Source organism: Arachis ipaensis, chromosome B10 (assembly GCF_059453495.1).
Source record: "Arachis ipaensis isolate K30076 ecotype BB chromosome B10, ASM5945349v1, whole genome shotgun sequence".
NCBI classification, from domain to species: Eukaryota; Viridiplantae; Streptophyta; class Magnoliopsida; order Fabales; family Fabaceae; genus Arachis; species Arachis ipaensis.
The window spans coordinates 16,038,709-16,110,797 of NC_142435.1; the positions used below are offsets into that span (position 1 = coordinate 16,038,709).

At 36.0% G+C, this 72,089-nt stretch overlaps 1 protein-coding gene, 1 non-coding gene and 1 pseudogene across 2 annotated transcripts; 2 read left to right on the forward strand and 1 right to left on the reverse strand.

The window, feature by feature from the left end:
- Nucleotides 1-21,041: 21,041 nt before the first annotated feature.
- LOC148579242 (small nucleolar RNA R71) lies at nt 21,042-21,149 on the reverse strand. The gene has a single exon (XR_015896118.1). It is a non-coding gene; the product is annotated as a small nucleolar RNA R71 (small nucleolar RNA).
- An 11,945-nt stretch (nt 21,150-33,094) lies between these two features.
- LOC107624244 (very-long-chain 3-oxoacyl-CoA reductase 1) lies at nt 33,095-36,421 on the forward strand. The gene is made up of 3 exons (XM_016326727.3): nt 33,095-33,795; nt 34,577-34,646; nt 36,021-36,421. Exons 1-3 carry the CDS (start codon nt 33,173-33,175, stop codon nt 36,288-36,290), a joined length of 963 nt encoding a protein of 320 aa, XP_016182213.1. The 5' UTR covers nt 33,095-33,172; the 3' UTR covers nt 36,291-36,421.
- A 5,283-nt stretch (nt 36,422-41,704) lies between these two features.
- Nucleotides 41,705-43,142, forward strand: LOC148579243 (uncharacterized; annotated as a pseudogene).
- Nucleotides 43,143-72,089: the final 28,947 nt, after the last annotated feature.

The following is a 72,089-nucleotide window of genomic DNA, read 5'->3' on the forward strand; positions in this document are numbered from 1 at the left end:
GTGGTTTAGGATGTGAATCACAAATGTGAGAGGTGACAGAGAGTTTCTTTTTCCCGTATACGAGGTGAGACACACTATGTTTCTTTGATTTTGGTCATCTGGGATTTTTTCAGCATTAACTTTTTTTTTCTTCAACCACAATCTAAATTTTTATCAACATTCTTTTTTGTTCTATCAAAGCATTTCTTGTGGTTCATTTGGGTTATATATACATGTTTTTGGAAAACTACTATAAACCTTATACGAAAAACAAAAACAAAAACAAAATAATCTATCTAAGCCCGTTACTCCCATTACAAACAAAATCACTTTATAAGCCCAAAAGCCCAAAAAAAAAAGTTAACCATGATAATAAAATGGCAGATTGTTTCGTAAGCACGCTAATCACATATAATTTAAGGACAATTTTTGGAGCTTCTCTGTGGCTGTCAGTAGAGATGATACAACACCATCTTGTCACACTTAAGTCCCTGCACACGTGTTTGAATGTCATTTATTCCATGTAGGATCCACACATGTAGATATTATATACATCCACACCATAGACTCCCCCAACTTTCAATGGTACTTTTGTACACCAAGGCTGCATTTGTTTCTAAGAATAAGATACTGAGAACAAGACATAAGGGACAGAGACACAAAATTTTGTGTTCTTGTATTCTATTTGGTGATAAACTAGAACAAATTATAAAAATTTAATTTATTCTTTTTTTTTTCATTCAAAAAATTTGAGATGAAAAATATAATAATAAAAAAATATAATTATAAAAAATTAACAAGAATAATGAAAGAAAAATAAAAAATAAGTTGTGTCCCTTGTTAGTGTCTCTGTGTCCTTCCTATCAGGATGGAGACAAAATACACTAATTCAGTGTCTCTGGACACATTGTCTCTACCCATGTCTCCTCTGTCAAACACGATTTTGTGTCTTTGTGTCCCTATCTTAGTGTCCTGTCTCTGTAAACAAACACAGCCCAAGAGAAGTATGTCAAAGAGTTGGAGAAAAAATTTAGGTTGAAAAATGCTGAGTCTATGGGCGCTCCAATGCACCCAAATTCAATGTTGGACAAGAATAAAAATGGAAAGATGTGGATAAAACAAGATATAGAAGAATGATTGGTTTTGTTATATATCTTACTTCCTCTAGACTGGACATTATATAAAGTGTTGGAGTTACCCAAAATGTCTCATCTTTCAGCTTTGAAAAGGATCATTAGATATGTTCATGATACATTCAATTCTGATTTATGGCATCCGAAATCTGAAGAATTTTCTGCAGTTGGCTATTGGATGCAAATTTTGCAGGAGATAGAGTAGATCATAGAAGTACAATTGAAATTTGTTACTTTCTTGGCAATTCTCTCAAAGTTTGGTCTAGCAAATAGCAAGTTATTGTGACTCTTTCAACAAACAAAATTGAGTATATTATTGCATCATCTTCTTGTTTTGAATTATTTTGGTTGAAAACACAACCAGCTAATTATAAATTGAAAGTCGAAGATATTCTTTTACTTTGTAACAACATGAGTGCTAAATATTTTCAAAAATCTTATTTTACATTCTAAAACAAAACATATTGAAGTGAGATATCATTTAATTAAAGAGCATATTCAAAAGAGTAATATTGTTATGAAATCCGAAGAACAACTAACTAATATTTTCACTATTATTTAGCTAAAGATAGATCCTACTCATTAAGAGCTGCATTAGACATCATTAATGCCGATTCTTTGTATTAAGTTTGCTAATGTTCTTCTCTGATGTCTCGCAGGTCGATGAGACATTTCTAGGCATACGATGAGTGGTTCAAATTTTTTATTGGTGTCAGACATTGAAAAGATATTTGAAGTGGGCTAAGCTGGATTCTTTATTTTTTTTTTTGGTCCCATGTGTTTCTTTAAAACACCACTCTTGGTCCTCTATAAGCGTTTCTCTCTATGAGTGGACTTTGTTATTATTTTATTATATATTCATATTTTCTATTTTGTTTTTTTTTTTCAAAAAATAATACAATTTTTTATGATCCTAAGGGTAATACATTTTCAGTTTTTGTTCACACTTTCTCCAAACATTTTCTTTGTTATTTCTGACAGTTTTCTTTTGTTCTTCAAACTTCTTTCAAAAATGATAAAGGTGCAACATTTAATTTTTCAAAACTCATTACAGCTGCATATTTATAACTAAAATCTCCTCACCTATCACACACATCTCTGCACACAGTTTTCTTATGCTACTGTCATGTACCTGTTTCTACTTCTGCTATTTTAGTTTTCTTGAGACAATTTAGTTTTATCTCCTGTTTTATTTGATTATTGGATGATTGTAATTAAATAAATATACACTTTAGCTGTGTTTGTTTTTGAGACCAGGATAGGACAAGACATTAAAAACAGGATAGGACAAGACATTGAAGGACAAAGATACAAAATTTTATGTTCTTGTATTCTGTTTGATAATAAACTAGAACAAATTATAAAAATTCAATTTATTCTCATTTTTGAGATGGAAAATATAATAATAAAAAATATAATTATGAAAAATTAATAAGAATAATAAAAAAAAATAAAAAATAAATTGTGTCATTTGTTAGTGTCTCTGTGTCCTTCCTGTTAGGATAGATACAAAATACACTAATTCTGTGTTTCTATACACATTGTCTCTGTTCATGTCTCTTCTGCCAAACATAATTTTGTGTTTCTATGTCCTTGTCCTGTCCCTATAAATAAACGCAACCTTTGATACTCTTGAACTGTTTTAAGTCTTTAACACTTTTTTTTGTAGGTTTTGGATCATTTTTACTCTCCTAAATGAAAATGAAAATGATATATGAGGTCATTATTACGAGGCCTAGGATTAATTAGATTTAAATAAGAATTAAATTTTCAGTTAAGTACTTAAGCATGTCATGAACATTTTTTTTTCTTTAAAGGTTTTAATATTTTTTTTTTTACTACGATGGTAACTTAGAAGCTAGTACTTGAATGGATGTACATAGTTTAGCTTGGATAGTGGCTTTGTTATTTATGTTCCTAAGAAAGCTCACATCAAGTGGGAGCAACCTTTATAAAAAAAAGAGGAAGGACATCAAGTTAAAGTGGTATTATCAAAGAAAAATATCTAATCTTTATTTCTTTTAATTTTTTTTATTATTATTACCTCATATATACTATGTTTGTCATTAAAGAAGAGATTGTTAACCAACTTGGGTTAGTTGAGTGGTCAGCTCACTCGTCCGCTTAAGCGAGTGTCGAGGGTTCGAATCCCGCCTTGTGCATGCAGCAATCCATTGGCCAGCGACAGACCCTTAAATGGAGTTTAGATCCGCGACGAATTAGTCCTTAACCTGTTGGATTGAAGAATATCGTGGAAAACCAAAAAAAAAAAAAAAGAAGAGATTGTTGAATTTAAAAAAGTTTAATTACTCTATTGGTCCCTATAGTTTTGCGAAATTTTCAATTAGGTCCTTATACTTTTTTTCCTTTTAATTGGGTCCCTATACTTTTATTTTTTTTAATTTAGTCCTTACCGTCATAAAACCGTTTGAAATAACAGAATATTCCATTAAAAAATCGAATGTCCTCATAATTTAGTCAAAAATTTTAATTAAAAACACCTATATTTTTATAAAATACCAAAAATACCCTTTATATTTTTGTCCCCCAAAATCAGAGAACTCTAACTATCCCTAGGTTATTCTCCTAAGTTCTCAATTGGATTTCTCCTCCGTCGCACTCTGCTGCCGTCTTCCATGGCGTCGTCGTCGTCCGTCGCTGGGTGGTCGTCGTCCCTCTGCGTCGCCCACAGGTGCTCTGTTCTGATCCACTCGTCCGCCTTGCCTATTACATCCCCTCGTCCCGCCTTGCCTCACCGCGCCTCGCGGTGCCTTGCCTCAAATCGCCCCTCCTCGACTCCACGTTTTGCTGTCTGGACTGGTTCTGCAACAACAGGTGATGATTGAATTTTGTTTTAGTTTTTCAGCATTGGATAATAATTATTCTCAATAATGTCTTCCTCCCACTACACTAAGAACGGGAGAAATATTATGCTTAAAATAACTAGTAGTCAAACGGCATCCTCTTCCGATTCTAATGCTTCAGGTTCAATGTTGAGAAATCTTAATTGTTAAATACCTCTAATTTTGCTTATGCATATTTTTTGTTGCTTGTAAGACCCAAAACGTTTGAAAAAGGGCTATCATTAGCTAATTTTAAATTCACTGTTTCTGTAGCTTTAATTTCAGAAATTTCTCTATTAAAGAAAATTAAAGCAAGTTTTGATTTATTGAATTTGAAATAAATTAAGATTATTATCCAATTTTACAATTATCGGATTATTTTCTATATTCAAATTATAAAGTTGGTAGTTGTGAAATAATAAGGATTTCTATATGATTTGGATTAAATAATTAATATTTTAAATATTAATACTACTACTTTGGAAAATAAATGATTTAATTATATTATTCCTAATTATTTGATTTGGACATTTTTTTGAAAATAATTGGTGCAATTGATAAGCAAATAGCATTTTTATAGATATTATTGTTGGGTTTAAATTGGGTTTCAATTACTATATTATTCCCAATTTTATGTGAAATTACTATATCGCCCCTAACCCTAATTTACACACACACACACACCCCACCAACCTATTGACCTAGCCGCCAAAATGAAACCCTGATCCCCTAGCCCTTAGCAGCCACACTCCAACCCTCTTTCCTTGCCTCAGCAGCAACGCATACAAGATTTCCTTTTAGGAAAGAAAGAAAAGTAGAAAGCAAGGGGGAAGACTGGGAACGGGACTACCGATCTGAGAAGAGAGGAAGGATGGCGCCGGCAGGCGTCACTGCCGCAGTGCCACCGTGTTGCACCAGGGAGGATGAGAGAGCGAGGAACGGGCACGAGAGGGAGAGGGTCACGCTGCCACGGTCGTCCAGGAGAAACGCCGGAGAAGGAGAAGCTGCTGCGCTGCCCAGAACTGCGTCCGCTGCCGTCTTCGCAGGGCTTGGGTTGATGCGGTCGCTCCTTGCCGTGAAGCCCGTCGCCATCGCGCCTTCTGCGATCAGCCTCGCCATTCTGCTTTCTGTCAAGTCCGTCCCACTGCTGATGTCGCCGAACCAGGCAGAGGAAGGGGGAGACTGTCGCGCCGTCACCGCGTCGGACCGCCGCGCATGAGGAGCCGGGCTGTCGCTGTCTTTCCCGTCGCAGAAGAGAGAGCTCAGAGGAGAGAGAGAGGTCGCGCGATGTTGAGGGTGGGAGAAGCGGGCCAGTGGCGCGTCCAGGAACGCGACCCACTGCGCGTAGCTATCGTCGCCGTTTCTGCCACTGGCAAGCCTCGGTTAGCACCGCCGAAGCTTTTGCCCATTTCTGTCGCCGGAGAACCTCGCTGCCGTTGCCCGAGAACTCTTTCGGTAAGGATTTTAATTGAGGTTTTTGCCTTTTTGGATTTCGAGAAGGTTTTAATGTTGTGCGGTTTTTATAGTTGACTCACCGAAGCTTTTGGCCGCTACCGGAGCTGTTGCCGGGTTGGTCCGGAATCGCAGCTGCTTTATTTTATTGTTTTGGTGAGTAATTATGTTTCGAAAGTCCGTGTTAGTGTCCCGTACGTGTATTAAAAGCCTTACGATATTAATGTTCTTAATATTTAGTGTATTAAAAGCCTTAGAGCTGTTTGTGCTGCTACGGAAACGTGTGGGGCTGTGCTTCGAAGCTGCCTTTGGTTTTGGGTTGAGGTGGAAAGGACTCTGAGACGTTTGGGTTATGGAATTTGTGTTTTGAGGTAGGGGCGCTTTCCAAAAACTATATTTTTTATATTGGAATTATTACATATGGATACTGATGTGAGTGAATGTGTATTTGGTGATTGTATCGGCCTTATGTATGGCTTGATTTGCCTTGGTTGGTTATGAACGTCTGTTGGTTGAATTGTTGTATGGTTTTGTGAAACGAAATGCTTTTCAAGTTTATTCTTTTAAAGCTTTGAGATCGAGTTTAACCCGTTGAGAATTGATTTGAGTTAATTTTATTGAGAATGTGAAAAATAGAATCCACTCTTGAATTCAGCCTGGCTTGCTTTAAATGATCTGGTTTTTTGATAAATGATTGTTACTGAACCGTTTCTTTAAAGCTTTAGAAATGAGCTTATTCGGCTGATAATGATTTGATTTTGAAACGGTTTTCTTGAAATATGGAATTGAGATGATTGTTGGATTTTGGCTTGCCTTGAACTGATTTTGGATTTTGGGCTGTTGAAAAGGATTGTGGAAGGATTTTGTTGGAACCCGAACCGGGTGGCAAAGTCCAAGTTTTAGGGGAGATGCTGCCAAAATTTCTATAAAATCCGAGTCTTCATTGAAATGTTGTTTGGAAAAATGATGAGTTAAAGACTTCTACTCTTTTATTTGAATTATCAAGAAAAGGATGACTCATGCTTTTGAAATGAATTATTAAAGAGGAAATTGTGATTTAGTCTTGCTTCTTAAGAAAGGCATTGTATCTCTTTTAGAAGAAAGTTATTTAGATGAAACTTATGTTTTAAAGCTGTTTTAATTGTGACAAGGGCAATGCCTTTGAATTTGACTTGAGGGTTCCAATTAGAGGAGTTTCAATGATTTTGAAAGAACCTGAACGTTTATTGACAAGTTTTTTTTAAATGTTTTGAGAAAGGTTTTAAGTACTCTTTGAATTCTGAATTCTTGCAAGACTAAAACAATTTTGAACAGTTGAAACATTCTAGAATTCATCATGGGGGTTGAAGTTGGTTTTTCCTGAGTAAAAGAAACGGATTTGAAAGAAGTGAATGATTATGTGACTCGGTTTGGCTTGGATCCTATTTTATTACTCAAATCAGGAAGCCAAGGTTTTTAATGAATTTAAATGAACTTGGCGAAATGAGTTATGTTATTCTCCCCTAAAGACTTGGGACTCTGTCGAGAAACTTTGTTATAAAATTTCCAATTGTGGGGTGGATGATTTTGAATGTTCCCAAAATGAATCTTTAATTTTTCCAAGGTTTTGGAAGTTTTGGAAAGAGGATGCCGAGAGCGGCTTTGTTTTAAAAAGGGGAACTCACTTTGAGTAAATTTGGCTTATGAGCCTGAGATGATTTGAGAAACGAGATTTCTAAAGCCAAGGCTGAAAAGAGTTGGAACTTGATTTCAAAGTGAAATGATTTGGAAAAAAGTGATTTATGGCTTAAATGCCGATTTTATGAATTGATGATGTTGAATGTGGAAGTGCTGTTTTGTTGTGAGCCGGAATGGCTGTGTATGATTATAAATATTGGTTGGTTCTGGATTGAACTGTGAGCCGGAATGGCTATGTATGATATGAATATTGGCTGGTTCTGGACTGAACCGTGACCCGGATGGCTGAGATGGATGTTGATCCATGGATGAGATTGAATGCACGTATATGCTGAATCATTGATAAATGTGAATGTTGCACTTCCACTATCGGAGATAAGAGTTTCCCTAGGAGAAGGTAGTGGCTAGCCACCACGTGCTCCAGGTTGAGACTCGAAGCTCTTTTGACCCTATGTCGTCAGGGTGGCCGGGCACTGTAAAAGCCCGGATGAGCTCACCCCCATAAATATTCACCAGTGAGGGTGATGGATATGGATCATGATTATGATCAAGTTTATATTGAGTATAACTCGAGTTGGGGAGACACGACAGAGGGACAGTCCAATGGTTAGCTACCAGGACTTGTTGGGTTGGCTCTATAACCGACAGATGATATCATCAGCCACTAGGGACAGGCATGCATCATATGCATCTATGTGACATTGTTTGGGTGTGCATATTGTACTTGGCTTGCCTATGTGATTAACTGCTAATTGTTCTACTTGTTGTAACTGTTTGTTTGTGCTTGAACCTTCCTACTTGTGTTTGCGACTGAGACTCTGTTGGATTGTGGTGATTGGTTGATAGTTGGATTGTTTGGGCCTAGGGCCGTGGTTGAAATGAGATGGACCGATGGTTGGTTTCGGTTTTGTGTTTCTGGTTTGGAATAAAATATGAAAGGCTATTTTGGTTCCGCATAGATAAACCATTTTGAAAGGCTTTTGAGTTTTTGAGAATTGAACGGTTCTTCTTTCAGAAAAGATTTTTAGACTTTACTTTTATTGTAAACTGTTGTTTTTGAAAAGGAGGCATAAGACGTTTATTAATCACTAGTACGGTTTATCTTCACGTATCCTATTACAGTAATTCCCAAAAACCCTCTACTGAGAACCCTTTCGAGGATGATGTTCTCACCCCCCTACATTTTTTCCCCTTTCAGGATATGGGCGCAGAAGTCACGAAGATTTATTTAGTTGTTGTTGAGATGCTCTGATTGTTTTAGTTATGGTTTATTGTACCCTCGCCTTTATCTTGATATATTCTGTAAGAGGGATAGGAACTGTATTGGATAATGCTTGTAATATTATCTATGTATATAAGTGTATATATGTATGTACTCTTTATGAGTTTTTGTAAGATGTATGGTATTTATGGATGTATGTTATCGAACGAAAGTATTTTTGGGAGCGGTATTACAGTTTAAAGTTTTTAAACAGGCTCATATTTTAGTATTAAATAGTATAAGAGTCGTCGTAATGTCCGAGCTATCAGAGTTGCGCAGCCGGAAGCGTGAGCTTTGGTAGTTAGGGTGTTACATTATGGTATCAGAGCAGTCTTTCCTGTAGAGCCTTAGGAATGGACCAACTATGCTTCAGTTGCATGCTCTTGGCGTTTGTCATGTTTTAGGTCTTGTCGAATGACGAGAATTAGAGCTTTATGCACATGACGATCTATTGATTAACGCTGTTAGTCTTGCATTATATAATTCTTGGTATTAGGTTTGGCCGACTTAATACTAGTGCATTATGTATATGATAGCACTAATGGGTTATCATAGATGATATGCGAGTTTTGGGTAAAGTGAATCGCAGGTTTTGGAAACGTTAGAAACTATTTCTTAAGGCTATTCAGTTATGTGTCTTGAATTCCGTTCCAGTCGACCTGTTCCTTCATGTCCTAATTTGAAGTTCTTGTTTGCTAATCCTTTTGAAAAGTAGTTTGATTTTGCAACTCTATTCCTCTATTCATATGCATTCTTATTGATCTTAATTGCATATGTTTGTTTGCAGTCCTTGTTACATCTATCTACCTCTGTTTGAGCTCTTCTCGATTCACGTGTTCTTTGATATAGCTTTGAACTTGTCTTAATGCGCTGTGCCTTTTAACTCCGGGTTCCGAGTCTATTCTTTGAGAAATTGTTAATTCAATTTTTCTCTTATTTGACAGTGATTACAGCCAATTTTAAGATTTTTATAGAAGTTGCTGTTGATTAGATATTTACTTATCTATATATGTAGCTTTGAAGATTTCTTATACAGTTTAACAACTATTTATCTCTAATACCTCGCCTGTACTTCTACTGGTTTACGGAATTGCACTTACTTTAAAAGTAAATTGACTTTCTAGTAATTTTACTATGGTTCCAATGCACATCTTCATTTGATTATGTATTTGGGTATTTTTCAAAATTCCGGAAAGAAAGAATTTTTGCTTTTACTTAGGTTGAGTTTCGTTTGGTAAACTTCACTTAATTCATTTTGATTTGAGTTTGATTTAGCATACTACATGGTTTATGCCATTGTTGTTCTTTTGAAAGTGTTGGACTCATAGCTTTCTTCCTATGAACGGACTAAATTCTCTATTAAATCTTCCATCTCTATGAATGTCATAATTGACTTTGTTTTTAACTAATCTTTCACATTTTGTGAATATTTCCATTGATCTTGGTTTTTCTTCTCTGATGAATCTCATTCTTATATGAGTCAGTTTGATTCGTTTCAAATTAGTGCATCGTTTAATCTTTCATTATCTCTACAAGAGTTTTTAGTCAAAGATTTATTCTTGAGAAATTACTAATAATCGAGTTGTCTTTTCCTATGACTTTCTTTTGGATCAATTGGAGGCTTGTTGGATGTCTCACGACTAGTAGATCTTGTTTAAACTACTTTGATTTAAGATCTTTTCTTGTATGGCATGACTCATTTTCAAGTACATTCTAATCTTCTTGAATATCGTTGTGAGATGGTGATTTCAAGTATACTTTTGGAGTCTTGTTTTGAATTTTATAAAGCAGATTGAACTCTCCTTGAAGAAGTTCCAAATCGAACTTATTTTTCAGTTGCTTGGTTATAATTGAAATCATTGTTCAATTTTTGACGAAATTGTTTTAAAGTTGACATGCACTATTTTAAATGAAGTTTTGAAAAGCTTCCTTGTTTAGTGGAAACCGGTTTGTTTGTAACGCACCACTTATTTCCTTACCAGATTGTAAGCAAATTTTTACCTCGGAATTTCCTTTCTAAAAAGAGTTTAATTTTCTCTTTCGTCTTTGCTATAATTTTTATACACGCTTGTTTGAATATGAACTTTGGGAATTTTTAAACAAGCATTTGAGTTCTCTTCCGAGTTTTTGCTAAAATATTTGATGAAAATATTTTTGATCTTAGCCAAATCTGGGTGCATTTTGTTTTTAAAACTCTGCATAATCTACTTCAACATGAAGTTGAATTAGAGCAAAGCCACGTTATTGCTTTTGTTGCCCTCTTGAGGAATGTTTGCTATTGAGCTTTTCTTCTAAATTGCGAAGTGATTTTTCGCAAGTTTTTTATTCTTTTATGAACAATGTATTCGGAAGTATTTTATTATGCTCTTGAATTCTGTGAGCTTTGTCTTGGGTTTGAGATATTCTTTTCTGTAAACCTCATACTTCTTCGACTCAGCTTGAGTTTGTTTCAAACTGATGCGCTGGTTTTCTTCTTATTGATCCTATTGGATTTCTTTGATTCAAGGGTTATCCTTGAAGTTGTCAATTGAATTGTATCTAGCAAACTTCATTGCTTGAGCATCCATGTTTATCTAGAATTGGATACATTCTCTCAAATCTAGGAGTATTATCCTTGACATTTGACTCTCCTGTCTAAATCTTGTATCCTTCTGAGTAGACTCGAGAATAGTTTGATATCAGGTGCGACCTGTAGACGTAGTAACGCGATGCGTTAGTTCTTTAAGACGTGATACGGGAGTTGAAGCGGTAGGTGTGCAACATTATGAGTTGTGGGTGTTTTGTTCCTTGCGAACGGAGTTGCGGTTGTCAGGCTTATGATCGAATATGAAGGTTGTAAAGTGCTTGATGGAGTTGGAAAGTTGAGGCCTTGAAGTTGATGAGTTTAGTATGCGGATGTTGAGCACGTCGTTCTATATCAATTTTCGAGGGCGAAAATTTTTATAAGGTGGGTAGAATGTAAGACCCAAAACGTTTGAAAAAGGGCTATCATTAGCTAATTTCAAATTCAGTGTTTCTGTAGCTTTAATTTCAGAAATTTATCTATTAAAGAAAATTAAAGCAAGTTTTGATTTATTGAATTTGAAATAAATTGAGATTATTATCCAATTTTACAATTATTGGATTATTTTCCATATTCAAATTATAAAGTTGGTAGTTGTGAAATAATAAGGATTTCAATATGATTTGGATTAAATAATTAATATTTTAAATATTAATACTGCTACTTTGGAAAATAAATGATTTAATTATATTATTCCTAATTATTTGATTTGGACATTTTTTTGAAAATAATTGGTGCAATTGATGAGCAAATAGCATTTTTATAGATATTATTGTTGGGTTTAAATTGGGTTTCAATTACTATATTATTCCCAATTTTATGTGAAATTACTATATCGCCCCTAACCCTAATTTACACACACACACACACCCCACCAACCTATTGACCTAGCCGCCAAAATGAAACCCTGATCCCCTAGCCCTTAGCAGCCACACTCCAACCCTCTTTCCTTGCCTCAGCAGCAACGCATACAAGATTTCCTTTTAGGAAAGAAAGAAAAGTAGAAAGCAAGGGGGGAAGACTGGGAATGGGACTGCCGATCTGAGAAGAGAGGAAGGATGGCACCGGCAGGCGTCACTGCCGCCGTGTTGCACCAGGGAGGATGAGAGAGCGAGGAACGGGCACGAGAGGGAGAGGGTCACGCTGCCACGGTCGTCTAGGAGAAACGCCGGAGAAGGAGAAGCTGTTGCGCTGCCCAGAACTGCGTCCGCTGCCGTCTTCGCGGGGCTTGGGTTGATGCGGTCGCTCCTCGCCATGAAGCTCGTCGCCGTCGCGCCTTCTGCGATCATCTTCGCCATTCTGCTTTCCGTCAAGTCCGTCCCACTGCTGATGTCGCCAAACCAGGAAGAGGAAGGGGGAGACTGTCGTACCGTCACCGCGCCGGACCGCCGCGCATGAGGAGCCGAGCTGTCGCTGTCTTTCCCGTCGCAGAAAAGAGAGCCCAGAGGAGAGAGAGAGGTCGCACGATGTTGAGGGTGGGAGATGCGGGCCAGTGGCGCGTGCAGGAACGCGACCCACTGCGCGTAGCTATCGTCGCCGTTTCTGCCACCGGCAAGCCTCGGTTAGCACCGCCGAAGCTTTTGCCCATTTCTGTCGCTGGAGAACCTCGCTGCCGTCGCCGGAGAACTCTTTCGGTAAGGGTTTTAATTGAGGTTTTTGCCTTTTTGGATTTCGAGAAGGTTTTAATGTTGTGCGGTTTTTATAGTTGACTCACCGGAGCTTTTGGCCGCTACCGGAGCTGTTGCCAGGTTGGTCCGAAATCGCAACTGCTTTATTTTATTGTTTTGGTGAGTAATTATGTTTCGAAAGTCCATGTTAGTGTCCCGTACGTGTATTAAAAGCCTTACGATATTAATGTTCTTAATATTTAGTTACTGAGATTGCTTGTCGTAAATTAGAGTTGTTTGTGCTGCTACGGAAACGTGTGGGGCTGTGCTTCGAAGCTGCCTTTGGTTTTGGGTTGAGGTGGAAAGGACTCTGAGACGTTTGGGTTATGGAATTTGCGTTTTGAGGTAGGGGCGCTTTCCAAAAACTATATTTTTTATATTGGAATTATTACATATGGATACTGATGTGAGTGAATGTGTATTTGGTGATTGTATCGGCCTTATGTATGGCTTGATTTGCCTTGGTTGGTTATGAACGTCTGTTGGTTGAATTGTTGTGTGGTTTTGTGAAACGAAATGCTTTTCAAGTTTATTCTTTTAAAGCTTTGAGATCGAGTTTAACCCGTTGAGAATTGATTTGAGTTAATTTTATTGAGAATGTGAAAAATAGAATCCACTCTTGAATTCAGCCTGGCTTGCTTTAAATGATCTGGTTTTTTGATAAATGATTGTTACTGAACCGTTTCTTTAAAGCTTTAGAAATGAGCTTATTCGGCTGATAATGATTTGATTTTGAAACGGTTTTCTTGAAATATGGAATTGAGATGATTGTTGGATTTTGGCTTGCCTTGAACTGATTTTGGATTTTGGGCTGTTGAAAAGGATTGTGGAAGGATTTTGTTGGAACCCGAACCGGGTGGCAAAGTCCAAGTTTTAGGGGAGATGCTGCCGAAATTTCTATAAAATCCGAGTCTTTATTGAAATGTTGTTTGGAAAAATGATGAGTTAAAGACTTCTACTCTTTTATTTGAATTATCAAGAAAAGGATGACTCATGCTTTTGAAATGAATTATTAAAGAGGAAATTTTGATTTAGTCTTGCTTCTTAAGAAAGGCATTGTATCTCTTTTAGAAGAAAGTTATTTAGATGAAACTTATGTTTTAAAGCTGTTTTAATTGTGACAAGGGCAATGCCTTTGAATTTGACTTGAGGGTTCCAATTAGAGGAGTTTCAATGATTTTGAAAGAACCTGAACGTTTATTGACAAGTTTCATTTTGAAATGTTTTGAGAAAGGTTTTAAGTACTCTTTGAATTCTGAATTCTTGCAAGACTAAAAACAATTTTGAACAGTTGAAACATTCTAGAATTCATCATGGGGGTTGAAGTTGGTTTTGCCTGAGTAAAGGAAACGGATTTGAAAGAAGTGAATGATTATGTGACTCGGTTTGGCTTGGATCCTATTTTATTACTCAAATCAGGAAGCCAAGGTTTTTAATGAATTTAAATGAACTTGGCGAAATGAGTTATGTTATTCTCCCCTAAAGACTTGGGACTATGTCGAGAAACTTTGTTATAAAATTCCCAATTGTGGGGTGGATGATTTTGAATGTTCCCAAAATGAATCTTTAATTTTTCCAAGGTTTTGGAAGTTTTGGAAAGAGGATGCCGAGAGCGGCTTTGTCTTAAAAAGGGGAACTCACTTTGAGTAAATTTGGCTTATGAGCCTGAGATGATTTGAGAAACGAGATTTCTAAAGCCAAGGCTGAAAAGAGTTGGAACTTGATTTCAAAGTGAAATGATTTGGGAAAAAGTGATTTATGGCTTAAATGCTGATTTTATGAATTGATGATGTTGAATGTGGAAGTGCTGTTTTGTTGTGAGCCGGAATGGCTGTGTATGATTATAAATATTGGTTGGTTCTGGATTGAACCGTGAGCCAGAATGGCTGTGTATGATATGAATATTGGCTGGTTCTGGACTGAACCGTGACCCGGATGGCTGAGATGGATGTTGATCCAGGGATGAGATTGAATGCATGTATATGTTGAATCATTGATAAATGTGAATGTTGCACTTCCACTATCGGAGATAAGAGTTTCCCTAGGAGAAAGCAGTGGCTAGCCACCACGTGCTCCAGGTTGAGACTCGAAGCTCTTTTGACCCTATGTCGTCAGGGTGGCCGGGCACTGTAAAAGCCCGGATGAGCTCACCCCCATAAATATTCACCAGTGAGGGTGATGGATATGGATCATGATTATGATCAAGTTTATATTGAGTATAACTCGAGTTGGGGAGACACGACAGAGGGACAGTCCAATGGTTAGCTACCAGGACTTGTTGGGTTGGCTCTATAACCGACAGATGATATCATCAGCCACTAGGGACAGGCATGCATCATATGCATCTATGTGACATTGTTTGGGTGTGCATATTGTACTTGGCTTGCCTATGTGATTAACTGCTAATTGTTCTACTTGTTGTAACTGTTTGTTTGTGCTTGAACCTTCCTACTTGTGTTTGCGACTGAGACTCTGTTGGATTGTGGTGATTGGTTGATGGTTGGATTGTTTGGGCCTAGGGCCGTGGTTGAAATGAGATGGACCGATGGTTGGTTTCGGTTTTGTGTTTCTGGTTTGGAATAAAATATGAAAGGCTATTTTGGTTCCGCATAGATAAACCATTTTGAAAGGCTTTTGAGTTTTTGAGAATTGAACGGTTCTTTTTTCAGAAAAGATTTTTAGACTTTACTTTTATTGTAAACCGTTGTTTTTGAAAAGGAGGCATAAGACGGTTATTAATCACTAGTACAGTTTATCTTCACGTATCCTATTACAGTAATTCCCAAAAACCCTCTACTGAGAACCCTTTCGAGGATGATATTCTCACCCCCCTACATTTTTTCCCCTTTCAGGATATGGGCGCAGAAGTCACGAAGAGTTATTTAGTTGTTGTTGAGATGCTCTGTATTGTTTTAGTTATGGTTTATTGTACCCTCGCCTTTATCTTGATATATTCTGTAAGAGGGATAGGAACTGTATTGGATAATGCTTGTAATATTATCTATGTATATAAGTGTATATATGTATGTACTCTTTATGAGTTTTTGTAAGATGTATGGTATTTATGGATGTACGTTATCGAACGAAAGTATTTTTGGGAGCGGTATTACAGTTTAAAGTTTTTAAACAGGCTCATATTTTAGTATTAAATAGTATAAGAGCCGTCGTAATGTCCGAGCTATCAGAGTTGCGCAGCCGGAAGCGTGAGCTTTGGTAGTTAGGGTGTTACATTGCTACTTGTATATAATTTGACTTTATTTGATTAGGTAACCAGCATTCTGAATGACAAAGAGAACCAATTGATCTAATTGTGAAGCTTAGTTTGCTAAAATTAGTTTTGATTGTGCTAAAAAATTTTGATTATGAGTTCTGATTATGTATTTTATCTGTAATTAATTCATTATGTTAGAAATAAGGAAAGAGATGAGATTGGAGATAAGGTGTTTGATTAAATGTCTTTGTGAGAGTTAAATTGATTATGAGTTTTGATTATGTATGTTATCTATAATTAATTGATTATGAGTTTAATTGATCATTGTCATAGAGGCATACAGGTTCTACTTGTTAAAGTTTGGGCTGCAATCCTCAAGGCATTGCTGCTGACAGGCTTCGATGCTTGGTTCCGCAATACCAAAGATCGGTGGTAAAAGCAAAGGCCTCAGATACAACTGAATGTGCTGCTATGGTTAATACCAATTCCCACAGAGACTTTCTTGGATTGGCTTTGGGAATCTCAAGCCTCTTTGTTGGTTCATTGGAAGCCAAAGGAGCTGGTTTGCCCCCGGAAGATAAGCCAAAACTATGTGATGAAGCTTGTGAGAAGGAGCTTGAAAATGTATGGTGAGAATACATTGTTCCCTTCTCTACCTCCTTTCTTTGTTTTTCTCTGCTAAGACATTACAAATGGTTGTTGTAAATTGCTAATAATGCTTTGATACTTGATGTAATTGCATTGCATCTCCTGTTTCTACTCATGTTAGTCAGCATCTTTCTCAAATGTCAGTTATTTTTTAAGAGAAATTCTTCAAATAAATCTTGGGAATTCAAAGCATTATTAGTATCTAAGCTATTCTTTCCTGATAATAGAATCTATCATTCTTAAAGGAATAGCAGACATTCTTATATTTTCAAAGAATTTGTGCACCATGCAAAGAATCTGTTAATAACCAATCTATGTAATTGCACTTAAGTTTTAATATTCACATTTTTAAGACCCTTGATCAATGACCACCATGGTATCAATGAATTTTACTTGGAATATCCATAGCTAAATGACTAATGTTGACTTTGAACATTTTATGCAATGAAGGTGCCTGTGGTAACTACTGAATCAGGTTTGCAATACAAGGATATTAAAGTTGGACAAGGTCCTAGTCCCTGATAAGCGGATAATTTATACGCTTTTTGGCATTGTTTTTAGTATGTTTTTAGTAGAATCTAGTTGCTTTTAGGGATGTTTTTATTAGTTTTTATGTTAAATTTACATTTCTGGATTTTACTATGAGTTTGTGTGTTTTTCTGTGATTTCAGGTATTTTCTGGCTGAAATTGAGGGACTTGAGCAAAAATCAGATTCAGAGGTAGAAGAAGGACTGCTGATGCTGTTGGATTCTAACCTCCCTGCACTCAAAGTGGATTTTTTGGAGCTACAGAACTCAAACTGGCGCGCTTCCAATTGCGTTGGAAAGTAGACATCCAGGGCTTTCCAGAAATATATAATAGTCCATACTTTGGCCGATTTTAGATGACGTAAAAGGGCGTTGAACGCCAGTTCTACCTGCTGTCTGGAGTTAAACGCCAGAAACACGTCACAAACCAGAGTTGAACGCCAGAAACACGTTACAACCTGGCGTTCAACTCCAAAAAGAGCATCTGCACGTGTAACATTCAATCTCAGCCCAACCACACACCAAGTGGGCCCCGGAAGTGGATTTATGCATCAATTACTTACTTCTGTAAACCCTAGTAGCTAGTTTATTATAAATAGAACTTTTTACTATTGTATTAGACATCCTGGATTGTATTTTTGATCCTGTGATCTCATTTTGGGGGCTGGCCATTCGGCCATGCCTGGACCTTTCACTTATATATTTTCAACGGTAGAGTTTCTACACTCCATAGATTAAGGTGTGGAGCTCTGCTGTTCCTCATGAATTAATGCAAAGTACTACTGTTTTTCTATTCAATTCAACTTATTCCACTTCTAAGATATTCATTCGCACTTCAACATGAATGTGATGAATGTGACAATCATCATCATTCTCCCACGAACGCGTCCCTGACAACCACTTCCGTTTCACCTTAGATTGGATGAGTATCTCTTGGATCTCTTAATCAGAATCTTCGTGGTATAAGCTAGATTGATGGCGGCATTCATGAGAATCCGAAAAGTCTAAACCTTGTCTGTGGTATTCCGAGTAGGATTCTGGGATTGAATGACTGTGACGAACTTCAAACTCGCGAGTGCTGGGCGTAGTGACAGACGCAAAAGGAGGGTGAATCCTATTCCAGTATGATCGAGAACCTCAGATGATTAGCCGTGCTGTGACAGAGCATTTGGACCATTTTCACAAGAGGATAGGATGCAGCCATTGACCACGGTGATGCCTCCAGATGATTAGCCATGCAGTGACAGCGCATCGGACCATTTTCCAGAGAGGATGAAAAGTAGCCATTGACAATGGTAATGTCCTTACATAAAGCCAGCCATGGAAAGGAGTAGGACTGATTGGATGAAGACAGCAGGAAAGCAGAAGTTCAGAGGGACGAAAGCATCTCTATACCTTTATCTGAAATTCTCACCAATGATATACATAAGTATTTTTATCTTTATTTTCTGTTTATTTATTATTAATTTTTGAAAACTCCATAATCAATTATTATCCGCCTGACTGAGATTTGCAAGATGACCATAGTTTGCTTCATACCAACAATCTCCGTGGGATCGACTCTTACTCACGTAAGGTTTTATTACTTGGACGACTCAGTGCACTTGCTGGTTAGTTGTATCGAAGTTGTGAATGAAAAACAATTTATTAAGACGTGCGTACAGAGTTTTTGGCGCCGTTACCTGAGATCACAATTTCGTGCACCAAGTTTTTGGCGCCATTGCCGGGGATTGTTTGAGTTTGGACAACTGACGGTTCATCCTGTTGCTCAGATTAGGTAATTTTCTTCTTATTTTGATTTCAAAAAGTTTTCAAAAATCTTTCAAAAATTTCTCCTTTGTTTTCGAAAAAAAAAATTTTTAAAATAAATGTTTTCAAAAATATATTTTTCTTCAGAATTTTTAAGAATGAATTCTAGTGTTTCATGATGATTTGTTGAATCCTGGCTGGCTGTAAGCCATGTCTAATCTTTTGGATTGGGGTTTCAACTTATCATCACAAGAGCTTGTTGATCTTCACACACTTAGTTGCTCTATACATGGAAAGCATCAATATCTTCTAAAGCTTGGCTGGCTAGTAAGCCATGCCTAACCCTCAGATTGGAGCTTTAGACTAAGAGTACACGATTCCTAGAATTCATATTAAAAATTTTGGAATCCTTATTTTTCTTTTTCAAATTAATTTTCAAAAAATCCAAAAAAATCATAAAATCATAAAAATCAAAAAAATATTTTGTATTTCTTGTTTGAGTCTTGAGTCAATTTCAAGTTTGGTGTCAATTGCATACTCATCTTGCATTTTTCGAAAATTGCATTCATGCATTGCATTCATCATGATCTTCAAGTTGTTCTTGATAAACCTTCTTGATTGATCTTCATATTATATTGTTTTGTGTTGTATGGTGTTTTTCATATGCATTCTTGAATTCTTAGTGTCTAAGCATTAAAGATTTCTAAGTTTGGTGTCTTGCATGTTTTCTTTGCATTGAAAATTTTTCAAAAATATGTTCTTGGTGTTCATCTTGATCTTCAAAGTGTTCTTGGTGTTCATCTTGACATTCATAGCATTCTTGCATGCATTCATTGTTTTGATCCAAAATTTTCATGCATTGAGTCTTTTTCATGTTTTTCTCTCTCATCATTAAAAATTCAAAAATAAAAAAAATATCTTTCCCTTTTTCACTCATAAATTTCAAAAATTTGAGTTGACTTTTTCAAAACTTTTTAAAAACTTAGTTGTTTCTTATGAGTCAAATCAAATTTTCAATTTAAAAAAAATCTTATCTTTTTCAAAATCTTTTTCAAAAATCAAATCTTTTTCATTTTTCTTATCTTTATCACATAATTTTCGAAAATAACATCATCAATTAATGTTTTGATTCAAAAATTTCAAGTCTGTTACTTACTTGTTAAGAAAGATTCAAACTTTAAGTTCTAGAATCATATCTTGTGATTTCTTGTGAATCAAGTCATTAATTGGGATTTTAAAAATCAAATCTTTTTCAAAACTAATTTCAATCATATCTTTTCAAAAATATCTTATTATCTTATCTTTTTCAAAATCATATCTTTTTCAAAAATTTGATTTTAAAATATCTTTTCTAACTTCTTATCTTCTTATCTTTTCAAAATTGATTTTCAAATTTGTTTCAACTAACTAACTAACTTTTTGTTTGTTTCTCATCTTTTTCAAAACTACCTAACTAACTCTCTCTCTCTAATTTTCGAAAATATCTCTCTCTTTTTCAAAAATTCTTTTTAATTAACTAATTGTTTCAAAATTCAATTTTAATTTATTTCTTCTTTTAATTTTCGAAAATCACTAACTCTTTTTCAAAAATTATTTTCGAAAACCCCCTCTCATCCTCTTCTATTTATTTATTTATTTACTAACATCTCTTCCTCACTCACCAAAAATCCGAACCCCCTCTCTCTCTCTCTGAGTTCAAATTTTTTCTTCTTCTTTTCTTCTACTCACACAGGGACCTCTATACTGTGGTAAAAATGATCTCTATTATTATTATTTTTCTGTTCCCTCTTTTTCATATGAGCAGGAGCAAGGACAAGAATATTCTTGTTGAAGTAGATCCAGAACCTGAAAGGACTCTGAAGAGGAAACTAAGAGAAGCTAAATTACAACAATCCAGCAAGCACCTTTCAGAAATTTTCGAACAAGAAGAGGATATGGCAGCCGAAAATAATAATAATGCAAGGAGGATGCTTGGTGACTTTACTGTACCTAATTCCAATTTACATGGAAGAAGCATCTCCATCCCTACCATTGGAGCAAACAACTTTGAGCTGAAACCTCAATTAGTTTCTCTGATGCAGCAGAACTGCAAGTTTCATGGACTTCCATCTGAAGATCCTTTTCAGTTCTTAACTGAATTTTTGCAGATCTGTGATACTGTTAAGACTAATGGAGTAGATCCTGAAGTCTACAGGCTCATGCTTTTCCCTTTTGCTATAAGAGACAGAGCTAGAGTGTGGTTGGACTCTCAACCCAAAGATAGCCTGAACTCTTGGGATAAGCTGGTCACGGCTTTCTTAGCCAAGTTCTTTCCTCCTCAAAAGCTGAGCAAGCTTAGAGTGGATGTTCAAACCTTCAGACAGAAAGAAGGTGAATCCCTTTATGAAGCTTGGGAGAGATACAAGCAACTGACCAAAAAGTGTCCTTCTGACATGCTTTCAGAATGGACCATCCTGGATATATTCTATGATGGTCTGTCTGAATTAGCTAAGATGTCATTGGATACTTCTGCAGGTGGATCCATTCACCTAAAGAAAACGCTTGCAGAAGCTCAAGAACTCATTGACATGGTTGCTAATAACCAGTTCATGTACACTTCTGAGAGGAATCCTGTGAGTAATGGGACGCCTCAGAAGAAGGGAGTTCTTGAAATTGATACTCTGAATGCCATATTGGCTCAGAACAAAATATTGACTCAGCAAGTCAATATGATTTCTCAGAGTCTGAATGGAATGCAAGCTGCATCCAACAGTACTCAAGAGTCATCTGCTGAAGAAGAGGCCTATGATCCTGAAAACCCTGCAATAGCAGATGTGAATTACATGGGTGAACCATATGGAAACACCTATAATCCCTCATGGAGAAATCACCTAAATCTCTCATGGAAGGATCAACAAAAGCCTCAACAAGGCTTTAATAATGGTGGAAGAAACAGGTTTAACAATAGCAAGCCTTTTCCATCATCCACTCAGCAACAGACAGAGAACTCTGAACAAAATACTTCTAATTTTGCAAACTTAGTCTCTGATCTATCTAAGGCCACTGTGAGTTTCATGAATGAAACAAGGTCCTCCATTAGAAATTTGGAAGCACAAGTGGGCCAGCTGAGTAAAAGAGTCACTGAAATCCCTCCTAGTACTCTCCCAAGCAATACAGAAGAAAATCCAAAAGGAGAGTGCAAGGCCATTGAAATGACCATCATGGCCGAATCCAAGGAAGAAGGGGAGGACGTGAATCCCAAGGAAGAAGACCTCCTGGGGCGTCCAGTGATCAATAAGGAGTTTCCCTCTGAGGAACCAAAGGAATCTGAGACTCAACTAGAGACCATAGAGATTCCATTAAACCTCTTTATGCCATTCATGAGCTCTGATGAGTATTCCTCTTCTAAAGAGAATGAGGATGTTACTAAGGAGCAAGTTACCAAGTACCTTGGTGCAATCATGAAGCTGAATGCCAAATTATTTGGTATTGAGACTTGGGAAGATGAACCTCCCTTGTTCACCAATGAACTAAGTGATCTGGATCAACTGACATTGCCTCAGAAGAAACAGGATCCTGGAAAGTTTCTAATACTTTGTACCATAGGCACCATGATCTTTGAAAAGGCTCTGTGTGACCTTGGTTCAGGGATAAACCTCATGCCCCTCTCTGTAATAGAGAAACTAGGAATCTTTGGGGTGCAAGCTGCTAAAATCTCATTAGAGATGGCAGACAATTCAAGAAAACAGGCTTATGGACAAGTAGAGGACGTGTTAGTAAAGGTTGAAGGCCTTTACATCCCTGCTGATTTCATAGTCCTAGATACTGGGAAGGATGAAGATGAATCCATCATCCTTGGAAGACCCTTCCTAGCCACAGCAAGAACTGTGATTGATGTTGACAAAGGCGAATTAGTCCTTCTATTGAATGAGGACTCCCTTGAGTTTAAAACTCAAGGACATCCTTCTGTAAACATGGAAAAGAGGCACAGTAAGCTTCTCTCAAAACAGAGTCAACCAGAGCCCCCACAGTCAAACTCTAAGTTTAGTGTTGGGAGGCCACAACCAAACTCTAAGTTTGGTGTTGAACTCCCATATCCAAACTCTAAGTTTGGTGTTGGGGAGTCTCAACAATGCTCTGAACATCTGTGAGGCTCCATGAGAGCCCACTGTCAAGCTATTGACATTAAAGAAGCGCTTGTTGGGAGGCAACCCAATTTTTATTGATCTAATTTTAATTTATTTTTATTGTTATTTCATGTTTTATTAGATTCATGATCATGTGGAGTCACAAAATAAATATAAAAATTGAAAACAGAATCAAAAACAGCAGAAGAAAAATCACACCCTGGAGGAGGGTCTCACTGGCGTTTAAACGCCAGTAAGGAGCATCTGTCTGGCGTTCAACGCCAGAACAGAGCATGTTTCTGGCGTTGAACGCCAGAAACAAGCAGCATCCTGGCGTTCAGACGCCAGAAATGCACAGTGAAGAAGAGCTGGCACTGAACGCCAGAAACAAGCATCTGGCTGGCGTTCAACGCCAGAAATATGTTGCATCTGGGCGCTGAACGCCCAGAACAAGCATTAGTTCGGCGTTTAAACGCCAGAATTGCATGCAAAGGCATTTTACATGCCTAATTGGTGCAGGGATGCAATTCCTTGACACCTCAGGATCTGTGGACCCCACAGGATCATCTCAGCATCTGTGGACCCCACAGGATCCCCACCTACCACCACTCACTCTCTTCCCTCTTCTCAATGTTCATCCTCTCTTCCCAATAAACACTCTTCCCCAAAACTCTTCACCAATTACCTCAATCTCTCTTCCCTATCACCACTTCACCACTCACATCATCCACTCTTCCCCATAAAACCTACCTCATAAACTCCACCTACCTTCAAAATTCAAAATCAATTTCCCACCCAAAACCCACCCTTATGGCCGAACCTTTCCCTTCCCTATATAAAGCCCTCCATTCTTCCTCATTTTCACACCACACAACCCTCTCTTCTCTTCTTGGCCGAATACACCTTTCCCTCATCACCTCCATATTTTCTTCTTCTTCTTCATCTATTCTTTCTTCTCTTGCTCGAGGGCGAGCAAAATTCTAAGTTTGGTGTGGTAAAAGCATAAGCTTTTTGTTTTTCCATTACCATTGATGGCACCTAAGACCGGAGAATCCTCTAGAAAAGGGAAAGGGAAGACAAAAGCTTCCACCTCCGAGTCATGGGAGATGGAAAGATTCATCTCCAAAGCTCATTAAGACCACTTCTATGATGTTGTGGCCAAGAAGAAGGTGATCCCCGAGGTCCCTTTCAAACTCAAGAGAAATGAGTATCCGGAGATCCGACATGAGATACATAGAAGAGGTTGGAAAGTTCTAACAAACCCCATCCAACAAGTCGGAACTCTAATGGTTCAAGAGTTCTATGCTAATGCATGGATCACAAGGAACCATGATCAAAGTAAGAACCCGAACCCAAAGAATTATCTCACCATGGTTCGGGGGAATTACTTAGATTTTAGTCTGGAAAATGTAAGGTTGGCGTTCAACTTGCCAATGATGGAAGAGAATGCACGCCCCTACACAAGGAGAGTCAACTTTGATCAAAGGTTGGACCAAGTCCTCATGGACATATGTGTGGAAGGAGCTCAATGGAAGATTGACTCAAAAGACAAACCGGTTCAACTGAGAAGACTGGACCTTAAGCCTGTAGCTAGAGGATGGTTGGAGTTCATTCAACGCTCAATCATTCCCACTAGCAACCGGTCTGAAGTTACTATAGACCGGGCCATCATGATCCATAGCATCATGATTGGAGAAGAGGTGGAGGTTCATGAGATTATACCTCAAGAACTCTACAAGGTGGCTGACAAGTCCTCCACTATGGCAAGGTTAGCTTTTCCTCACCTCATTTGCCATCTATGCAATTCGGCTGGGATTGACATAGGAGGAGACATTCCCATTGAGGAAGAGAAGCCCATCACTAAGAAAAGGATGGAGCAAACAAGAGAGCCCATTCATGGAGCTCAAGAGACGCATGAAGCTCATCACCATGAGATCCCGGAGATGCCTCAAATGCATTTTCCTCCACAAAACTATTGGGAGCAAATCAACACCTCCCTAGGAGAATTAAGTTCCAACATGGGACAATTAAGGGTGGAACATCAAGAGCACTCCATCATCCTTCATGAAATTAGAGAAGATCAAAAAGCAATGAGGGAGGAGCAACAAAGACAAGGAAGAGACATAGAAGAGCTCAAGGACATCATTGGTTCCTCAAGGAGAAAACGCCACCATCATTAAGGTAGACTCATTCCTTGTTCTTAAATTCTCTGTTTTTCGTTTTCTTTATGTTAAGTGCTTATCAATGTTTGTGTTTTATTACATGATCATTAGTAATTAGTAACTATGTCTGAAAGTTATGAATGTCCTATGAATCCATCACCTCTCTTAAATGAAAAAATGTTTTAATTCAAAAGAACAAGAAGTACATGAGTTTCGAATTTATCCTTGAACTTAGTTTAATTATATTGATGTGGTGACAATGCTTCTTGTTTTCTAAATGAATGCTTGAACAGTGCATATATCTTTTGAAGTTGTTGTTTATGAATGCTAAATATGTTGGCTCTTGAAAGAATGATGACAAGGAGACATGTTATTTGATAATCTGAAAAATCATAAAAATGATTCTTGAAGCAAGAAAAAGCAGCAAAGAACAAAGCTTGCAGAAAAAAAAAGAAAAAAAATAGCGAAAAAAAATAGAAAAAAAAAGAAGAGAAAAAAAGCAAGCAGAAAAAGCCAAAGCTCTTAAAACCAAAAGGCAAGAGCAAAAAGCCAATAGCCCTTAAAACCAAAAGGCAAAGGTAATAAAAAGGATCCCAAGGCTTTGAGCATCAGTGGATAGGAGGGCCTAAAGGAATAAAATCCTGGCCTAAGCGGCTAAACCAAGCTGTCCCTAACCATGTGCTTGTAGCGTGAAGGTGTCAAGTGAAAACTTGAGACTGAGCGGTTAAAGTCAAGATCCAAAGCAAAAGAAGAGTGTGCTTAAGAACCCTGGACACCTCTAATTGGGGACTTTAGCAAAGCTGAGTCACAATCTGAAAAGGTTCACCCAATTATGTGTCTGTGGCATTTATGTATCCGGTGGTAATACTGGAAAACAAAGTGCTTAGGGCCACGGCCAAGACTCATAAAGTAGCTGTGTTCAAGAATCAATAACACTATATAAACTCTGAGTTCCTATAGATGCCAATCATTCTGAACCTCAATGGATAAAGTGAGATGCCAAAACTATTCAAGAGGCAAAAAGCTACAAGTCCCGCTCATCTGATTGGAGCTATGTTTCATTGATAGTTCGGAATTTATAGTATATTCTCTTCTTTTTATCCTATTTGATTTTCAGTTGCTTGGGGACAAGCAACAATTTAAGTTTGGTGTTGTGATGAGCGGATAATTTATATGCTTTTTGGCATTATTTTTAGTATGTTTTTAGTAGAATCTAGTTGCTTTCAGGGATGTTTTTATTAGTTTTTATGTTAAATTCACATTTCTGGACTTTACTATGAGTTTGTGTGTTTTTCTGTGATTTCAGGTATTTTCTGGCTGAAATTGAGGGACTTGAGCAAAAATCAGATTCAGAGGTAGAAGAAGGACTGCTGATGCTGTTGGATTCTGACCTCCCTGTACTCAAAGTGGAGTTTCTGGAGCTACAGAACTCAAAATGGCGCGATTCCAATTGCGTTGGAAATTAGACATCCAGGGCTTTTCAGAAATATATAATAGTCCATACTTTGGCCGAGTTTAGACGACGTAAAAGGGCGTTAAATGCCAGTTCTACGCTGCTGTCTGGAGTTAAACGCCAGAAACACGTCACAAACCAGAGTTGAACGCCAGAAACACGTTACAACCTGGCGTTCAACTCCAGAAATAGCCTCTGCACGTGTAACATTCAAGCTCAGCCCAAGCACACACCAAGTGGGCCCCGGAAGTGGATTTATGCATCAATTACTTACTTTTGTAAACCCTAGTAGCTAGTTTATTATAAATAGAACTTTTTACTATTGTATTAGACATCCTGGATTGTATTTTTGATCCTGTGATCTCGTTTTGGGGGCTGGCCATTCGGCCATGCCTGGACCTTTCACTTATGTATTTTCAACGGTAGAGTTTCTACACTCCATAGATTAAGGTGTGGAGCTCTGCTGTTCCTCATGAATTAATGCAAAGTACTACTGTTTTTCTATTCAATTAAACTTATTCCACTTCTAAGATATTCATTCGCACTTCAACATGAATGTGATGAATGTGACAATCATCATCATTCCCCCACGAACGCGTGCCTGACAACCACTTCCGTTCCACCTTAGATTGGATGAGTATCTCTTGGATCTCTTAATCAGAATCTTCGTGGTATAAGCTAGATTGATGGCAGCATTCATGAGAATCTGAAAAGTCTAAAACTTGTCTGTGGTATTCCGAGTAGGATTCTGGGATTGAATGACTGTGACGAACTTCAAACTCGCGAGTGCTGGGCGTAGTGACAGACGCAAAAGGAGGGTGAATCCTATTCCAGTATGATCGAGAACCTCAGATGATTAGCCGTGCTGTGACAGAGCATTTGGACCATTTTCACAAGAGGATAGGATGCAGCCATTGACCACGGTGATGCCTCCAGATGATTAGCCATGCAGTGACAGCGCATCGGACCATTTTCCAGAGAGGATGAAAAGTAGCCATTGACAATGGTAATGTCCTTACATAAAGCCAGCCATGGAAAGGAGTAGGACTGATTGGATGAAGACAGCAGGAAAGCAGAAGTTCAGAGGGATGAAAGCATCTCTATACCTTTATCTGAAATTCTCACCAATGATATACATAAGTATTTCTATCTTTATTTTCTGTTTATTTATTATTAATTTTCGAAAACTCCATAATCAATTATTATCCGCCTGACTGAGATTTGCAAGATGACCATAGCTTGCTTCATACCAACAATCTCCGTGGGATCGACCCTTACTCACGTAAGGTTTTATTACTTGGACGACCCAGTGCACTTGCTGGTTAGTTGTATCGAAGTTGTGAATGAAAAACAATTTATTAAGACGTGCGTACAGAGTTTTTGGCGCCATTGTCTGAGATCACAATTTCGTGCACCAGTCCCCCAGTTGGATTTCAGGTGTGGAATTTCTTTTAATTTGTTCAGTTCTTTTTTATATGCAATACAAGATAGATAATATCTATTCTGCTCGAAGTTAACCGTTGAAAAAGGAAATATAGAAGTAGAACACTTTCGCATTTTAATCAAACATATTTGTATCTAACCAAATGCAACTTCATTTCTATACGCACTCCTTTGGTAATATTTAGAATTCCAATATTTATAATGATATTTCTTCCCGTGTTTTGTCTGAACCTCATCCAGGAAAAAAAGCGAAAGATTAATGTAGAAAAGAAGAGGAAAGAGCTCGAGAAGGAGAGAGCGAAGGATGAACTTCTGACGAGAAAGCGCCAGAGAGAGGAAAGACGAGTGAGATACCGTGCGCAATATGGTATGAATTAAGATTGGGCTGCAATGTGGCATGAATACACTGTTTTCAATTAAGATTTAAATGTTTCTTGTTTAGTTCAAAAATCTGTTCTCTACCTTCGTTTCAGAATGCTTTGGTGTTGCTTTGTGATTGTAGGTGGTCCAAAAGTAGCATGTGCTGGTTGTGCTGGCTTTGCGGCATTCTCAGTCGTTATAAAGAAGTTCTTAGACAGGCATGAGTAGTTACCTATTGAATTGAAGTCACCCAATTTTACATTCATTAGGCATAACATGGATTTTCATAGTGATAATCTTTTGTCCATTTGCTAAAGGGCGCATACAAAATTGTAGTATTTTATTTTACATCGATTATTGTTTATTTGTATACAATATCAATTGGTGGATGCATTCCTCCAATTCCAAACTAGATGTAAGTATGCTCTTAAGTATTAATGTAAAGTTTATTATGTAAACTGGATGCATTATCATAATCAATACTTGAAGGATGAAAACTGAATTTTATATATGCTTATTACTACTATTTCTATTTCATTTTATTCATTCTTTTTCTTAGGTTCTTAAGATAAGGTATTTTGAAAGTCGAAAAAAAAAGAAAAAATATTTTTGGTACAATTTGTATATAAATAAGTAAAAGAATGATAGTGACAAAATAAAAGGGATTATAGGAATATTTTTCATGTCTTAGAATCATTGAATATGGATTATAGGAATATCTTTCATTGAATATTTATAGTTTCATCGAATTTTCAATTAAGTCCCTATATTTTTTTCTTTTTAATTAGGTCCCTAAGAGTATAAAAGTAATTTCACAATTCACTAACATTTTTTTGACGTTTAACGTTAATAGGGATTAAATTGAAAAAAAAATTAACGTATAGGGACCCAATTAAAAGGAAAAAAAATATAGAGACCTAACTGAAAATTTCGCGAAACTATAGAGACCAAGAGTAATTAAACCTTTAAAAAACAATAACATATTCTAGATGATAACAAACATATATTTGGTTGGCTATAAAATTCAAAGTATTATTTGATGAGTGTTGTTTGTACAGGCCCATTTAGAAAAAGTTGCACAGCACAAAAAGAAAGAAAGCAAATTAGTTTAATTTGGACAAAAACAAATAGGCATTACAGTTGCAATTGGACAGGATAAGCAAGAAGTATTCTACATCTTAGAAAAAAGACTAACATGTGATATATTTAGAAAGGATAAGAAAGAAGCATTCTATACAATTTGTTGCTTTTTTAGTTTTTTTTTTTTTCTTACCATTAACTTTATAAGTATGGCCAAAATTAAATATGAGAGAGAAAGTAATGAAAGATGAAAAATCACAATTGACATCATTCAATTTTTTTTTTACTGGAGAGAATCCACTCCCCTTTATAATGAATTTTTTTTATTTGTCTCTTTCTTGAAATTCACCCCTTTGTCTTTAAACTTTCTCAAAACTTAAGTCCATCCTACTTGTAGGTTTTATAGTTCTTAAGAAAGGAAGTTTGAATTTAGACACTCTTTTTAAATTCAAGGGTATTATTAAACTAATAAAAAAAATTTTAGTTTAATTTCTTACCGAAGCAGAAGATTAAAAATAAAAGCGTAAAAAAAATGGAACCAGTATATATCCTAATTCAACTTCAAAGTGTAATAATATTTACATCGAATTTCTACTCCAATAATGATAGAATTTTACTATATCAATCACTAATATTATAAGTATCAATTTCAAGACAGAGATAAAAAAATCAAACTAGTTCTACAACAAAACAAACAAAATTATAATTTTGAGCTTCAAATTAAAAACAAACACCAAGACAAACCAAAATGCTAAGAATAAATAACTAATTACAAAGACTCAGATGTTATAAAATAACTAAATAAATAAATAAGGAAGAGGTAACAAATATAAAATAAAGAAATATAAAGAGAGAAAGAGAGAAAAATGTGTTTTATTACTTTTGTGTGTTTCATATGTTTCATGTTATGTTGTTATTTATAAGCACAAAAAAATTTTACTTTTCAAACATAATTAAATGCAATCACCCTTGGTAAACTAAATCTCATAAAAAATAGTCATCTACATTATTCATCCTTATCATGACATCAAACTTAATCTAAAACTGTTTTGACTTTTTTTTTCTAGTTTATGTCTTTTTACAATAGGCATATTTTAAATATTCTCTCAAAAATCATAAGCTTTTTTCTATTTTTTAGGTCAAAATAAAAATTAAATATATCAAATTAAAATTCAATGAAAAAGAACGACACTCGAACATTACTTTATAATTTGCTCATGATTTGTAATTTGCTCAACTCTAGTTTCTTTCTCTATATCGCTACCACTGGTCTCACCGACTATCTAATCTCGTTACTTTATGGTTGAGTCTATACTATTTGACTTGAAGTCTTGAACATTTACAAAAGAGAATAGAAAATTTTTTTAGTGACAAATAAAATTGAATAAAGAGTAAAAATGATAATTAATTCTTTTAAAAAACTATCCATTGCACATAATTAATATTTTTACTTATTTTTTTTAGATATTTCTCTTCATCCGTAAGAAGATATTTTCGTTGCCACAAGTCATACCTACTAGTAACATGATATAGACTCCTATCTATAGGCATTGAAGTGACTCGATCTTGTGGGTCCGATTTATTAAAGTGCATTATATTGAATATTAGCAATTTAAAATTTAGACATTTGGCTATTATTAATATAAACGAACATATTTAATAAAAAAAAAATTAATCAAAAATAGTCATTAAAATTTATTTTATTTAATATTTATTAATTATTATAATAATTAATAAAAATTAAATAAAATATTTGACTATTATTAATATAAAATAATATTTTAAAAATTAGATCAAATTGGTCGATCGATCCATTCAATCCTGAACTATTAACATTTTCGGTTTGGTTTATAAAAAAAATTTGCCATCAAAAAACCACTAAAAAATTGTTAAACTGGTTAAGAATTAGTTGGTCAGACCGAATTAGAATTCTATCTGTTCTTTTTAAAAAACGTCTTTTGACATTAAAAAAATAAAAATTACAAAAATAAATCTCTTCAATTCCTCTTTTGTCTCATCTCACCTTCAAAAATCAGAACTAAAGAGCTTCTTCTTCTCAAAAAAAAAAAAAAGAAAAAGAAAAGAAGAATAGAGTAAAAGAGAGCAAAGATGAGGATCTGTGATAAAAAGAGAGGAGAACGACTATTGTATCAAACTGATCGAAGGGGATCACTGATGCTTATTTGTAGCGGAAGCGTTGAGACGCTGCTGGTCTTGAAGAGGGATGTGCTGCTGCTCGTCTGTTGTAGGATTCTAATTGGTCAAAATAGAAATGGAGTCTCGTTCAAGGAGTGTTGTCTGCCGTTGATTCTTAATGCAACAATATCTTTGCGCTGCTAGTTCACTTATTGACACTGATTTACATGATATAGTTATATTATAGGAAAAATTCTAAGTGTACTAGGTACACTAATATTTTAATAAATCGTTGATTTCAATTATAAAAATATTTATAATATATTAATTAAAATCAATGATTAAAATTACTGAAATATTGGTATTTTGAGTACATTTGAAAACTTTTTTATATTATATATGTTAGGTTACTTTTATAATATTAGGGTTGGTTTAATTTTGTTTCTTATGTACATATGGGCTGCACTTTCAGATATTAGGATTGGTTTTGTTTTGTTTCTTATGTGCACATGGCTTGGAGTTTATTTGGGTCTATTATTTTTTTTATCTTTTTATTAACATTTTATTTCTATAACATCTATTTAATTTAATTTTTTCATACCAAAAATAATTAGTTTTTTATTCTTATGATAAGTTACACATGTATGTATTTAAATACTAATGTAGATTAATTATAATACAATCTAAAATAAATATATGCTACAAGATATATTGTGTTTAAAAGAAAAAAAAACTTTAAAATGACTAAAATTTTAAAATTTTTAATAAATTTAGATCGAATTTAAAAATTAAAACTAATAATAAATTTTACTTAAATGATTATAATTATAATACAATACTAATATAAAACTTATAGTAAAAAATTATAATTTAACATGCTAATTAATACAATAAGAATATAACTTAATTATTTTTATTTATATTTTTGTGTTTATTTATTATTTTATTATAAAATAATTTTTTCGGTTGAACTATGGTTGAATCGATTGGACTAATAAATCAATAAATCAATAATTTGAACGATTTGATGATTGGTTCCGTTTTCAGAATCTTAATATAAATATAATGCAAAAATTCATAATTTCTGTTAGATTTAAATAGGAGGAGATTCCAACTAATAAAATAGAGTAAAGCTATTTAAAATTTATATCAAACTCTCTTAAAATGAAAAATTAGATAAATTAAAAAAAAATTTTAATCACTATTAAATCAAGATAATTGAGTTCATACACAATGTAAATTATAAAATTAAGACAATAATTTCAATTGAAATCTTTACTTTATAATTTTTTTTTACTTTAAATGATCTTTTTCCTTAAATCTCATCATATTTCACGCCTAAAATATTACTAAGTGAAATTTTCTAATATTTTTATTCCAGTTATTTTAATTTTAGTGGAAATTCCTATTTTTTTTAAAGAAAGAAAAGAATATGATTATAAATATAAATACAATTATTTATAAAATAAATGAAACTATTTCTTAACCTAAAATTTTAAGACATGGCTTTATAAATTTCTTTTAATTAATTATATACTTTTAATTTTTTTTTCTCTTTGTATGTATGTGGGACCCACACATTTTTGCCAATTATTGAGTCTCATCCAATATAAATGGACCTAGCTCATAAATCTAATAATTCCAAATCCAAACCTGCATCTTGTGTTTCTCCTAATTAACTCATTCATTGTGCTTATTATTATTAGAAAATAGGACAAATAATGGAGTTGGTTGATCTCTTCATGGTGTCAACAACAGCATTAGGCTTCATCTTTGTTTTGAAGAATCTCTTCAATTTTGTGAAGTGGGTATGGAGAATGTTCTTCAGGGCTCCAAAGAATCTAACAGAGTATGGTTCATGGGCCATAATCACTGGCTCCACTGATGGAATTGGCAAAGCCATGGCACATGAAATGGCATCTAAGGGTCTCAACCTTCTCTTGCTTGGTAGAAACCCTACAAAGCTTGAAGCCACATCCAATGAGATAAGAGAAAAGAACAATAAGGTTAGTGTTGAAGTCAAGTGTTTGGTCGTTGACTTTGAGAAAGAAAATGGAGAGAGAATAAAAGAAAGGGTTGAGGAAGCAATAGAGGGTTTGGATGTTGGAATTCTTGTAAATAGTGCTGGATTGGCATACCGTTATGCTAGATTCTTTCATGAGGTTGATTCTAATCTTATGAATAGTATCATAAAAGTGAATGTTGAAGGAACTACTTGGATTACAAAAGCAGTGATTCAAAAGATGGTAGACAAGAAGAAAGGAGCAATTATTAATATGGGTTCTGGTTCCACTGTTGTCCTTCCTTCTTATCCTTTGGTTACTCTCTATGCCGCCACCAAAGCGTAAGTAGCTACATTATTGAAAAGTTAGAAACTCAGGTGCAGTTAATTTCATGTAAAGTTGATAGATGAAAGTCGTTAAATGAGTTGACAGATTTAATTACATTGTCATTTACCGATTTTTAACTATCAACTTCGCTCTTCACATAAAGTTAACTGTACCTGAATTTTTACCTACTAAAAAAGAGCAAAATCGTAGTTGTTGTGGCAGTTTTTTTTTATTGTTTTTCAGAAATTTATTATAAATTTTAGCTGTGAATTTACCATATGTAAAAAAGTTGTGAAGTTTTTATTGCCAATTTTGAAATTCGCAACAAATTTCATAGGTAATTTTCATACTATAAAGTGCGAGAATATAACTCATTAACTTTTGTTGTAAAAAAACCGCAAGCAAATATTCGAAGCAAAATCTTTAAATCGTTTGACAATATATTTGGACTATATCATATTTATTTGTAGCTAAATTCCCAATAATAGATATGCAGATTAGCTACGAATTTTTATTGCAGATTTTGCTAAAATTTCTAGTTTCATTTTTTTTTGGAATTTATTTCTGTAGATTTTTCAATGAACTTTTTGTTGGAAATTTTATTTCTTACGAATTTTTCTATTGAATTTGTTTTCTAGAAATTTAGCTATGAGAAAAAGGTAGTTTTTAGATTTTAGAGAGAAAGACGAGCATAACGAGTTTTTTTCCCCTCAACTCACGATGATGTGTTTATATTTAGTAACTGTAAGATCTAAAAAAAAAAAATTAAGCTGCTTGGTGTTTAATTTGATATAGGTATCTTGCAATGTTCTCAAGAAGCATCAGTTTGGAGTATAAGCAACAAGGAATTGACATCCAGTGTCAGGTTCTCTCTCATCTTTTGATTTTCACACTTTTATTTCCTTTTTTTTTTTATGTTTGTTTGATATGGGAACAGTGAACCTTTTTTATTTGAAGGTAAAAGTATATTTTTTGTCTTTAAAGTTTAATAAAAATTTTAAAAATATTTTAAAGTTTTATTTTGTTTTAATTTTATTCTAAAAATTTTTAATTCGTATCAAATATATTTTTGATGGATAAATTTTCAAAAAATTTTAAATTAATCTAACAATAATATATGAAAATTATACTTAATTTACTTGTATTGAAAATTGTTCTTATAAAATTGTTGTTGAACTTATCTTAAATTTTTTAAAAAATTAATCATCAAAAATATATTTAATATAAATAAAAAATTTATGAGATAAAATTAAAACAAAATAAAATTTAAAAATATTTTTAAAATTTTTGTGAAACTTTAAAGATAAAAAGTATATTTTATCTTTTTTTTATATTGGGTTCACGTAATCACATGGGTGTTATTCCCAAGATGGCTTATTATGTGTGTTGTATTAGACTTCAGAAACGCTGCAACTTTAATTTTTAAATTCATTAAAATAACAAAACGGCAACATTTTCTATTTTTTTTTTAAAAAGTGACAATGTCGTTTTCTATTTTAATAATTTAAAAATATAAAAACAAAACTATATAAGTATATAACACACATTTTTTATAAATATTAAAAAAATTAGCCACTGAAAGTCTTGCTGGCATATAATACCATCCAATATCAAGAGAAGTTCTTGGTCAGTGTGAGATATATATGAATCATATTATTAGCTCGTGTAATTACTTTTTTGTTTTTTCTGACTTGCCAACTTTTTATTATTCATTTTATTTTTTCTGAATCTTGTCAGTTTGGTAAATAAATAGCTCAAAGATATTAATTTAGGGTTAAATTTTATGATTAATAAGTACAATACTTTGAGTTAAATATTCGAGTTTATTCGCCAAAATAATCCAAATGTAAATTTCATCATATCAACCAAACAATATATAAATTGAGTATTTGATAATATATTTTAGAGAAATCAATACTTTTTATTAATATTAGTTAATACTTTTAACTAATATATTATTTTATACTATTAGAATTTAGAATTTAGAATTTAATCTTTAATATTTAAAATTGGCCAAATATTAACAAAATAATAAATTTTATTAATTATATAATATTGTTTTATATTTTAATTATCAGTACATTTTATTTTTATTATTGATATTGTTGTTGTTGGTGTTGAAGAGTTGAATAAGGTGCAAGTCAATAACTAAAAATATTTAATATAGATAATTATACCATACATATGTTAATTAACTAATGTCTTGGTAATATATATTTTGATGTGGTAACTACAACAGGCTCCATTATTTGTGTCAACTAAGATGACAAAGATGGGAAGTTCAGTGTTTGTTCCAACGGCAGAAAAGTATATAAAATCATGCACAAGATGGATTGGGTATGAAAGTGTGGTTGAGCCCTATTTGCTCCATTCTCTGCAAGGTTTTTTCATAAGAGCAATTCCTGACCCACTTGTTGATTCTTATTTGCTTCGTTATTTTCTATATTGGCGCAAAAGAGGGCTCCTCAAGGACTCCAACACTACCAACAATTTACCACCGTCATCTTAATTAAGTCATAAATAAGAAGGAGAGTCTTGGAATGATTGAATTATTTTCGTATGATTTTAAGGTTACGTGTTCAAACTGTGAAAACAATTATATAATTATTATATTTAAGTTATATAGTTACGTATATTATATTTTTTTGTGTGTAATTCTTTTCGAATTTCTGTGTTAATACACGATGTTTACACATTGAACTGTCTTTTTTATGCTAACTAAGTCATAAATAGTAAACATGATCCATTATATACATATTATGGAAGATTTGTAGTCTAGAAAGGTCAGATTCGATAGCAAGGAGGACTTGATTAATTGGTGTGTGTGTATTTTATTTATTTATTTATTTTTTTGGGGTCCAGGTTTGAATATGGAAATTTCGCTTATATGAATAGTCCTTTTCTAATTGGATTTACCATTTGATTAATTAATGAGTCTTTGGCAATTTATTATTGAAAGGTGTTGGGAAAATTCAATAAAAATTCAAAAACAAGAACCTGTTTAACAGCGGAAGTATCAGAAATAATTTTTCTACAACCTGTGTAATTAAATGGGCAACACTAAAAATATTCTAAATAGCAAATATAATGACAGAATTTAAATAATCAGACACCAGAATTTTAACGTGGGAAAACCCCCAAAAGAGGAACAAAAAACCCACAGGACCTAATCCAGAAAAACTTCCACTATCAGAATAATGGGTACACAAACAGTCTTCCTAGTGACACTAGGACATCTCAACAATCAACAAAATACATCACCAAAACTGGTGGAATCAACATAAATCCTCCACAAAAAGTGGGTATCTCAAATCAGGCAAAAGAGAAGGCAATACAACAAATAAGTTATATCTTAATGTTCATCTCTACACCAAGGATAACATACTAAAATTTCATAAGAAATGGAGCAAGTTTACCAAGTCAATGTGATCAAGGTTGGCATGCCCTTTTCCCCCAAATTTTCTCTTCTCTTCAACGCCGCAGCAGTGTGCTTCGCTTCCTTTCTTTCAAATTGAAAGAAGTTCACTCTCTCTCCCCGTGGCTCTTAGCCACTTCTTGTTTTCTTTTCTTTTCTTTTTTTTCTTTTAAAACTTGTGGGCCCCACTTGGTTGGGGACCCACCGACAAATCTCTCCCTCACCAACTCAAGTGGGGATAGACTGTTCCACCAAGCCCGCCTTCTATTTGCAGGAATCAAACTTCACTGCAGGTAAACTCTTAGTTATCATATCTGAACCATTATCATCAGTATGGATCTTCTCTAGTGCATATGACTTCATCTCAAGCGCTTGACATATCCAATGATACCTCACCTCTATGTGCTTCAATCTGGAATGAAACGTCGGATTCTTACTTAGATGGATAGCACTCTTACTGTCACAGAATAACACAAACTTCTCTTGATTGATGCCTAACTCTTGTAGAAATTTCTTTATCCACAAGAGTTCCTTAGAAGCTTCAACAACAACAATGTATTCTGCCTCTGTAGTAGACAAAGCAACACATTTCTGAAGTCGAGATTGTCACGACACAGCTCCCCCTTCAAAAGTCATCATATAACCAGAAGTAGACTTCCTTGAATCAAGATCCCCAGCCATATCTGCATCTGTGTAACCATCCAACACAGGTTGGTCACTCCCAAAGCATAAACAAACTCTGGAAGTACCATTAAGGTATCTGAGAATTCACTTCACTGCTTGCCAGTATTCCTTGCCAGGATTAGAGAGAAATCGACTAACAACTCCAACGGCATGAGCAATATCTGGCCTGGTGCAAACCATAGCATACATCAAACTGCCAACTGCAGATGCATATGGAATCTTCTTCATTTCCGCTTTCTCTTTCTCACTTGTAGGACATTGCTGCGAACTCAGCTTGAAATGACTAGCAAGTGGAGTACTAACAGGTTTGGAATTACTCATGCTAAACCTCTCTAAAACCTTCTCAATGTACTTCTGCTGCGACAACCACAGTTTCCCATTCTTCCTGTCACGAGTAATACTCATGCCAAGGATTTTCTTTGCAGGACCCAAATCCTTCATAGAAAAGGATCTGTTCAAGTCTTTCTTAAGACTTTCAATCTTCTTAGTGTCATGACCAACAATCAACATGTCATCAACATAAAGCAAGAGAATTATAAAATCACCATCAGAGAATTTCTTAACATACACACAATGATCAGAAGAAGTCTTACTATAACCATGACCTTCCATGAAGGAATCAAACTTCGTGTACCACTGCCTTGGTGCTTGCTTCAACCTATATAAGCTCTTCTTCAACTTGCATACAAGGTGATCCTTTTCTTTAACTTCGAAACCCTTTGGTTGCTCCATATAAAGTTCTTTATCTATGTCACCGTGAAGGAATGCAGTCTTCACATCAAGCTGCTCAACCTCTAAATTCAAGCTAGTCGCCAATCCAAGCACAACTCGAATAGAGGACATCTTCACAACTGGAGAAAAAATCTCCTCAAAATCAATATCTTTCTTTTGCTCAAAACCTTTCACAACCAATCGAGCTTTGTACCTTGGCTGTGAGACATTTTCATCCGCTTTCAACTTGAACACCCATTTATTCTTGAATGCTCTCTTACCCTTCGGCAACTTCACCAATTCAAAGGTATGATTCTCATGCAAGGATTTCATTTCTTCTTGCATGGCCTTCAACCAATCTTCCTTATGCTCATCAGACATAGCTTCCTGGTAGCTCTCTGGCTCCCCAGTCTCAGTGTTCATCACATACTCATGAAGAGAGTATTTCTGAGAAGGATGACGTTCTCTAGTAGATCTTCTCAATTCAGGTTCAACTGGTGGTTCAGGTGGAACTTCAACATCTGGCACCTCAGGTTGAGGTGCAGGTTCATCATGCAAATCATCACCATCATTATCAACTTGTACATCTCCCCCATCAACAGGAGGTCTAGTGGAAGGACCAGGTTCATCATCAACAGAGCGTCTAACAGTTACTGTTGGCTTATCTGTCTTCTCAAGATCTTCAATAGTTTGGTCTTCAAGAAAAATCACATCTCGGCTTCTAATTATCTTCTTGCTCACCGGATCCCATAATCTGTAACCAAAGTCTTCGTGACCATAACCCATGAAAATACATTGTTTTGACTTTCCATCAAGTTTAGACCTTTCATCTCTTGGAATGTGAACAAAAGCCCTCCAGCCGAACACTCTCAAGTGACTATAGGAGACATCTTTCCCTCTCCAAACTTTCTCTGGAACATCACCATTAAGTGGAACTGAAGGAGAAAGGTTGATCAGATCTACTGCAGTCCTCATCGCTTCACCCCAAAAGGATTTAGGCAATTTTGCATGAGAGAGAATACACCTGACTCTATCATTGATAGTGCGATTCATTCTCTCTGCAACTCCATTATGTTGAGGAGTCTTAGGAACCATCTTCTCAAGCTTGATCCCATGTCCTTTACAATACTCTTCAAACGGATTCCTGTATTCACCACTATTATCTGCTTGAACACATTTTAATTTCCTTCCTGTTTCTCTTTCAACACTTGCATGAAAAGTGTTTGAATATACCGAGCACCTGGTCTTTAGATTTCAAAACAAAAGCCCACACTTTTCGAGAATAATCATCAATAAAAGTAACAAAATATGATGCACCACCTAGTGTCTTAGCATCCATAGTGCAAACATTAGTGTGAACTAAATCTAGAACATGTGATCTCCTATGAGGTCCAGAATTATGAAATGATACTCTAGCATGCTTTCCAACAAAGCAATGAGTGCAAGTATTTAAAGTTGTACCTTTCACTAGAAGTGAGTACTTCTTAGCCAAGACGCTTAGTCCTTTCTCGCTCAAGTGACCAAGACGTATATGCCACAAATCAAAAGGGGAATCATCAGCTACATTCACATCTTCTTTGCACAACTTTGCTTGCAATCGGTAGAGAGTAGTAAGACTATTGTCTTCTCTAGCAACAATGAGACCCCCTTTGGTAATCTTGCATTTTCCACTACCAAATGAAGTGCAATACCCCTCTTGATCCAATGCCTTCACTGAAATGAGATTGAACCGCATATCTGGTGCATGCCTAACATTCTTCAACTGCAACTTACATCCCATATTGGTTTCAAGCCACATATCACCCATACCAATGATATCACACACTCTTTTATCTCCCAATTTGATCTTGCCAAAATTTCCAGCAGTATAGGAAGTGAAAAATTCATGCCTCGGAGTGACATGACATGAGGCACCAGAGTCCATAATCCAAGTGGAATCATCACAGACAAGATTCACATAATTTTCATCATATGTGATAAGAATATCTTCATAAACAATAGCAGCAGTCTCTTTATCACTATCTTTACCTTTGTCTTTGTTTCTTCCCCTTGATTGTTCTCTTTTCAAGAACCTACAATACCTCTTGATATGCCCCGGCTTGCCACAATGGTGACAAATGAACTCCTTTCTTGGCTTGTACTTTCCTCTTGACTTGCTTCGACTTTCTGACCTGTCAGAACTGTGAGGTTTTCTACTTTGACTTCTCCCCCGTGACTCTGAAACAAGTGCTTCTGACTAGGAGGAGGCATTAGTCAAACCTCGCTCTCTTCTTCTGGCTTCTTCATTCAACATGCTCTCTTTAACCATTGCTAATGTCAACTTTCCTTTTGGAGCTGAGTTAGTCAATGTCACAACCAGAACTTCCCAACTATCAGGCAAAGAGTTCAACAACAACAAGGCTTGCAACTCATCATTCAAAGTGATTTCATTACTTGTCAGTTGGTTCACCGTCTCTTGAAAAATGCTCAAGTGCTCCGGCATTGATTTACCTTCAACATACTTCATATTGATAAGCTTCCTAATCAAGAATGCTTTATTTTGTTCATTCTTTCTCTCATATAGCTCCTTCAATTTCTTCCACATCTTCTCGGCATTTGTTTTAGTGTCAACATGTGGATACACGCTAAGATCAAGCCATTGCCTAATCAAAGCAACTGCCTTCCGATTCAGCTTCTTCCATTCAGCATTGGATTTTGTACCTTTGGATTTATCTCCCTCTACAGGATCATACAAGTCCTTACTATACAATATATCTTCCATGAGGGTCTTCCAAATTGAATAATTTTGGGAATTCAATTTGACCATATTCGGTCCATGAGTATTTTCCTCCATTCAATCAGCATAGAAATAAACAACCAAAGCTCTGGATACCACTTTGTTGGGAAAACTCAACCAAGGTTCAAAATAAGAACCTGTCTAACAGCGGAAGCACCAAAAATAATTTTTCCACAACCTGTGTAATTAAATGGGAAACACCAAAGACACTCCAAGTAGCAAATATAATGACAGAATTTAAATAATCAGACACCAGAATTTTAATGTGGGAAAACCCCCAAAAGAGGGACAAAAAATCCACGGGACCTAATCCAGAAAAACTTCCACTATCATAATAATGGGTACACAAACAGTCTTCCTAGTGACACTAGGACATCTCAACAATCAACAAAATACATCACCAAAACTGGTGGAATCAACATAAACCCTCCACAAAAAGTGGGTATCTCAAATCAGGCAAAAGAGAAGGCAATACAACAAATAAGTTATATCCTAATGTTCATCTCTATACCAAGAATAACATACTAAAATTTCATAAGAAATGGAGCAAGTTTACCAAGTCAATGTGATCAAGGTTGGCATGCCCTTTTCCTTCAAATTTTCTCTTCTCTTCGACGCCGCAGCAGTGTGCTTCGCTTCCTTTCTTTCAAATTGAAAGAAGTTCACTCTCTCTCCCCGTGGCTCTTAGCCACTTCTTATTTTCTTTTATTTTATTTTTTTTCTTTTAAAACTTGTGGGCCCCACTTGGTTGGGGACCCACCAACAAAAGGGATGTTACTAGATTACCATCATTTTTCTTTTTCTTCCAATTTTTGTCTTCTAGCCAGCAAGAGAAACCCTGCGAGCAGCATGCAGGTAGTAGGTACGGTGGTTTGTTTATGGTGAACAATCTATTAAAATACTAACAAAGCATATTTATTCAATCTCACTTTCTTAATTACATTACATAATTTCCTTCAAGGAAATCAATAAATTCCACTTTGTTAATAATTTTTAAAGAGGTAACACCAAATCGATACTTGAAAGATTCTAGTGCTGATAAAATAATATCTGAATTTATTATTGACAAAATGACCCTTGAAAGATTTTAAAATTTGACAAGCGTGCTCTTGAGTTCGCCGGAATACATTTCCAGCAAATACAATTCTGATATGGCCAACGTGTTTTGATGACTTGACTAATCCCTCTTAATTTCTCTCTCCCCAAAGTACTCCCCCCTCCCCCTCCCTAATGAACTCTCTTGTTCTCGCACTCTCACTCTCTTACTTTTTCCAGCAATAGTGATAGAACAAGTCTTCCGACCCTCATAATCGTAATCAGAAGAAGAGGAGGAGAAGTTGCAGTGGGTGATAATAGAGCAATTTAAGGGTCTATGGATATGAACCAATTTTCTCTCTCACTGCCACCAAACCCACTTTCTCTCCGCCATCAACTCCCACAACTAGTCACTCCCACCACCACCAACAACCAAGCCATGCTCTTCGGCCACCTCCCTCCTTGGGCCTCACATTGACCTCTTGCACTTCCAAGATGCCATCGTCATTCTCTCTCCCGAATCTTTGTGTGTCATGTACTTCACTCCCCTTCACTTTGATCTGCTTGAAATTTTGCTTTTGTTGACGTCGTGTTCCTTGGTTCTCTTATCAGGGGAAACCAGGTACCAATGGAAGCACAAGATTAATCGCAACCCTGGATTTCAGCTCTAGCAAGGAAATGAATTGAAACAATCCAGAAAAATCTCTATTATTCTCAGAAAAATCTGCCCTTATCCGTGAACTGAATCGAATCCAACTAATCCAAATTGAACCAATCTGTTATTTTAGTTTTATACAGAGCTTTTGAAAGGGAGAAAAAGAAAGTGAAATAGATTCGACAATATCTGGGAAAAGAGTGGCGCTACGCCGGTAGGATTCGAAGCTGTGTTGGAGAGGAAGGATAGTGTGTTGGGGAGGGGAAGTGCATTGGAGGGTTGGCCAGGTCATCAAAACACGTTGGCCACTTTAGCATCATGTTCGCCGGAAATGTGCTCTGATGAGTTTAGGGGCACACTTGTCAAATTTTAAAATCTTTCAGAGACTATTTTGTCAATAACAAGTTAGGTACCATTTTGTCAGCATTAAAAATCTTTTGGGTACCAATTTAGTATTTACTTCATTTTAAAAAAAAAACTAAAATGTTATTTTTCCAAAATAAAGATACTTGGTAACTCCCAACTACAAACTGTATATATACTATCCTTGTTAAGAGTTCATTTTATCTCAATTATTTGCAATCACATAGAGTCACCATTTTGTCCCAAATTGATTCAAAACAAACGTAGGAGTGGTATCCTAGACTGCGTTTGTTTACAGAGACAGGACACTAAGATAGGGACACAAAGACACAAAATCGTGTTTGACAGATGAGACATGGACAGAGACAATATGTCTAGGGACACTGAATTAGTGTATTTTGTATCCATCCTAACAGAAAAGACACAGAGACACTAACAAGGGACACAACTTATTTTTTATTTTTTCTTTCATTATTCTTGTTAATTTTTTATAATTATATTTTTATTGTTATATTTTTTGTCTCAAATTTTTTGAATGAAAAAAATGAGAATAAATTAGATTTTCATAATTTGTTCTAGTTTATCACCAAACAGAATATAAGAACACAAAATTTTGTGTCTCTATTCTTTATGTCTTGTTCTCAATGTCTTGTCTTGTCCTGTTCTCAGAAACAAACGCAGCCCTATATTTTTGTTTCATTATTTTTTTTATTCTTCGATTTCACTTGCTTATTACTCCCAAAAATGACTCTTTCACAACTCCCATCAACCATTTCTAGTTGACAATTCCGTAACTAAGGCATGGTGCGAGGAAAGTAGTCAGAGTGATGCATCCATAATAGGTGAAGCGACGAGCCGGAAGGAGAAGAGTCTATGGTCGTGCTTTGTATCCACCTGGAAAGAGTTTCAGACTCTCCATGGGCCATGCTTTGTATCCACAAGGAAGGTGTTGAAGGCTTTCTACAGGCCGTGCAAAGTAGGGCGTCATTGAAAGTTGTTATGTGTCCATTGGTTGTGGTTGTGTGTATTGTAACTTTGAAAAAATCATATAACTCCCTTTGGAAGAACTTGTAACCAGAATCAATATCTAGAAAATTTGTCCAAGTTGGTTTAATGAATAATTTAAACTTGGAGCGAGAGTAATTTCATGGATTGGTTGTAATTTGTTAGAGTTAGTCAAGTTAAGCTTCAAATGATTATGGGATGTGAAATGTGTTTGTTGTAAAATAGCAAACATTGTAAAGTGTCATATAATTTTGGAAAAAATCATGTAACCCTCTTTAGAAGAACCTAAACCTTAAGGAAAAATTATGTAACCAGAATCACTTTCTAAAATACTTGTCCAAGTTAGTTTCATGGATAATTTAAACATGGCAAGTGATTTCGTGGATTGGTTGGGATGTATTAGAGTCAGTCAGGATGAGCTTCAAGCTAAGTAATTAAGGAATGTGAAATATTGTTTGTTGTGAAATAGTAAATATATAAAGTATCATATAATTTTTGTGAAAATTCAACAGTACTCTTTAAAAGAGCCTGTAACTTTAGAGAAATTCTTGGAACTATAATCACTTTTTAAAAGGACTTGTCCTTGTTATTTTAATGGATAATTTAAACTTGTGCATGATTTTATGGACTGGTTGTGACTTGTATGTTGGGTCAACCAAGATAAGCTTTAAGTGATTAAGGGAAGTGGAATATCATTTGTTTTGAAATAGTAAACATTGTAAAGTGTTCTATCACTTTTGAGAAAATATAGTAACGCCCTTTACAAGAACCTATAACTTCAGAAAAAATTATGTAATTCACACTATAAAAAAACGCTAAATACCGTCGAATTTTATATCGGATTCAGTATCGTTCATTAGTGGCGGTTTTATGGTTGAATTACCGATGGTTAAAATAATAAATTCATCGCATTAAAATTTGCCGTCAGATTTGTGTTTTGTCTGAAAATTCATCAATAATAAATAGAGAAAAAAATAAAAATAAGCACAAAATTTAGTGTGGGATTTACCTACAGATTATAATTTGCTAGTAACCCAACTTAGTGGAATGCTGCATTTTGGCGACCACCAATTTGTTACCTTCAGATTTTACCGCTGATAAAATCGAAGGTAAAGTTACCCTAAATTCAAAATGAGAAACTTTACCCTTACTTTTTGAAATTACCCCTCTCTCTCTCTCTCTCTCTCTCTCTTTCTCTCTCTCTCTCTCTCTCTCCATCCTTCTCCTCTCTCTTTCTCTCTCTATTGTAACCATTGCCAACAGCCCTTCTATCGAACCTCCACCAGCGTCGACCACCTGAATCTGCTCCAATGACCATGTGGACTTGGACAAAATCCGTGTGAAACGTAATCGGAGTCAATGTAGCCACCATTTGGTTGCTGTCACCGTTGCTCCTTGCCTCATCGAAATTGTCTCCCTCCTCCCTCCTTTAGTACGTTGTCCTTGTCCCTCTCCATCTTCCATTCCAATTTTTTATTTTTGAAAAGAAAAAATCCTAAACCCCTTTTGTTGTGCAGCCTTGCCAAACGTCCCTGTTGCCACCGTGCCCTCCGAGCTACCACCACACTGGAAAAGTCTTTCGCGCCGCAACTATCTCCAGAAAAGTGAGTTATTTTTTCCAGATTTCTTTTTCAAATTTATGTTATTTTTTATTTATCTAATTTTTATAATTCTAATTTACACTAGTTAAATTTTTTATTCTATCTTTTTTATTAAAAAATTGTGATATAGGTTCAATTTAGAGTAATTAGTTTGTAATTAGTATAGAGTAATTATGTAATTTTTATTTTTTCATTAAGATATAGAATTTGAATACTCATTTATAAATCATTTGTTGTGAAATTGTGATATATTGATAAATTCATATTTTATGGTATTTATCTGCTTTAAATGAGTGAAATTTGCCGACTTTTCTCATGTTTATTTATTAAAATAGTATAGTTTTGTGAATTTCTCCTAATTATACTTAATGATTAAAAATATGTTTTTTAGACTCTTAAATTGTTAAATTTAATTCACTTTAATTCCATTTGATGCTTTGATGTGTTTGTTGAGTGATTTCAGGATTAGGAGGCAAGGATGGCTTGAAAAAGTGGGGAAAAAGCATGCAAAAGTGGAGAATTCATGAAGAAATGAAGATTGGAGTTCCTCATGACCATGCGTACGCATGCCTCATGCGTACGCATGAATCCCAAGTTGCGCATACACATGACAGATGCGTACAGATGACTGCCACCATGTGATTTATTTAAATAAACATGTGGGTTATGATTTCAGGGCTTTCTTAGCCCAATCCAACTCATTTCTAAAGTATTTGATACTGGAATCAAGAAAGATCAAAAGGAAGAGCCATTAGTATAGTTTAGAGCACGTTTTAGGTTAGAATTCTAGAGAGAGAAGCTCTCTCTTCTCTCTAGAATTTAGGATTTTAGGTTTAGTTTTCTCCTTAATTTAGGTTTTAATTCTTGTTTTAGGATATATTTGCTTACATTTTTCTTGTTCTATCATCTTAATTCCCTTAGTTTTATTTGTTACTTTATCTATTTTGCCACTTTTAGTTTTATAAACTCTTGTTGAATTTTGATTTTCTTTAATGCAATTTGATGTTTTATATTTTTTCCCTCCTTGTTTGAATTGTTAATATTGTTTTCTTGCATTTGATAGTTTTAAATTTTATTATTATTGCAATTTATTATGCTTTTCTTTTATGTAAACCTAGGGGTACGGTGGCAATGGGGCGGGTTTTCGCCCTACCCACCCTATAATAACCCGCATCAAACCCGCCCCGCTTCTACCCGCGGGTAGTAAAAAGTTAAACTCTAACCCGCCTCTGCGGGTACCCGCTCCGCCCTATCCACTCCTATAATTATTAAAATCCAATAAATAAAATTAAATTTTAAAATTTATATAACCATCATTACATACATAACATAAATTAAAGTAAAAATTTAAATATGATACAATATTATTAATCATTTTACTAATTATTTTATATATATTACATATACTATATATTAAAAGTATATATATTATATATATCGGAGCGGGTTTAAACTAAACCCGACCCTGCCCCACCCCGCCAAGAACCCACCCCTTTAAAAACCTGCTCCGGGTAGGGGAGGGGTGGGTACCCACGGATTCGGGTAGTGTTGTCACTCCTAGTACACTAAGTTTTGATAAAATGCTTGGTATAGTTTTAGAGTAGAATTTTAACACTCTTGGCTTGGAACTGAGGACTTAGGTGACCTTGAGTTGCTAATGTCCAAATTGATTGATAATTTAGGGTTGTTAGTTAGTTTTGTTTTTGCTTACGAGTAATACCTATGGATTAAGATCAACTATGCCTATTTGACTTTCTCCCAATGTTGGAGATGACGAAGTAGGATTAACTCTAGGTAGTCACTATGTTTGTGGTCAATGACTTGGATAGGAAGCCTTGATCTCAATCCTTGCCAGGAGTGTCTTTTAGCATTTATATTTCTTTAGTTGTTAGCTTTACTTGTCATTTAATTCCTTGTTAATTATTTTTAAAATCCCTTGTTCTCATAACCAATACTACACATCTCACTGCAATTCTTTTTTAGAGACGACCCGAGATCTAATACTCCCGATTTTTATTAATTTGCATTCGTGACAAATAATATTAAACTTTGATAGGGTTATTTGCCGATTTAGGATTATGCTTGCAACAAAATTCGAGTTTTATAACTTGTGAATTTCTAAATCGATATCTGACCCTCGTCATATATGGATAATTAATTTTGTTTAGAGTAATTAGGAATTAAATTAGATTAGGTCAAGTTAGTTCATTAAGTTATTTTAGATAAATTAGAATAATTAGTTAGATAAACTAGTTTAGGGTTAAGTTTAGAGTTGAAGTTAGACTAATTTAGAGTTGAATTTAGGTAAATTAAGTTAATTTAGTATTAGTTAGGTTTTTGGAATTAGATTAATTAGTTAATTTTTATAAGATTTAAGAAGTGTTTCTAAAATATTTATATAACTATTTTTAAAAATATTATTAATTTTTATATTTTACAAACTTTATTTCTATTTTAGGATTGTTTTTTTTATTTGAACGTCATGTAGCTTTAATCATAGGTTGTTCGTGCTGATAATATGCATGGGTTGTTCGTACAATACTGAGGTTGGTTTTCTATCTCTAAATATGTTAAATTATTTAAGTTTTATATCAGACTTATTTTTCCTAAGATAGAGTTTAAGGATGGAGAAGGTTGCCTAGTGGCGCCTTCTTGAAATCCTTGTTTGCTGAAAATTTGCAGAGTAGTAAGGGGTTGCTGATGCGTGAGCATCTTATACCCTTTTTCTGCCTACTTTCTAGTTAAATTTAGTTAGAATTTATTAAGTTTTATTATATTTTAGTGCAAAAATCCTCTTTGGATTCTACTTTGAATTATTTTGGTGTTTTTATTATTTCAGGTAAAATTCAGATGAATTTGGCAGAGTTTTGTGCAAAAACAAAGCAAGAAAGTGGATGTTGTCAACCCTGACCTCATTGCATTCCAACGAGAATAACTTGAGCTATAGAGGTCCAATTGACACAGTTCAAATAGCTTTGAAAAGACAACTTTCAGAGCTTTCAACGATATATAATAGTCTATACTTTTCTTCTAGAATTACTGCCAATTCTGGTGCTAAACGCCGAGCTTGGCGTTTAGCACCAAAAAAGGACAGAAAAATGCCAAAATTTCCCATTTCCATCGCTGAATGCCAGAAAAACGCCAGAACTGCCCATCTCCGGTGCTAAATGCCAGAATACAGATCCACTTCATCTAAGGAGCATCTTTAGTTGGATTTGGCTTCTAATTGTTATATTTAATTTTACTTTAGTTATTTTTATTTACAAATAAAATCTTATAGGCCCAGAATTTATTATTCTATTTTATTTTCAAATCAAATTAGGTTAGATATAAAATGGAAAATATTCACCCTTTGGCTGATCTTCTCTCTTCCGCACGTTTCACTTTTTAGAACCCTAATTTTCTCTGTAAGTCATGAGCCCCTAACCCTCTTCGGTTAAGGTTAGGAGCTCTGTTTATTTGTATGGATTAAGACTATTACTTTTCTATTTTAATTAATGTATTGATTCAGTTTTAAGGATTGTTTTCGTTCTTAATTTTATGAATCTGGGTGGAGCGAGAGTGTGACCCTTATTCTACATGAGTTCTTGTGATTCTCGAGAGAGTTATCTCGCTTGAACAACAGCTTGAAAACAAATTCCTCCTAAATTACTAATTACATAAACTAATTGGGATATGTGACATATAATCCTGTTAGCTTTGGGTAATTAGGATTTTTGTGGCTATAAACTAGTTTTGCACTTAACCCTCTAATCGAAATTAAGTGACCACAAGAGTGTTAGTTAATGAAGGTTAGAGAAAACTAAATCATTAAGACATTAGGGTTTAGTTAATTACAGTTTCCCATGGAATGAATCATGCATTGTTAAAATAGTTGGTAAGACTTTTAATCCGAAAAAGTAGACATCTTCGAAACCTTAACTGTTTTCTCTCACTGTTTTCACACCAAACCTTTTATTTGCTTTCTTTCTTCTCTTGTTTATTATTTTATGTGAATTACACCATCAAACAACCTTTTATGTCTGCCTAACAAAGCCAATTGGATAACCACTGTTGCTCAGTTCAGTAATCCTCGTGGGATCGACCCTCAGTTACCTGAGGTATTACTTGGATGACCTGGTGCACTTGCTGGTTAAGTTGTGGGTATTCTAAATCTTGCACCAGTTGTGCACTAGAATGGCTAGAATTTGATGTTTGCTTGAATGTTTGTTTGTTTTAATTTATGCTTGCAACTGTTTCTTCTGTGAAAATTGAGAAAATTTTTTTGGTGGAGGTCTCTGAATTAAGGATAAATAAGTGACTAGGGGCCCTACACCTTTATCGTAATGGGTTCAATGATGGGTATTAGGTGTGGACTAAATACAGAAAAGTTGATAAGTAGGGAATTAATCGGTCTGCACTTATTGTCAATAGGTTTGAGGGTCAATCAAAGAGGGTTAACTTAGTTAGAGAAGCAAATATGGAAGACGTGAATTGGGAGGGTAACCAGAAGGGATATAATGAGATAGTATTTGATGCAGTTAATGTTCAATATATGAAAAATATCAAGGAAGAGCCTAACATAGATGTGGTTAGATTTTATCATTTGTTAATCGCTGTTTGAGGATTGCGTTCAATCTAAATTGTCTACCTGTGTTAGAATGATGAGTATTAAGTCCGAGTCAAACGACAACCAAGAGTCTATTGGTAAGTAGGCCACCCTATGTAATGAACTATTGCTAGCCGAAACTACTGGATCCCTTATAACCATTATGAGGCAAAGAAGCTAGCTTTAAAACTAGGATTAAATTCGGCGAAAATTGATTGTTGCACAGATGGTTGCATGCTTTATTACAAGGGAATGTAGAATTAGCCGCTTGCAAATTTAATGAGGCATAGATATATCAAGAAAAAAGAGAGAGAGAGGATTGGTAAACAAAGATTGATGATAAATTCATATTTTACGATAATTTTTTGCTTAAAAAGAGTGGATTTTATCAACTTATCTTACACTTATTCATTGAAATTGTATGCCTTTGTAATTTTCCTCCTAATTGTGTTTAATTATTAAAAACATAATTTTTATGCTTTAAATTGTGAATTTTAATTCACTTTTATTCTATTCGATACCTTGATATATTTGTTTGAGTGATGTAAGCTTTAGAAGGCAAGAATGGCTTGAAAAGATAAAGTAAAGACATGCAAAAGTGGAGGATTCATGAAGAAATGAAGATTGACAATTTTCAAGGTTGTGCATATGCCTGAGTCGTGCATACACATCTCTTCCAATTTGTGCTTATGCATGGGTCGTGCATACGCACGACTCGCAATACGTGACTCACTTAAAGGAACATGTGGCTCGCGATTTCAAGCCCATTTGGACCCAATCCAACTCATTTTGAAGCATGGATCAAGGGGGGATCAACCAAGTAGTATAAAAAGTAGTGTAGAAGCAACGCAGTATGATGTTTTAGGCCAAATTCTAGAGAGAGAAACTCCAACTTTTCTCTAGAATTCTAGGTTTCTTAGTTTAATTTCTTTCTAGTTTAGGTTTTGATCTTATTTTAGTTTAGTTTTCTTTATATTTCCTTGTTCTAGTATCTTAATTTGTCTAGTTTCTCTTGTTAATTTCTCTATTTTGCTATTTTTTAGTTTATGAATAATTGTTGAGTTTTCCATTCCCTTTAATGCAATTTGATATTTTTCATGTTTATTGATGTTCATCTGAATTATTACTATTGCTTTCTTGTCTTGGTTAGTTGTAAATTTTATTATTATTGCAATTTATGATGCTTTATTTTTGTGCCTTCTAAGTAGGGCTGGAAGTGAGTCAAGCCAGCTCATGAGCTAGCTCGAGCTCGACTCATTAACAGCTCGATAAGCTAAGCTCGTGAGCTGGTGAGCCAAGCTTAAGCCTGAAATTGAGCTCATAAATTAAATGAGCCGAGCTTGAGCTTGGATAAGCTCAACTCATTAGCTCGTGAGCTGGCTCGATTATATATATATATATTATAACAATCTTAATTATTTAATATTTATATTTATTTTTTACATATAATTTTAATATAGGACATAAATAAAAAATTTATAATTTATTGATAGATAAACAATATATAAAATTGATCTTTTCAAATATTTTTAAAAATATATAAGTTATAATTTATTGATATAAAATTATAGATTATGTATTTATGTATCTCTTATTTGAGCCAGCTCGTGAGCTCGAGCCAGTTCGTGAGCTTTTGGTGAGCCGAGCTTGAGCTTAAGAAATAAGCTCGATTGTTAATGAGTCAAGCCGTGAGCCAAGCTCAATTTTCGTGAGCCGAGCTTGAGCTTGATCTAGCTCGGCTCAGCTCGGCTCACTTCCAGCCCTACTTCTAAGTGTTCGATAAAATGCCTTCCTTAGTTTTAGAGTAGAATTTTGTATTCTTGGCTTGGGATTGAGAACTTAGGTGACCTTAAGTCATTGATGTCCAATAGTTAGTTGGTTAAGATTTATGGATTAAGATCAATTATGCTAATTGACTTTTTTCTAATGTTTAAAGGTTGATTAAGTGGGATTAACTTTTCATAATTGCCATGTTTGTAGTTAATGACAAGGATAGTGATCCTTGACTCTCAATCCTTGCTAAGATATTTTTTGCATTTGAATTTCCTTTCTTTAGTTTTAATTGCTCTTAGTTTAATTTCCTTTGATGCTTAGTTATTGATTTTCTCTTTAATTTCTTGTTATTTACATTTCTTTTTTATTGCGTTCAAAACCCCGGTCTGTCATAGCCAATGATACACACACCCAACTGCAATTCTGTGGGAGAACGATCTGGGATTTAAAACTCACGGTATTTGATTTGAATTGTGACATTCTAACTAAACTTTGATAGGGTTGGTTGCCAATTTAGGACTATATCTACGACAAATCTTGTGTTTAAATCTTGTTCAATTTCTAAACCAATATCTAGCCCTCATCAGTTGAAGATAGTTCCAATCAAAAGAATGTACTACTTGCCCCTAATCTCTAGGCTAAAAAGATTGTATGCATCCATGAGTTCGGACCTTCACATGACATGGCATAGTAATAATAAGAGAGATGATGGTTTTATAATGCATTTGACACACAAATAGTCTTGATAACACTTTGATTGGGTTTACCCTATCTTTGCCAGCGAGCCTCGAAATGTAAGATTAGTGTTGTGTTCTGATGGATTTGCACCAAACTCTGACTTTGGTAACCGTACTCCTATTAGCCTATTATGGTGACTCTCTATAATCTACTTCTTGAAATGTGCATGAGAGATCCATACATATTCCTAACTTGTATCATACCTGGTCCAAGTAACCGTAAAGCCAAAATTGATGTGTTCTTACAACTCTTGGTAGATGGGCTAAATGAGTTGTGGTCTATTGGAGTAGAGACCTATGACAATTCAACTAAAACAAACTTTCAAATGCATGTTGCATTGATGTCGACCATCAATGACTTTCCTATATATGGGATGTTGCAGGTTGGCCCATTCAAGGTACGATATCATGTCTCATCTTTTTGGAAGACAAAAAGTCATTGTCATCGTAGATTCCTTGAGTTCGATCATTCTTTTTGGTATAACAAGGACTCGTTTAGGAAGAACAAAAGTGAATAAGAAGATGCCCCGTTAGGTTGAGTAGTTTAGATGTTTGGCATCGTGTTAGTCATATCTCGAGGATCATCGATAACAGGGGAGAATGATGAACAAGAAGAGGAAGTAACATCCAAAGAGGATAATGAACAACAAGAAGAAGAGGAATACGAAAGAGGATAACCTTAGTTTTAATTGTGTTTATTGTTATATGTTAGACTTAGTTCAAATGTTATGAGTTTCTTTACATATTAAATATTCTCTATATTATATTGTATTTTAATTATGGTCTTTATAACTATTTTCATTTTTTTCAAGTAGATATGTCCAACAGAAGTAGTGGTAGGCTTCGGAGTCATGGTTGGGGTAGAGGGCGGATGACTCACCCCTAAGGACTATTCAGTCACCCTCTACATCCGCTACCCTTTTGTTGTCACAGGTAGGGGTGGCAAATGGGCCTAAACCAGCCGGGCCGGCCCACGTAACCTACCAAAAAAGGCGGGTCAAGCTTGAAAATTGAGACCACCACACATCAAAAGCCCGTCTAACCGGCACTGCTTAAATCGCGGACTTTGGCGGGGCGGGGCGGGCTCATTGTTTTTTGGCTAGGAGCATTTTTTACAATTTTTTTTGTCCAAAACCCAATTTCTCCTAACTCGACCCAATAAAACCCTACCCACCGTAAATCCCTAATTTAATCTCCCTTACAGCCTTACTCCCTCGGACTCACTCACTCCCACTCACAACACACTTCACATAGCCACTTCCATAGTCACACTCACACCATCTGCCGCTCCCAACCGTACTGTGTCCAGCGTTCGGCGCCGTTGCTGTTGCCATCGTCGGTGTCATTGGCATGTTGCTCTTCTCTCATGCTCACGCTCACGCAGTCCAGTCACCCTAACGCTTGCAGTCTCACCCAGTCACACCCAGCAGTCTGGCACCACAGTCGCGGCGCTCCTCATCACAAGCTGGTTCCACTGTCGCTCGTTGGTCCTTCTGGGTCCTAGCCACGGCCGCTGCTCCATCTAGCCATCGTCGTTGCTGCTCGTCGGTCCTGGGCTCCTGGCCTTTGTCACTGCTCCTTTGTCATCTCTAGGTCTGTCGTTTGTCCGTCTGATAAACCACTATTTTTTGGTTTATTTTGTCTTGAATTGAGTGGATTTTATCTATTATTCTCACACTTATCCATATAATTCACATGTTTTACATTTTCCTTCCTAATTTTGTGCTATGATTGAAAACATGCTTCTTTGGCCTTAAAATTCGCTAATTTTAACCTTCTCTTATTACCATTCGATGCTGTGATATGTTTGTTAAGTGTTTTCAAGGTCTAAAGGGCAAGAATGGCTTAGAGGAAGAAAAAGAAGCATGCAAAAGTGGAAGGAACACAAGAAATTAAGGATTTCATATTCTGGTAGCGACGTGCATGCATGGATGACGCATACGCGTGACTGGTGCAACAGACATACGATGCGCATGCGTGGCTGACGCCTACGCGTGGCCAGTGACAAGCCCAGTGACGCGTACGCGTGACGAGCATCACGTGCTACATTAAACAGAATTCGCTGGGGCAATTTCTGGTTTGACCCAGTTTTAGGCCCGACAATACAGATTAGAGGTTGCAGAGTGGAGTTGGAAGGGGGGAATGATTCACTTCACATTCATTCACACTTTAGGTTTTAAATGTAGGTTTCTAGAGAGAGAGGTGATGCGGGCAGAAATTGGTGAATTAAAAATTATTAGAATATATACGTTACAAGTATAGTTCTTAACTCGCCAGAAATCCACCGCTCAATTTAGAAAGGTGTCACAGAAAATTGAAATTTAAAATACTGGGAGTATGAATGCCAGGTCGTCTCCCAACGAGTTGCAGGAAAGGGAGCTATTTTATTAATCAGATGTTTTCGAAAAAGTTTGAGTTGAGTAAACAGGAAATTAAATTGATGAAATTGAATAATGTAAATAAAAGCCTTGACTGGGAGTTGATTACATGGAAGCCCTATTCTTGATGGAATACTTTAAGATTAATTGACAATTGAGAGTTATTTCGTTTAGTTATCCTTTACTAAGTAAGGGAAGGTAAAACAAGTTGGAATGCTGTTCTATCCACAAGTCCCAATCCACTCTGGGGAGGATTGGTGTTAGGAATTAGAGAGCAAACCAATAATAACCCAATTACAATCTTTTTCTTGAACTTTCCAACTCAAGGGTTCCTTTCAATCAACTCCCCATCAAGTTAGGGAACTACTCACTCATTGTAAAGGTAAAATTCATAGCATATGAAAAGGAATTAAAGAAATACATTGTAAATAAAAATTAAAATAGTCAATTAAAAATAAAAGTGATCCTTGTATTAAATAATCCTAAGAATATTCCAATGGTAAAATTAAACAAAGCAGAGAACACGGAAGAGTAAACCAAGTAAAGAAAATGAACTAGAATGACGAAGTCTTGATGAGGTAATAACTCTTCTCAATGTTCCAATGCAAAGAGCAATCGCAAATTAAATCCTAAGAACTATAAATGTTTAGAGAGAAAACCTAGAGGAGGAGTAAAAACTAGATCTAAAATTAAAAACTTGTGTAGAATGAATGTTCTCTTTGGTTTCTACATGTTCTCTAGCTCTAGTCTGCTATTCTGGGCCAAAAACTGGGTCAAAATAGGGTCCAAAATCGCCCCCAGCAAATCCTGCAGATTATGCAGATCGCGCATGTCACGCGATTGCGTCATCCATGCGGACGCATCATTCGTGCTTTTCTTCGCCACGCATTTGCGTCGTTTACGCCTCCGCGTCGCTCGTGCTTTTCCAGTCCGCGCGGTCGCGTGAGCCATGCTGCCGCGTCACTGCGATTTCTCCTCTTTCGCGCGGTCGCATGAGCCATGCGGCCGCGTCACTTCTCGCTGGTTATCTCCTCAATTTCTTGTGTTCCTTCCATTTTTGCTAGCTTCCTTTCCAATCTCCAACTCATTCATGCCCTATAAATCCTGAAACGCTTAACACACAGATCACAACATCGAATGGAATAAAGGAGAATCAAAATGCATAATTAAAAGTCTCTAGGAAGCAGTTTTCAATCATGTAATAATTTCAGGAAGGAAATATAAATGCATGCTAAATTAATGAATAAGTGGGTAAGGATCATGATAAAACCACACAATTAAACACAATATAAACCATAAAATAGTGGTTTATCAAGAGGCCCTCTCTTCTCTCTAGGCTTTAGGGTTTTTAGTTTTAGTTCTTCTCAAATTCAGATTTTTACCTTCCTTTAATTTAGTTTTCTCTTACTTTTATTTGTTCTAGCACTTTAGTTATCTACTTCCCTTATTGATTCCTTTATTTTTCTAATTTAGTTTATGAGTTCATGTGTTACTCTCAATTTTTATTAATACAATTTATGTTTCATATTTCTTATTGTTCAATTGCTTTGTTATGCTTATTTCTTTGCTTTGGTTAGTCTTAGAATTTTCAATGTCTTGTCAATTTTCTATGCTTTTAATTTATGCCTCCCAAGTGTTTGATAAAATGTTTGGTTGGATTTTAAATTAGATTCTTGTATTCTTAGCTTGGATTGAGTATTTAGAGACTCTTGAGTTATCAAAAGTCTTTTGTTGAATGGTAATTGGAGATTGCCGGTTAGCTTGAACTTCACCAAAGCTAGTCTCTCGCTATGAGTTGACTAGGACTTGTGAACTCAAGTTGATTGTATACACCTGACCTTCCTCCATTGGTTAGAGGTTAACTAAGTGAAGGCAATTCACATTTACCATCATAATTGACAATGATAATGAGGATAAGACTTCTAATTCTCTTTTTTTGCTAAGAGCTTTCTTAATTATTAATTTATTTTCTCACCATTTACTTTCTTGTTTCTTATTACAAAACACAAAAATATTCTTTCTTTATAACAATAATAAATACACTTCCCTGCAATTCTTTGAGAGACGACCCGGGGTTTAAATACTTCGGTTAATTTTATTGGTTTTGCTTAAGTTACAAACAATTTAAACATTGACTGAGGATAATTTGTTGGTTTAGAACTATAGTTGCATCGCGACATTTTTGTGAAAATTTTTACCGACATTTTTCCTCCATCAAGTTTTTGGCGCCGTTGTCGGGAAATTACAAATGTGTGCTGGTGCACGAAATTGTGATCATCAATGGCGCCATCAACATGGTGCTCCAATCTTAATTCATAATTTGTCACAACTTCGATACAACTAACCAGCAAGTGCACTGGATCGTCCAAGTAATAAACTTACGTGAGTAAGGGTCGATCCTACAGAGATTGTTGGTATGAAGCAAGCTATGGTCACCTTGTAAATCTCAGTCAGGTGGATAATAATTGATTATGGAGTTTTCGAAAATAATACTAATTAAACAGAAAATAAGGATAGAAACACTTATGTAATTCATTGGTGAGAATTTCAGATAAGCGTATAGAGATGCTTTCGTTCCTCTGAATCTCTGCTTTCCCGCTGTCTTCATCCAATCAGTCTTACTCCTTTCCATGGCTGGCTTTATGTAAGGGCATCATCGTTGTCAATGGCTACATCCCATCCTCTTGTGAAAATGGTCCAAATGCTCTGTCACAGCACGGCTAATCATCTGAGGTTCTCGATCATACTGGAATAGGATTTACTATCCTTTTGCGTCTGTCACTACGCCCAGCACTCGCGAGTTTGAAGTTCATCACAGTCATTCAATCCCAGAGTCCTACTGGGAATACCACAGACAAAGTTTAGACTTTCTGGACTCTCATGAATGCCGCCATCAATCTAGCTTACACCACGAAGATTCTAATTAAGAGACCTAAGAGATACTCATTCAATCTAAGGTAGAACGGAAGTGGTTGTCAGGCACGCGTTCATAGGGAATGATGATGATTTTCACGTTCATCACATTCAGGTTGAAGTGCGAATGAATATCTTAGAAGCGGAACAAGTTGAATTGAATAGAAAAACAGTAGTAGTTTGCATTAATCTTTCAGGAACAGCAGAGCTCCACACCTTAATCTATGGAGTGTAGAAACTCTACCGTTAAAAATACATAAGTGAAAGGTCCAGGCATGGCCGAATGGCCAGCCCCTCTGATTTAAGAACCAGGCGTCCAAAGATGATCCAAAGATGTCTAATACAATAATAAAAAGTCCTATTTATAATAAACTAGCTACTAGGGTTTACAGAAGTAAGTAATTGATGCATAAATCCACTTCTGGGGCCCACTTGGTGTGTGCTTGGGCTGAGCTTGAAGTCTACACGTGGAGAGGTCATTCTTGGAGTTGAACGCCAGCTTTTGTGCCATTTTGGGCGTTGAACTCCACTTTGCAACTTGTTTCTGGTGCTGGACGCCAGAATTGGGCAGAGAGCTGGCGTTGAATGCCAGTTTACGTCATCTAAACTTGGGCAAAGTATGGACTATTATATATTGCTAGAAATCCCTGGATGTCTACTTTCCAACGCAATTAGAAGCGTGCCATTTTGAGTTCTGTAGCTCCAGAAAATCCACTTTGAGTGCAGGGAGGTCAGAATCCAACAGCATCAGCAGTCCTTCTTCAACCTCTGAATCTGATTTTTGCTCAAGTTCTTCAATTTCAGCCAGAAAATACCTAAAATCACAGAAAAGTACACAAACCCATAGTAAAGTCCAGAAATGTGAATTTAACATAAAAACTAAGGAAAACATCCCTAAAAGTAACTAGATTCTACTAAAAACATACTAAAAACAATGCCAAAAAGCGTATAAATTATCCGCTCATCACAGCACCAAACTTAAATTGTTGCTTGTCCCCAAGCAACTGAAAATCAAATAGGATAAAAAGAAGAGAATATACTATAAATTCCAAACTATCAATGAAACATAGCTCCAATCAGATGAGCGGGACTTGTAGCTTTTTGCCTCTTGAATAGTTTTGGCATCTCACTTTATCCATTGAGGTTCAGAATGATTGGCATCTATAGGAACTCAGAGTTCAGATAGTGTTATTGATTCTCCTAGTTCAGTATGATGATTCTTGAACACAGCTATTTTATGAGTCTTGGCCGTGGCCCTAAGCACTTTGTTTTCCAGTATTACCACCGGATACATAAATGCCACAGGCACATAATTAGGTGAACCTTTTCAGATTGTGACTCAGCTTTGCTAAAGTCCCCAATTAGAGGTGTCCAGGGTTCTTAAGCACACTCTTTTTTTGCTTTGGACCTTGACTTTAACCGCTCAGTCTCAAGTTTTCACTTGACACCTTCACGCCACAAGCACATGGTTAGGGACAGCTTGGTTTAGCCGCTTAGGCCAGGATTGTATTCCTTTAGGCCCTCCTATCCACTGATGCTCAAAGCCTTGGGATCCTTTTTATTTACCCTTGCCTTTTGGTTTTAAGGGTTACTGGCTTTTTGCTCTTACCTCTTGGTTTTAAGAGCTTTTGGCTTTTTCTGCTTGCTTTTTCTTTCTATTTTTTTTTTCGCCTATTTTTTTTTTCTGTAAGCTTTGTTCTTTGCTGCTTTTTCTTGCTTCAAGAATCATTTTTATGATTTTTCAGATTATCAAATAACATGTCTCCTTTTCATCATTCTTTCAAGAGCCAACATATTTAACATTCATGAACAACAACTTCAAAACATATATGCACTGTTCAAGCATTCATTCAGAAAATAAGAAGCATTGTCACCACATCAATATAATTAAACTAAGTTCAAGGATAAATTCGAAAATCATGTACTTCTTGTTCTTTTGAATTAAAACATTTTTCATTTAAGAGAGGTGATGGATTCATAGGACATTCATAACTTTAAGACAAAGTTACTAACTACTAATGATCATGTAATGAAGACACAAACATAGATAAGCACTTTAACATAGAGAAAACGAAAGCAGAGAATGTAAGAACAAGGAATGAGTCCACTTTAGTGATGGTGGCATTTTCTTCTTGAGGAACCAATGATGTCCTTGAGCTCTTCTATGTCTCTTCCTTGTCTTTGTTGCTCCTCCCTCATTGCTTTTTGATCTTCTCTGATTTCATGAAGGATGATGGAGTGCTCTTGATGTTCCATCCTTAGTTGTCCCATGTTGGAACTTAATTCTCCTAGGGAGGTGTTGATTTGCTCCCAATAGTTTTGTGGAGGAAAATGCATTTGAGGCATCTCCGAGATCTCATGGTGATGAGCTTCCTGCGCCTCTTGAGCTCCATGAATGGGCGCTCTTGCTTGCTCCATCTTTTTCTTAGTGATGGGCTTCTCTTCCTCAATGTGAATGTCTCCTTCTATGAAAGCTCCAGCTGAGTAACATAGATGGCAAATAAGATGAGGAAAAGCTAGCCTTGCCTCAGGGGAAGGCTTTTCGGCTATTTTGTAGAGTTCAAGGGAGATGACTTCATGAACTTCTACTTCCTCTCCAATCATGATGCTATGGATCATGATGGCCCGATCCACAGTAACTTCAGATCGGTTGCTAGTGGGGATGATGGAGCGTTGGATGAACTCCAACCATCCTCTAGCCACAGGTTTGAGGTCCAGTCTTCTTAGTTGAACCGGCTTGCCTTTGGAGTCAATCTTCCATTGAGCTCCTTCCACACATACGTCCATGAGAACTTGGTCCAACCTTTGATTAAAGTTGACCCTTCTAGTGTAGGGGTGTTCATCTCCTTGCATCATAGGCAAGTTAAACGCCAACCTCACATTCTTCGGGCTAAAATCTAAGTATTTCTGCCGAACCATTGTAACATAATTCTTTGGATTCGGGTTCTTACTTTGATCATGGTTCCTAGTGATCCATGCATTGGCATAGAACTCTTGAACCATTAGGATGCCGACTTGTTGGATGGGGTTTGTTAGGACTTCCCAACCTCTTCTTTGGATTTCATGTCGGATCTCCGGATACTCATTTCTTTTGAGCTTGAAAGGAACCTCAGGGATCACCTTCTTCTTGACCACAACATCATAGAAGTGGTCTTGATGAGCTTTGGAGATGAATCTTTCCATCTCCCATGACTCGGAGGTGGAAGCTTTTGTCTTCCCTTTCCCTTTTCTAGAGGATTCTCCGGTCTTAGGTGCCATCAATGGTAATAGAAAAACAAAAAGCTTATGCTATTACCACACCAAATTTAGAATTTTGCTCGCCCTTGAGCAAGAGAAGAAAGAATAGATGAGGAAGAAGAAGAAAATATGGAGAGGAGGAGGGAGGTGTGTTTCGGCCAAGAAGAGAAAAGAGGGTTGTGTTGTGTGAAAATGAGGAAGAATGGAGGGCTATATATAGGGAAGGGAGGGGGGTAAGTTTCGGCCATTTAGGGTGGGGTTGGGTGGGAAATTGATTTTGAATTTTGAAGGTAGGTGGAGTTTATGAGGTAGGTTTATGGGGGAAAAGTGGATGGATGTGAGTGGTGAAGAGGTGATGGGAAAGAGAGATTGAGGTGATTGGTGAAGGGTTTTGGGGAAGAGTGTTTATGGGATTGTGTGAAAGAGGGGTGAGAAAAAGTGAGTGGAGGTAGGTGGGGATCCTGTGGGGTCCACAGATCCTGAGGTGTTCAAGGATTTACAACCTTGCACCAAATTAGGCATTCAAAATGCTCTTGCACACAACTCTGGGCGTTCAGTGCCAGATTGGTGCTTGTTCTGGGCGTTCAGCGCCAGCTCTTCTCCAGGGTGCATTTCTGGCGTTCAAACGCCTAGATGCTGCCCATTTCTGGCGTTCAGCGCCAGAACCATGCTCTGTTATGGCGTTGAACGCCCAAAACATGCTTCTTACTGGCGTTTAAACGCCAGTAAGGTCTTCCTCCAGGGTGTGATTTTTCTTCTGCTGTTTTTGATTCCGTTTTCAATTTTTATATTTATTTTGTGACTCCACATGATCATGAACCTAATAAAACATGAAAAACAATGAAAATTAGATAAATAAACATTGGGTTGCCTCCCAACAAGCGCTTCTTTAATGTCAATAGCTTGACAGTGGGCTCTCATGGAGCCTCACAGATGTGCAGAGCTTTGTTGAGACCTCCCAACACCAAACTTAGAGTTTGGTTGTGGCCTCCCAACACCAAACTTAGAGTTTGACTGTGGGGACTTTTTTTGACTCTGCTTTGAGAGAAGCTTTTTATGCTTCCTCTCCATGGATGCAGAGAGAGATCCTTGAGTTGTAAACACAAGGTTGTCCTCATTTATTTGAAGGATCAATTCTCCTATGTCCACATCAATCACAGCTCTTGCTGTGGCTAGGAAAGGTCTTCCTAGGATGATGGATTCATCCTCATCCTTCCCAGTATCTAGGACTATGAAATCAGCAGGGATGTAAAGGCCTTCAACCTTTACTAACACGTCCTCTACTTGTCCATAAGCCTGTTTTCTTGAATTGTCTGCCATCTCTAATGAGATTTTAGCAGCTTGCACCCCAAAGATTCCCAGTTTCTCTATTACAGAGAGGGGCATGAGGTTTATCCCTGAACCAAGGTCACACAGAGCCTTAAAGATCATGGTGCCTATGGTACAAGGTATTAAGAACTTTCCAGGATCCTGTTTCTTCTGAGGCAATGTCAGTTGATCCAAATCACTTAGTTCATTGGTGAACAAGGGAGGTTCATCTTCCCAAGTCTCATTACCAAATAAACTGGCATTCAGCTTCATGATTGCACCAAGGTACTTGGCAACTTGCTCTTCAGTAACATCCTCATTCTCTTCAGAAGAAGAATATTCATCAGAGCTCATGAATGGCATAAGGAGGTTCAATGGAATCTCTATGGTCTCTAGTTGAGCCTCAGATTCCTTTGGTTCCTCAGAGGGAAGCTCCTTATTGATCATTGGACGTCTCAGGAGGTCTTCCTCACTGGGATTTTCGTCCTCTCCCTCCTCATTGGATTCGGCCATGGTGGTTATATCAATGGCCTTGCATTCTCCTTTTGGATTTTCTTCTGTATTGCTTGGGAGAATACTAGGAGGGATTTCAGTGACCCTTTTACTCAGCTGGCCCACTTGTGCTTCCAAATTTCTAATGGAAGACTTTGTTTCATTCATGAAAGTCAGAGTGGCCTTAGATAGATCAGAGACTAAGTTTGCTAAATTAGAGGTATTTTGTTCAGAATTCTCTATCTTTTGCTGAGTGGATGATGGAAAAGGTTTGCTGTTGCTAAACCTGTTTCTTCCACCATTAATAAAGCCTTGTTAAGGCTTTTGTTGATCCTTCCATGAGAGATTTGGGTGATTTCTCTATGATGGATTATAGGTGTTTCCATATGGTTCACCCATGTAATTTACCTCTGCTATTGCAGGGTTCTCAGGATCATAAGCTTCTTCTTCAGAAGATGCCTCTTGAGTACTATTGGATGCAGCTTGCATTCCATTCAGACTCTGGAAAATCATATTGACTTGCTGAGTCAATATTTTGTTCTGAGCCAATATGACATTCAGAGTATCAATTTCAAGAACTCCTTTCTTCTGAGGCGTCCCATTACTCACAGGATTCCTCTTAGAAGTGTACATGAACTGGTTATTAGCAACCATGTCAATGAGTTCTTGAGCTTCTGCAGGCATTTTCTTTAGGTGAATGGATCCACCTGCAGAAGTGTCCAATGACATCTTTGATAGCTCAGATAAACCATCATAGAATATATCCAGGATGGTCCATTCTGAAAGCATGTCAGAAGGACACTTTTTGGTCAGCTGCTTGTATCTTTCCCAAGCTTCATAGAGGGATTCACCTTCTTTTTGTCTGAAGGTTTGAACATCCACTCTAAGCTTGCTCAGCTTTTGAGGAGGAAAGAACTTGGCTAAGAAAGCCGTGACCAGCTTATCCCAAGAGTTCAGGCTATCTTTGGGTTGAGAGTCCAACCACACTCTAGCTCTGTCTCTTACAGCAAAAGGGAAAAGCATGAGCTTGTAGACTTCAGGATCTACTCCATTAGTCTTAACAGTATCACATATCTGCAAGAATTCAGTTAAGAACTGAAAGGGATCTTCAGATGGAAGTCCATGAAACTTGCAGTTTTGCTGCATCAGAGAAACTAGCTGAGGTTTCAGCTCAAAATTGTTTGCTCCAATGGTAGGGATGGAGATACTTCTTCCATGTAAATAGGAATTAGGTGCAGTAAAGTCACCAAGCATTCTCCTTGCATTATTGTTGTTGGGTTCGGCTGCCATCTCCTTTACTTGTTCGAAATTTTCAATAAGGTTGTCTCTGAATTGTTGTAATTTAGCTTCTCTTAGTTTCCTCTTCAGAGTCCTTTCAGGTTCTGGATCAGCTTCAACAAGAATGCCTTTTTCTTTGTTCCTGCTCATAAGAGAAGAGAACAAGAAAAGGAGAGGAATCCTCTATGTCACAGTAAAGAGGTTCCTTATTGTTAGTAGAAGAAGAAAAGGAATAGGGGTGAAGAAGAATGAAGAATCCAAACACAAAGGTAAGGATAGGAGTAGTGATGTGAGATGAAGAGAAGTGTTAGTAGATGAATAAATAATTAGAAGGAGATGCGGGAGAAGGATTTTCGAAAATTATTTTTGAAAAAGGGTTAGTGATTTTCGAAAATAGTTTTTGAAAAAGGTTAGTAATTTTCGAAAATTAAAATAAAAAATTAAAATAATTAGTTAATTAAAAAGAATTTTTGAAAAAGAGGGAAGATATTTTCGAAAATTAGAGAGAGAGAGTTAGTTAGGTAGTTTTGAAAAAGATAAGAAACAAACAAAAAGTTAGTTGGTTAGTTGAAACAAATTTGAAAATCAATTTTGAAAAGATAAGAAGATATTTTTGAAAAGATATTTTGAAATTAGTTTTGAAAAAGATTTGATTTTTAAGATCACAATTAATGACTTGATTCACAAGAAATCACAAGATATGATTCTAGAACTTAAAGTTTGAATCTTTCTTAACAAGTAAGTAACAAACTTGAAATTTTTGAATCAAAACATTAATTGATGATGTTATTTTCGAAATTTATGTGATAAAGATAAGAAAAAGATTTTTGAAAAATATTTTTAAAATTTTCGAAAATAACTAAGAAAAATGAAAAAGATTTGATTTTTGAAAAAGATTTTGAAAAAGATAAGATTTTTAAATTGAAAATTTGATTTGACTCATAAAAACAACTAGATTTTAAATTTTTTTTTGAAAAAGTCAAATTAATTTTCGAAATTTTGAGAGAGAAAAAGGGAAAGATATTTTTTTTTATTTTTGAATTTTTAATGATGAGAGAGAAAAACACTAAAAATGCTCAATGCATAGAAATTTTAGATCAAAACAATGAATGCATGCAAGAATGCTATGAATGTCAAGATGAACACCAAGAACACTTTGAAGATCATGATGAACATCAAGAACATATTTTTAAAAAATTTTTAATGCAAAGAAAACATGCAAGACACCAAACTTAGAAATCTTTCATGTTTAGACTCTATGGATGTAAGAATGCATATGAAAAACAAGAAAAGACACAAAACAAGAAAACATCAAGATCAAACAAGAAGACTTACCAAGAACAACTTGAAGATCATGAAGAACACTATGAATGCATGAATTTTTTCGAAAAATGCAAGATGAATATGCAATTGACACCAAACTTTCAACTTGACTCAAGACTCAAATAAGAAACACAAAATATTTTTGAATTTTTTTGATTTTATGATTTTTTTGTATTTTCTTTTAATTTTTTTCGAAAATCATTTTGAGAAAGAAAAATAAGGATTCCAAAATTTTTTAATATGAATTCCAGGAATCTTGTGCTCTTTAGTCTAAAGCTCCAATCAAAGGGTCAAGCATGGCTTAATAGCCAGCCAAGCTTTAGTATGTAACTCAGACATGACACGCCTAACATGCCCTATCCAGAAGAATTAGACATGGCCTTACAGCCAGCCAGGCTTCAACATGCTTCATGAAACACTAGAATTCATTCTTAAAAATTCTGAAGAAAAATATATTTTTGAAAACATTTTTATTTTAATTTTTTTTCTTTTTTTCGAAAACAAAGGAGAAATTTTTGAAAATAAAACAAAAAGAAAATTACCTAATCTGAGCAACAAGATGAACCGTCAGTTGTTCAAACTCGAACAATCCCCGACAACGGCGCCAAAAACTTGGTGCACGAAATTGTGATCATCAATGGCGCCATCAACATGGTGCTCCAATCTTAATTCATAATTTGTCACAACTTCGATACAACTAACCAGCAAGTGCACTGGGTCGTCCAAGTAATAAACCTTACGTGAGTAAGGGTCGATCCCACGGAGATTGTTGGTATGAAGCAAGCTATGGTCACCTTGTAAATCTCAGTCAGGCGGATAATAATTGATTATGGAGTTTTCGAAAATAATACTAATTAAACAGAAAATAAGGATAGAAACACTTATGTAATTCATTGGTGAGAATTTCAGATAAGCGTATAGAGATGCTTTCATTCCTCTGAATCTCTGCTTTCCCGCTGTCTTCATCCAATCAGTCTTACTCCTTTCCATGGCTGGCTTTATGTAAGGGCATTACCGTTGTCAATGGCTACATCCCATCCTCTTGTGAAAATGGTCCAAATGCTCTGTCACAGCACGGCTAATCATATGAGGTTCTCGATCATACTGGAATAGGATTTACTATCCTTTTGCGTCTGTCACTACGCCCAGCACTCGCGAGTTTGAAGTTCGTCACAGTCATTCAATCCCAGAGTCCTACTCGGAATACCACAGACAAGGTTTAGACTTTCCGGACTCTCATGAATGCCGCCATCAATCTAGCTTACACCACGAAGATTCTGATTAAGAGACCTAAGAGATACTCATTCAATCTAAGGTAGAACGGAAGTGGTTGTTAGGAACGCGTTCATAGGGAATGATGATGATTGTCACGTTCATCACATTCAGGTTAAAGTGCAAATGAATATCTTAGAAGCGGAACAAGTTGAATTGAATAGAAAAACAGTAGTACTTTGCATTAATCTTTGAGGAACAGCAGAGCTCCACACCTTAATCTATGGAGTGTAGAAACTCTACCGTTAAAAATACATAAGTGAAAGGTCCAGGCATGGCCGAATGGCCAGCCCCTCTGATCTAAGAACCAGGCATCCAAAGATGATCCAAAGATGTCTAATACAATAATAAAAAGTCCTATTTATAATAAACTAGCTACTAGGGTTTACAAAAGTAAGTAATTGATGCATAAATCCACTTCTGGGGCCCACTTGGTGTGTGCTTGGGCTGAGCTTGAAGTCTACACGTGGAGAGGTCATTCTTGGAGTTGAACGCCAGCTTTTGTGCCATTTTGGGCGTTGAACTCCACTTTGCAACTTGTTTCTGGCGCTGGACGCCATAATTGGGCAGAGAGCTGGCGTTGAACGCCAGTTTACATCGTCTAAAATTGGGTAAATTATGGACTATTATATATTTCTGGAAAGCCCTAGATGTCTACTTTCCAACGCAATTGGAAGCGCGTCATTTTGAGTTCTGTAGCTCCAAAAAATCCACTTTGAGTGCAGGGAGGTCAGAATCCAACAGCATCAGCAGTCCTTCTTCAACCTCTGAATCTGATTTTTGCTCAAGTCCTTCAATTTCAGCCAGAAAATACCTGAAATTACAGAAAAACACACAAACCTGTAGTAAAGTCCAGAAATGTGAATTTAACATAAAAACTAAGGAAAACATCCCTAAAAGTAACTAGATTCTACTAAAAACATACTAAAAACAATGCCAAAAAGCGTATAAATTATCCGCTCATCATGTGCCTTATTATTGGTTATTGTGAATATTGTGAATATGATTGCCTTTTCATTTCTTTGTTAGTTGTTTCTAGTTCTAGGAGTTTATTTTTATTATTTCTTATTAGTTTTTGTTTTTATTTTCTCTTGCTACTATGAATTCTCACCCCTTTGGCTATGAGTTAGTTCAAATTATGTTGTAGGGAATGGAATCTACAATGAGAATATGCATCAAAGATGGAACAATCAAAGGTGGGAGGAGCTCAAGCTTATGGACAACTCTCTTGGCAATAACCTCCACCAACATACTATGAGGAACAACCATTCCATGATGCATACCAAGACAATGGTTATGGTAGACCTCTTCGTGACAATCAACAACCACCACCATATACCTATGAACCCCCTCTTCAACATAGCTTTGAACCACCATACTTACAAGCCCCCTACAATCAAATACTTCCATATGATCCTAATCCTTATCCACCATACCAACCACTCTATGAGCCATATGAACCATACTTAGAACCATCCACATTCCAACTCAATTACTCCCAAGAACCACCACCTCAATATACATCACCTCCAATGTATGCAAATTTTCAACCACAAGATGAATTTTCCTTTCCACCACAACTCTCCATAGGGGAATGTCCATATCCATCAATCAAGAGCAATATGATCCCAATTATGTTAGCCAAGCGGAACAAGAGCCACATGATCATTTTAAGGAAGCAATTGATCGACTTCAAGCAACCATCCATCAAATGGAATGAGAGAAAGCTGAAAAGCACACGAAGCTCTCATGGCTAACAAATTTCAAATTGAGAACAAGGGACTAGAGTGTGTTGTACAACAAGTGAAAAAGATGGAGAGTGTTAAACCGCCACATCCTTATCATGATGAACCACCCTCATATCCACTCCAGTCTCCAATGGATAACACCCTTGGTGTTCTTCTTCAGGGGCAAAGAGAGATGCAAAGGACGACACTAGAGTTCATAGCTACCTTGACCGAGGTAGTACATAATTTAGCTTCACTGCGCTTCAACACTCAAAGTACCTCCATGGCTACATGTGGAGAATCTAATGAGGAACATAGCATGAAGGAGAGACTAGGAACTCCGGTGAAAAGTGAGGAATGTGACTTTGTATCGAAACAATTAGAGGAAGCCGTAATTGATGAAGAGGAAGAAGTGGTCAAAGACTTAGGAGATGCTGAACCTCCATGGGAATCTAGAGTTGTAAAGTATTCCTCTAAGAAGCTTGAAATTGATGTTGAGGAGGGTAGTGCACAACCTCTAAAGCATATTCCCTATGAAGAATTGGACGGGATAGATCAAGAGACAAGTTCCCTTGGTGATGATGATCATGAATCAAGCCATCCTAGTAATGAATTTGCATCCACAAGTGAACCCCTTGAGTTAGAAGAACCTTCTCCCGTTGACATTGAAAGCAACGTTGAGGTAGATTTCTCTCAACCTCATATTTATGATTTGAATAACGGAGAAGAGTTGGATGAATTTGGTAAGAAAGAGCTTGAAAGAGAAGAATCTTTTCAATAGGTGGAAGTCCTTCGGGAGGAAGCGTAAGAGAAGGATGTTTAGTGTCCCACTTGAGTATGGTATTCTTGAAACAGATGGCCAACTTAGGAGGCTTTGTGGAATGAAGCGTAAGAGAAGGATGTTTAGTGGTTGGAGTTGCAAATCAAGACTCATCAAGATTGAGATTTCAAGAGCTAGATGCAAGGGTTGGACTAGTGATCAATTGATGGGATCTAAGAGAAGAGTTTGGTACTTCATAGAGAATTCGGATTGCTTGTCAATCGGTTGGAACAATGATGATCCACTTAAAGACAGGTGTAGAAACAAGATTTGGAATCTCGGCATATAAGAGGATCAACTTTGGTGAACTCACTTGGAAATGTTGGAGCTTATTGGAAGTCCAAGCGTTGGTGGAAGTTTCAAAATGAGTTCAAGCACAAGCCACCATGACAAGGAGCTCACCAAATGTCCAACTTAAGGACAATAACAAAAAGTGCTAGGTGGGAGACACCCCACCATGGTATGATCTTCCTAGTTACATTTTTTTTACTTTATTTTTTGAGTGTTTTTAGAGTATTTTGCTTATATAGATACCTGAATCATTCTTGGTTGTTTTTTCCCCTATTTCATCAAAAAAGGGGGGGGGGGGCTGTCATGCGTGCGCGTGCCTGACGTGTACGCGTCAATGCCCGAATTTGGTTCGTGCCCAAATCGTGCTGGAACGGCGCGACGGCACGGCATGGACAGTAAGTTGTGCCAGGACCGTGCTGGTGGGGTGCCAGGCACACAGCCCAACCCACGCGTGCGCGTCGTTGACGCGTATGCGTCATTTGCAATTTTGGCTTCCCACACGTGAGCGTGGACGACGCGTGCGCGTTGATGCCAAAATTTTGATGGTCCAGTACTAAAACCTGAGAGTTGTGCGGGAACTGTGCGAGTTATATGCGAGGAGCACAATTCACCTCCACGCGTACGCGTGACTGACGCATACGTGTCACCTTCTAATTTATGCTTCTCACGTGTATGCGTGAGCGATGCGTACGGGTCGCCTCCCCATTCTGTAACCCACGCATGCGCGTGGACGACGCTTACGCGTCGCTTTTCTACCCCATTTCTTTCTCCTTTCTCCTTCCTTCTTTTTCCTTTCTTACCTTCTTCTTCTTCATTTCTTTAACTTCTCATCCTTATTCTCTTTTATTCTCTTTTATTTATTGCATTTGCATACTTGCATTCATTGCATTTTAATTTTGTTTTTGGTTCCCCTTTTCTTTTCTATATTTGTTGTTTTAAAATTGGTATTGAATTTTTTTACTCAACTATTGCATATTTCTTGCATTGTTTTAGCGTTTTGTGACTTGTTTTATATTGTTGGGTGATATTATTTATAGGTCAATGCTAATCTTTTATGACAACCATATTCCTTTTACATTGATATGAATTTATATTATCTTTCATTACCCACTCTCTCTCCCTCATTGTTGCAATTCTTGCACTATTGATATGCCATTTGCCTATATTGTTTTCTCACTTGCATTTTGTAGCTACCATGTAGTTGAGAACCTTATTATTATTTGGCATTCGCCCACCCATATTTTATTTGTTTGCATATCTTTGTTTGTGGGTTATTCTTCTTCCTTTTTTTCTCTTCTTTCAAGATGGCCACCAAGAAGGGAAAAGGAAAACTTCTAAATGGGGCGACAAACAAGTCCCGCCACACAATCTTTTGGAGAAAAAGTATCAGTTGTAACAACCCGTCCACTTGCACATCTTTGCATGCACCGAGGACACCAATGTTTATTTTCTTTGTTAGATTAGTTAGTTGCTTGCATGTATGTACTACTTGGTTGAAGTGAAGAATTCTCTTCTGAGAAACTGTTTCACAGCATTTCACTAAATTTGAATTAAAATTTTTGTTGACCTTGCTTGAATAAATTTATTTTGGAACATGGTTTAGAGCTCGAACACACAAAACCAGTGAGATTTTGAACCTATTTGATTGGTTGCATCTTATCAACCAATGTTTTATTTTGATGTGTGTTATTCTCTCTAAAATTGTGATCTTTGTCTTGCTTGATTCTATATTTCTATTGTTTGATGTATGCATACACTTACGTGATTGAGGCCTTTGTTTCACTATAGCTCACATACCCATATGGCCTTACCCTTTCATTATCCTTTACAAACCAATATTTAGCCCATTTTATCCCATTTGTTCTTTACTTTAGCACATCATTAACTCTGAGAGAAAAATAATTAATGACCTTAATTTGAATTCTT

Excerpts from the sequence above, each read along its gene's own strand:
- LOC107624244 (XM_016326727.3), top strand. The coding sequence starts at position 33,173 with ATGGAGTTGGTTGATCTCTTCATGGTGTCAACAACAGCATTAGGCTTC. Across the intron at positions 33,796-34,576 it reads CTCTATGCCGCCACCAAAGC|GTATCTTGCAATGTTCTCAA; the intron begins GTAAGTAGCTAC and ends AATTTGATATAG. Across the intron at positions 34,647-36,020 it reads GAATTGACATCCAGTGTCAG|GCTCCATTATTTGTGTCAAC; the intron begins GTTCTCTCTCAT and ends TAACTACAACAG.